Here is a 72,089-nt window from a genome sequence, read left to right as displayed (position 1 = left end):
GTTGTAACACACTGATAATTCAGTTTGTTTGTCACGTTTCTACATGACAATTGAAGGAAGGAGGAGACTCCTGCACTCAATATCACCCCAAAACAGAGTGTATCAATTAACACGCAGCAGCAAGCTGCAGTATTAAAGGAGGTCATCAGTGTTGTAACACACTGGCAATTCAGTTTGTTTGTCACGTTTCTACATGACAATTGAAGAAGGAAGGAGGAGACTCCTGCACTCAATATCACCCCAAAACAGAGTGTATTAGTTAACACCAAGCAGCAAGCAGCAGTATTAAAGGAGGTCATCAGTGTTGTAACACACTGACAATTCAGTTTGTTTGTCACGTTTCGACATGACAATTGATGAAGGAAGGAGGAGACTCCTGCACTCAATATCACTCCAGAACAGAGTGTATTAATTAACACCCAGCACCAAGCAGCAGTATTAAAGGAGGTCATCAGTGTTGTAACACACTGACAATTCAGTTTGTTTGTCACGTTTCGACATGACAGTTGAAGAAGGAAGGAGGAGACTCCTGATTTCAATATCACCCCAAAACAAAGCCAGCAGCAAGCAGCAGTATTAAAGCAGGTCATCAGTGTTGTAACACACTGACAATTCAGTTTGTTTGTCACGTTTCGACATGACAGTTGAAGAAGGAAGGAAGAGACTCCTGATTTCAATATCACTCCAAAAACAAAGCCAGCAGCAAGCAGCAGTATCAAAGGAGGTCATCAGTGTTGGAACACACTGACAATTCAGTTTGTTTGTCACGTTTCTACATGGCAATTGAAGCAGGAAAGAGGAGACTCCTGAATTCAATATCACCCCAAAACAGAGCCAGCAGCAAGCGGCAGTATTTAAGGAGGATGATTTATGATGTTATAATGTTTAATGTAATTAGTCTTATTGTAATAATGTTTAATGTAATAATTCAAGAAGTTCAGGAAAGGAGGTAAGAATTAACACGCACCAGCAACGTGCAGTATTGAAGGAGGCCATCAGTGTTGTACCAAACTGATAATTCAGTTTTTTTGTCACGTTTCTAAGTGACAACTGAAGAAGGAAGGAGGAGACTCCTGCACTCAATATCACCCCTGAACAGAATGTATCAATTAATAACCAGCACCAAGCAGCAGTATTAAAGGAGGCCATCAGTGTTGTAACAAACTGACAATTCAGTTTGTTTGTCACGTTTCTACATGACAGTTGAAGAAGGAAGGAGGAGACTCCTGCACTCAATATCACCCCTGAACGGAATGTATCAATTAACACACAGCAGCAAGCAGCAGTATTAAAGGAGGTCATCAGTGTTGTAACACACTGACAATTCAGTTTGTTTGTCACGTTTCTACATGACAGTTGAAGAAGGAAGGAGGAGACTCCTGCACTCAATATCACCCCTGAACAGAATGTATCAATTAACACGCAGCAGCAAGCAGCAGTATTAAAGGAGGTCATCAGTGTTGTAACACACTGACAATTCAGTTTGTTTGTCACGTTTCTACATGACAGTTGAAGAAGGAAGGAGGAGACTCCTGAACTCAATATTACCCCAAAACAGAGTGTATTAATTAACACCCAGCAGCAAGCAGCAGTATTAAAGGAGGTCATCAGTGTTGTACCACACTGACAATTTAGTTTGTTTGTCACGTTTCTACATGACAGTTAATAACCTCCAAGTGCAAGGAACCAAAGTGAAGCTATCAAACAATAGCATCTTTGAGTATAACACCTTTAAAATCCGTAATATAATAATAATTTGCTGCTACAATATATACGCAGAACCAACACCAGCGACATTTCAATGATTCAACCACCACAAAGCTATCGATGGATAGCTGTTTTGAATATTTATACATTTAAAACGTAAAGTCGTTATGAGGACGATCAGGAAACATAATCAATCCCAATTCACCGACATATATTACAATATATACACAGAACCAACACCAGCGACATTTCAATGATTCAACCACCACAAAGCTATCGATGGATAGCTGTTTTGAATATTTATACATTTAAAATTGTAAAGTCGTAATAAGGAGGATCAGGAAACATAATCAATCCCAATTCACCGACATATATTACAATATATACACAGAACCAACACCAGCGACATTTCAATGATTCAACCACCACAAAGCTATCGATGGATAGCTGTTTTGAATATTTATACATTTAAAACGTAAAGTCGTTATGAGGACGATCAGGAAACATAATCAATCCCAATTCACCGACATATATTACAATATATACACAGAACCAACACCAGCGACATTTCAATGATTCAACCACCACAAAGCTATCGATGGATAGCTGTTTTGAATGTTTATACATTTAAAACGTAAAGTCGTAAAAAGGATGATCAGGAAACATAATCAATCCCAATTCACCAACATATATTACAATATATACACAGAACCAACACCAGCGACATTTCAATGATTCAACCACCACAAAGCTATCGATGGATAGCTGTTTTGAATATTTATACATTTAAAACGTAAAGTCGCAAAAAGGACGATCAGGAAACATAATCGATCCCAATTCACCGACATATATTACAATATATACACAGGACCAACACCAGCGACATTTCAATGATTCAACCACCACAAAGCTATCGATGGACAGCTGTTTTGAATATTTATACATTTAAAACGTAAAGTCGTAATAAGGACGATCAGGAAACATAATCAGTCCAAATCAACTGATATATATTACAATATATACACTGAACCAACACCAGCGACATTTCAATGATTCAACCACCACAAAGCTATCGATGGATAGCTGTTTTGAATGTTTATACATTTAAAACGTAAAGTCGTAAAAAGGATGATCAGGAAACATAATCAATCCCAATTCACCAACATATATTACAATATATACACAGAACCAACACCAGCGACATTTCAATGATTCAACCACCACAAAGCTATCGATGGATAGCTGTTTTGAATGTTTATACATTTAAAACGTAAAGTCGTAAAAAGGATGATCAGGAAACATAATCAATCCCAATTCACCGACATATATTACAATATATACACAGGACCAACACCAGCGACATTTCAAAGATTCAACCACCACAAAGCTATCGATGGACAGCTGTTTTGAATATTTATACATTTAAAACGTAAAGTCGCAATAAGGACGATCAGGAAACATAATCAGTCCCAATCAACTGATATATATTACAATATATACACTGAACCAACACCAGCGACATTTCAATGATTCAACCACCACAAAGCTATCGATGGACAGCTGTTTTGAATATTTATACATTTAAAACGTCAAGTCGTAATAAGGACGATCAGGAAACATAATCAGTCCCAAATCACCGACATATATTACAATATATACACTGAACCAACACCAGCGACATTTCAATGATTCAACCACCACAAAGCTATCGATGGATAGCTGTTTTGAATATTTATACATTTAAAATGTTAAGTTGTAATGAGGACGATCAGGAAGCATAACTCGCCCAAACTCAATATCACCCCATAACAGAGTGTATTAATTAACACGCAGCAGCAAGCTGCAGTATTAAAGGAGGTCATCAGTGTTGTAACACACTGATAATTCAGTTTGTTTGTCACGTTTCTACATGACAATTGAAGGAAGGAGGAGACTCCTGCACTCAATATCACCCCAAAACAGAGTGTATCAATTAACACGCAGCAGCAAGCTGCAGTATTAAAGGAGGTCATTAGTGTTGTAACACACTGGCAATTCAGTTTGTTTGTCACGTTTCTACATGACAATTGAAGAAGGAAGGAGGAGACTCCTGCACTCAATATCACCCCAAAACAGAGTGTATTAGTTAACACCAAGCAGCAAGCAGCAGTATTAAAGGAGGTCATCAGTGTTGTAACACACTGACAATTCAGTTTGTTTGTCACGTTTCTACATGACAATTGAAGAAGGAAGGAGGAGACTCCTGCACTCAATATCACTCCAAAACAGAGTGTATTAATTAACACCCAGCAGCAAGCAGCAGTATTAAAGGAGGTCATCAGTGTTGTAACACACTGACAATTCAGTTTGTTTGTCACGTTTCGACATGACAATTGATGAAGGAAGGAGGAGACTCCTGCACTCAATATCACTCCAGAACAGAGTGTATTAATTAACACCCAGCACCAAGCAGCAGTATTAAAGGAGGTCATCAGTGTTGTAACACACTGACAATTCAGTTTGTTTGTCACGTTTCGACATGACAGTTGAAGAAGGAAGGAGGAGACTCCTGATTTCAATATCACCCCAAAACAAAGCCAGCAGCAAGCAGCAGTATTAAAGCAGGTCATCAGTGTTGTAACACACTGACAATTCAGTTTGTTTGTCACGTTTCGACATGACAGTTGAAGAAGGAAGGAGGAGACTCCTGATTTCAATATCACTCCAAAAACAAAGCCAGCAGCAAGCAGCAGTATCAAAGGAGGTCATCAGTGTTGGAACACACTGACAATTCAGCTTGTTTGTCACGTTTCTACATGGCAATTGAAGCAGGAAAGAGGAGACTCCTGAATTCAATATCACCCCAAAACAGAGCCAGCAGCAAGCGGCAGTATTTAAGGAGGATGATTTATGATGTTATAATGTTTAATGTAATTAGTCTTATTGTAATAATGTTTAATGTAATAATTCAAGAAGTTCAGGAAAGGAGGTAAGAATTAACACGCACCAGCAACGTGCAGTATTGAAGGAGGCCATCAGTGTTGTACCAAACTGATAATTCAGTTTTTTTGTCACGTTTCTACGTGACAACTGAAGAAGGAAGGAGGAGACTCCTGCACTCAATATCACCCCTGAACAGAATGTATCAATTAACAACCAGCACCAAGCAGCAGTATTAAAGGAGGCCATCAGTGTTGTAACAAACTGACAATTCAGTTTGTTTGTCACGTTTCTACATGACAGTTGAAGAACGAAGGAGGAGACTCCTGAACTCAATATTACCCCAAAACAGAGTGTATTAATTAACACCCAGCAGCAAGCAGCAGTATTAAAGGAGGTCATCAGTGTTGTAACACACTGACAATTTAGTTTGTTTGTCACGTTTCTACATGACAGTTAATAACCTCCAAGTGCAAGGAACCAAAGTGAAGCTATCAAACAATAGCATCTTTGAGTATAACACCTTTAAAATCCGTAATATAATAATAATTTGCTGCTACAATATATACACAGAACCAACACCAGCGACATTTCAATGATTCAGCCACCACAAAGCTATCGATGGATAGCTGTTTTGAATATTTATACATTTAAAACGTAGAGTCGTAATAAGGACGATCAGGAAACATAATCAGTCCCAATTCACCGACATATATTACAATATATACACAGGACCAACACCAGCGACATTTCAATGATTCAACCACCACAAAGCTATCGATGGATAGCTGTTTTGAATATTTATACATTTAAAACGTAAAGTCGTAATGAGGACGATCAGGAAACATAATCAATCCCAATTCACCGACATATATTACAATATATACGCAGAACCAACACCAGCGACATTTCAATGATTCAACCACCACAAAGCTATCGATGGATAGCTGTTTTGAATATTTATACATTTAAAACGTAAAGTCGTAATGAGGACGATCAGGAAACATAATCAATCCCAATTCACCGACATATATTACAATATATACGCAGAACCAACACCAGCGACATTTCAATGATTCAACCACCACAAAGCTATCGATGGATAGCTGTTTTGAATATTTATACATTTAAAACGTAAAGTCGTAATGAGGACGATCAGGAAACATAATCAATCCCAATTCACCGACATATATTACAATATATACACAGAACCAACACCAGCGACATTTCAATGATTCAACCACCACAAAGCTATCGATGGATAGCTGTTTGAATATTTATACATTTAAAACGTAAAGTCGTAATGAGGACGATCAGGAAACATAATCAATCCCAATTCACCGACATATATTACAATATATACGCAGAACCAACACCAGCGACATTTCAATGATTCAACCACCACAAAGCTATCGATGGATAGCTGTTTTGAATATTTATACATTTAAAACGTAAAGTCGCAATAAGGACGATCAGGAAACATAATCAGTCCCAATTCACCGACATATATTACAATATATACACAGAACCAACACCAGCGACATTTCAATGATTCAACCACCACAAAGCTATCGATGGATAGCTGTTTTGAATATTTATAAATTTAAAATGTTAAGTTTTAATGAGGACGATCAGGAAGCCTAACTCGCCCAAACTCAATATCACCCCATAACAGAGTGTATTAATTAACACGCAGCAGCAAGCAGCAGTATCAAAGGAGGTCATCAGTGTTGTAACACACTGACAATTCAGTTTGTTTGTCACGTTTCTACATGACAGTTGAAGAAGGAAGGAGGAGACTCCTGCACTCAATATCACCCCTGAACAGAATGTATCAATTAACACGCAGCAGCAAGCAGCAGTATTAAAGGAGGTCATCAGTGTTGTACCACACTGACAATTTAGTTTGTTTGTCACGTTTCTACATGACCGTTAATAACCTCCAAGTGCAAGGAACCAAAGTGAAGCTATCAAACAATAGCATCTTTGAGTATAACACCTTTAAAATCCGTAATATAATAATAATTTGCTGCTACAATATATACACAGAACCAACACCAGCGACATTTCAATGATTCAACCACCACAAAGCTATCGATGGATAGCTGTTTTGAATATTTATACATTTAAAACGTAAAGTCGTAATGAGGACGATCAGGAAACATAATCAATCCCAATTCACCGACATATATTACAATATATACGCAGAACCAACACCAGCGACATTTCAATGATTCAACCACCACAAAGCTATAGATGGATAGCTGTTTTGAATATTTATACATTTAAAACGTAAAGTCGTTATGAGGACGATCGGGAAACATAATCAATCCCAATTCATCGACATATATTACAATATATACACAGAACCAACACCAGCGACATTTCAATGATTCAACCACCACAAAGCTATCGATGGATAGCTGTTTTGAATATTTATACATTTAAAACGTAAAGTCGCAAAAAGGACGATCAGGAAATATAATCAATCCCAATTCACCAACATATATTACAATATATACACAGAACCAACACCAGCGACATTTCAATGATTCAACCACCACAAAGCTATCGATGGATAGCTGTTTTGAATATTTATACATTTAAAACGTAAAGTCGCAAAAAGGACGATCAGGAAACATAATCGATCCCAATTCACCGACATATATTACAATATATACACAGGACCAACACCAGCGACATTTCAATGATTCAACCACCACAAAGCTATCGATGGATAGCTGTTTTGAATATTTATACATTTAAAATGTTAAGTTGTAATGAGGACGATCAGGAAACTAGTCAATCCCAATTCACCGATACATATTACAATATATATATATACACAGAACCAACACCAGCGACATTTCAAAGATTCAACCACCACAAAGCTATCGATGGACAGCTGTTTTGAATATTTATACATTTAAAACGTAAAGTCGCAATAAGGACGATCAGGAAACATAATCAGTCCCAATTAACTGATATATATTACAATATATACACTGAACCAACACCAGCGACATTTCAATGATTCAACCACCACAAAGCTATCGATGGATAGCTGTTTTGAATATTCATACATTTAAAATGTTAAGTTGTAATGAGGACGATCAGGAAGCATAACTCGCCCAAACTCAATATCACCCCATAACAGAGTGTATTAATTAACACGCAGCAGCAAGCTGCAGTATTAAAGGAGGTCATCAGTGTTGTAACACACTGGCAATTCAGTTTGTTTGTCACGTTTCTACATGACAATTGAAGAAGGAAGGAGGAGACTCCTGCACTCAATATCACCCCAAAACAGAGTGTATCAATTAACACGCAGCAGCAAGCTGCAGTATTAAAGGAGGTCATCAGTGTTGTAACACACTGGCAATTCAGTTTGTTTGTCACGTTTCTACATGACAATTGAAGAAGGAAGGAGGAGACTCCTGCACTCAATATCACCCCAAAACAGAGTGTATTAGTTAACACCAAGCAGCAAGCAGCAGTATTAAAGGAGGTCATCAGTGTTGTAACACACTGACAATTCAGTTTGTTTGTCACGTTTCTACATGACAATTGAAGAAGGAAGGAGGAGACTCCTGCACTCAATATCACTCCAAAACAGAGTGTATTAATTAACACCCAGCAGCAAGCAGCAGTATTAAAGGAGGTCATCAGTGTTGTAACACACTGACAATTCAGTTTGTTTGTCACGTTTCGACATGACAATTGATGAAGGAAGGAGGAGACTCCTGCACTCAATATCACTCCAGAACAGAGTGTATCAATTAACACCCAGCACCAAGCAGCAGTATTAAAGGAGGTCATCAGTGTTGTAACACACTGACAATTCAGTTTGTTTGTCACGTTTCGACATGACAGTTGAAGAAGGAAGGAGGAGACTCCTGATTTCAATATCACCCCAAAACAAAGCCAGCAGCAAGCAGCAGTATTAAAGCAGGTCATCAGTGTTGTAACACACTGACAATTCAGTTTGTTTGTCACGTTTCGACATGACAGTTGAAGAAGGAAGGAGGAGACTCCTGATTTCAATATCACTCCAAAAACAAAGCCAGCAGCAAGCAGCAGTATCAAAGGAGGTCATCAGTGTTGGAACACACTGACAATTCAGTTTGTTTGTCACGTTTCTACATGGCAATTGAAGCAGGAAAGAGGAGACTCCTGAATTCAATATCACCCCAAAACAGAGCCAGCAGCAAGCGGCAGTATTTAAGGAGGATGATTTATGATGTTATAATGTTTAATGTAATTAGTCTTATTGTAATAATGTTTAATGTAATAATTCAAGAAGTTCAGGAAAGGAGGTAAGAATTAACACGCACCAGCAACGTGCAGTATTGAAGGAGGCCATCAGTGTTGTACCAAACTGATAATTCAGTTTTTTTGTCACGTTTCTACGTGACAACTGAAGAAGGAAGGAGGAGACTCCTGCACTCAATATCACCCCTGAACAGAATGTATCAATTAACAACCAGCACCAAGCAGCAGTATTAAAGGAGGCCATCAGTGTTGTAACAAACTGACAATTCAGTTTGTTTGTCACGTTTCTACATGACAGTTGAAGAAGGAAGGAGGAGACTCCTGAACTCAATATTACCCCAAAACAGAGTGTATTAATTAACACCCAGCAGCAAGCAGCAGTATTAAAGGAGGTCATCAGTGTTGTAACACACTGACAATTTAGTTTGTTTGTCACGTTTCTACATGACAGTTAATAACCTCCAAGTGCAAGGAACCAAAGTGAAGCTATCAAACAATAGCATCTTTGAGTATAACACCTTTAAAATCCGTAATATAATAATAATTTGCTGCTACAATATATACACAGAACCAACACCAGCGACATTTCAATGATTCAGCCACCACAAAGCTATCGATGGATAGCTGTTTTGAATATTTATACATTTAAAACGTAGAGTCGCAATAAGGACGATCAGGAAACATAATCAGTCCCAATTCACCGACATATATTACAATATATACACAGGACCAACACCAGCGACATTTCAATGATTCAACCACCACAAAGCTATCGATGGATAGCTGTTTTGAATATTTATACATTTAAAACGTAAAGTCGTAATGAGGACGATCAGGAAACATAATCAATCCCAATTCACCGACATATATTACAATATATACGCAGAACCAACACCAGCGACATTTCAATGATTCAACCACCACAAAGCTATCGATGGATAGCTGTTTTGAATATTTATACATTTAAAACGTAAAGTCGTAATGAGGACGATCAGGAAACATAATCAATCCCAATTCACCGACATATACTACAATATATATGCAGAACCAACACCAGCGACATTTCAATGATTCAACCACCACAAAGCTATCGATGGATAGCTGTTTGAATATTTATACATTTAAAACGTAAAGTCGTAATGAGGACGATCAGGAAACATAATCAATCCCAATTCACCGACATATATTACAATATATACACAGAACCAACACCAGCAACATTTCAATGATTCAACCACCACAAAGCTATCGATGGATAGCTGTTTTGAATATTTATACATTTAAAATGTTAAGTTGTAATGAGGACGATCAGGAAGCATAACTCGCCCAAACTCAATATCACCCCATAACAGAGTGTATTAATTAACACGCAGCAGCAAGCTGCAGTATTAAAGGAGGTCATCAGTGTTGTAACACACTGACAATTCAGTTGGTTTGTCACGTTTCTACATGACAGTTGAAGAAGGAAGGAGGAGACTCCTGCACTCAATATCACCCCTGAACAGAATGTATCAATTAACACGCAGCAGCAAGCAGCAGTATTAAAGGAGGTCATCAGTGTTGTAACACACTGACAATTCAGTTTGTTTGTCACGTTTCTACATGACAGTTGAAGAAGGAAGGAGGAGACTCCTGAACTCAATATTACCCCAAAACAGAGTGTATTAATTAACACCCAGCAGCAAGCAGCAGTATTAAAGGAGGTCATCAGTGTTATACCACACTGACAATTTAGTTTGTTTGTCACGTTTCTACATGACCGTTAATAACCTCCAAGTGCAAGGAACCAAAGTGAAGCTATCAAACAATAGCATCTTTGAGTATAACACCTTTAAAATCCGTAATATAATAATAATTTGCTGCTACAATATATACACAGAACCAACACCAGCGACATTTCAATGATTCAACCACCACAAAGCTATCGATGGATAGCTGTTTTGAATATTTATACATTTAAAACGTAAAGTCGTAATGAGGACGATCTGGAAACATAATCAATCCCAATTCACCGACATATATTACAATATATACACAGAACCAACACCAGCGACATTTCAATGATTCAACCACCACAAAGCTATCGATGGATAGCTGTTTGAATATTTATACATTTAAAACGTAAAGTCGTTATGAGGACGATCAGGAAACATAATCAATCCCAATTCACCGACATATATTACAATATATACACAGAACCAACACCAGCGACATTTCAATGATTCAACCACCACAAAGCTATCGATGGATAGCTGTTTTGAATATTTATACATTTAAAACGTAAAGTCGTAATGAGGACGATCAGGAAACATAATCAATCCCAATTCACCGACATATATTACAATATATACACAGAACCAACACCAGCGACATTTCAATGATTCAACCACCACAAAGCTATCGATGGATAGCTGTTTTGAATATTTATACATTTAAAACGTAAAGTCGTTATGAGGACGATCAGGAAACATAATCAATCCCAATTCACCGACATATATTACAATATATACACAGAACCAACACCAGCGACATTTCAATGATTCAACCACCACAAAGCTATCGATGGATAGCTGTTTTGAATATTTATACATTTAAAACGTAAAGTCGCAAAAAGGACGATCAGGAAATATAATCAATCCCAATTCACCAACATATATTACAATATATACACAGAACCAACACCAGCGACATTTCAATGATTCAACCACCACAAAGCTATCGATGGATAGCTGTTTTGAATATTTATACATTTAAAACGTAAAGTCGTAATGACAACGATCAGGAAACATAATCAGTCCCAATTAACTGATATATATTACAATATATACACAGAACCAACACCAGCGACATTTCAAAGATTCAACCACCACAAAGCTATCGATGGACAGCTGTTTTGAATATTTATACATTTAAAACGTAAAGTCGCAATAAGGACGATCAGGAAACATAATCAGTCCCAATTAACTGATATATATTACAATATATACACTGAACCAACACCAGCGACATTTCAATGATTCAACCACCACAAAGCTATCGATGGATAGCTGTTTTGAATATTTATACATTTAAAATGTTAAGTTGTAATGAGGACGATCAGGAAGCATAACTCGCCCAAACTCAATATCACCCCATAACAGAGTGTATTAATTAAGACGCAGCAGCAAGCTGCAGTATTAAAGGAGGTCATCAGTGTTGTAACACACTGATAATTCAGTTTGTTTGTCACGTTTCTACATGACAATTGAAGGAAGGAGGAGACTCCTGCACTCAATATCAACCCAAAACAGAGTGTATCAATTAACACGCAGCAGCAAGCTGCAGTATTAAAGGAGGTCATCAGTGTTGTAACAAACTGACAATTCAGTTTGTTTGTCACATTTCTACATGACAGTTGAAGAAGGAAGGAGGAGACTCCTGCACTCAATATCACCCCAAAACAGAGTGTATTAGTTAACACCAAGCAGCAAGCAGCAGTATTAAAGGGGGTCATCAGTGTTGTAACACACTGACAATTCAGTTTGTTTGTCACGTTTCTACATGACAGTTGAAGAAGGAAGGAGGAGACTTCTGCACTCAATATCACCCCAAAACAGAGTGTATTAGTTAACACCAAGCAGCAAGCAGCAGTATTAAAGGGGGTCATCAGTGTTGTAACACACTGACAATTCAGTTTGTTTGTCACGTTTCTACATGACAATTGAAGAAGGAAGGAGGAGACTCCTGCACTCAATATCACTCCAAAACAGAGTGTATTAATTAACACCCAGCAGCAAGCAGCAGTATTAAAGGAGGTCATCAGTGTTGTAACACACTGACAATTCAGTTTGTTTGTCACGTTTCGACATGACAATTGATGAAGGAAGGAGGAGACTCCTGCACTCAATATCACTCCAGAACAGAGTGTATTAATTAACACCCAGCACCAAGCAGCAGTATTAAAGGAGGTCATCAGTGTTGTAACAAACTGACAATTCAGTTCGTTTGTCACGTTTCTACATGACAGTTGAAGAAGGAAGGAGGAGACTCCTGCACTCAATATCACCCCAAAACAGAGTGTATTAATTAACACCCAGCAGCAAGCAGCAGGATTATAGGAGGTCATCAGTGTTGTAACACACTGACAATTCAGTTTGTTTGTCACGTTTCTACATGACAGTTGAAGGAAGGAGGAGACTTCTGCACTCAATATCACCCCTGAACAGAATGTATCAATTAACACCCAGCAGCAAGCAGCAGTATTTAAGGAGGTCATCAGTGTTGTAACACACTGATAATTCAGTTTGTTAGTCACGTTTCTACATGACAGTTGAAGAAGGAAGGAGGAGACTCCTGCACTCAATATCACTCCAAAACAGAGTGTATTAATTAACACCCAGCAGCAAGCAGCAGTATTAAAGGAGGTCATCAGTGTTGTAACACACTGACAATTCAGTTTGTTTGTCACGTTTCTACATGACAGTTGAAGAAGGAAGGAGACTCCTGCACTCAATATCACTCCAAAACAGAGTGTATTAATTAACACCCAGCAGCAAGCAGCAGTATTAAAGGAGGTCATCAGTGTTGTAACACACTGACAATTCAGTTTGTTTGTCACGTTTCTACATGACAGTTGAAGAAGGAAGGAGGAGACTTCTGCACTCAATATCACCCCTGAACAGAATGTATCAATTAACACCCAGCAGCAAGCAGCAGTATTTAAGGAGGTCATCAGTGTTGTAACACACTGATAATTCAGTTTGTTAGTCACGTTTCTACATGACAGTTGAAGAAGGAAGGAGGAGACTCCTGCACTCAATATCACCCCAAAACAGAGTGTATTAATTAACACCCAGCACCAAGCAGCAGGATTAAAGGAGGTCATCAGTTATGATTTAGCAGTTATTTACCCATCGTGTTCTGTAGCACTTAACTTTCATCACTACCGATTGATTTAGCAGTGATTTACCCACAGTGTTTTGTAACACTTTACTTTCATCACCACCAATTGATTTAGCAGTAATTGATCCATAGTTTGAAATGCGCTGCATTCAATGAGCAATTTCAAACTTTTCTATTGAGGAAACCACAGCAAAGAACTAAATGTATACAAACAATACGTGTCTTATTTAATTGTTGATGAGAGAGGAGAGAGAGGAGAGGAGGCATGTACACCTAACACAACGTTTAAAACTCAATATCACAACCAAAACAGAGTTGAATGATAGCAAGCATCAGCGACATGTAGTTTTTCAAATAAGGAAGTAATCAGTATTGTAAGTCACATCTATTTGACAATTCAAGAAGGCAAGGGAAGGAGAAGAGTCTCCAAAACTCAATATCACCCCTAGAACAGAGTGGAATGAGCAACATGCAGTAGCAAACAACAGTATTTGCCGTTTTTAAAGTAGAAGAAAGGAGTATCTTCTGTATTTGATACTCATTTGATAGCAAGGCCATTACCAAGATTTATAGAGAACAAAAGCCATGCCACCACAAGATTTTAATTGTCTATGATTTTGATATTGTATATAAAAACGGCACGATATATCACCTCGTAGCAGAGGAAGGAGGTAGAACAACCGCAAGATCAGTACATCTATCAATGTTTCATTATATTCATCATTGTTTCAAGACACCAACTTTCAGTGTTTTGTAACACTTTAACTTTCATTACCACCAATTGATTTAGCAAAAATTCATCCACAGTGTTTTTATAACTCTTAACTTTCAGATTTGTGTCTTACTTTTTTCGTGATGAGAGAGGAGAGAGAGAAGTCTTGTAGGAAATGTAGCGATACACCTATCAAAGCTTTTTTACAAATGCAAATCAGTCTATTCTAGACTATGGACGTTTGTTGCTGGAGGAGACAAACTGTATTCCAATCGAAACCCTTTTAGCTTTTTCTTAGAGAGATCGAACCCACAAGACGTCTGGCAAAGGCTTCAAACATTTTGATAACTGTTAGCGCAGAGCCAATGATAAAATCAGCATTTATCATCATGAAAACCAAAGCTGAAAACTGCAAACCAGTGAAGGGAAGTATGCACAATCGATGAGATGATTGTTAATTTAATGTAATGGTATCAATGCTACGAATGTATGTAAAAAGTGAACGTAATAGTTTTAAACCAAGATTGAATGCATTCATTTTGTTGTATTGAATAAAGTGTGTTCCGATGAAAATGATTAAAATCGCCTCTAAAATAGTTTCAATTAAAAAATATTCCGGAATGTAATATACAGAAAAAATTAAAATCATAAATATATATATATATACACTAATAAAAAGAAATGGATTACTATTTACAAATCTACAATATCTACAAGAAAAATAAAAACTACTATTTACAAATTTACAATATCTACAAGAAAAATAAAAACTACTATTTACATATTTACAATATTTACAAGAGAGAAATAAAAACTGCTATTTACAAATTTACAATATTTACAAGAGAAATAAAAACTACTATTTACAAATTTACAATATTTACAAGAGAAATAAATACTACTATCTACATATTTACAATATTTACAAGACAGAGAGAAAGAGAGAGAAAGAGAGAGAGAGGAGAGAGAAAGAGAGAGAGAGGAGAGTGTGGAGAGAGAGAGAAGGGAGAGAGAAGGGATGAAGGAGAGCGGTGAGAGGAAGAAAGGAGAGGAGAGAGTTAGTGGGTTAGAGAGAGAGGAAGAGAGAGTTAGTAGGTTAGAAAAAGAGGAAGAGAGAGTTAGTGGGTTAGAGAAAGAGGAAGAGAGTTAGTGGGTTAGAGACAAAGGGAAAGAACATAGAGTGGGAAAGGATAGAGAGAGGAAAAGGATAGAGACAGAGAGGGAAAGGATAGAGACAGAAAGGGAAAGGATAGAGGTAGAAAAAGAAGGGGTTAAAAAGAGGCAGTTTAACGTCATACCACAGGACAAATAGATAAAAATCACTGATAAATTGTATGGATAAAACGTATTGTTAAAAAGAGGCAGTTTAACGTCGTACCACAGGACAAATAGATAAAAATCACTGATAAAATGTATGGATAAAACGTATTGTTAAAAAGAGGCAGTTTAACGTCGTACCACAGGACAAATAGATAAAAATCACTGATAAAATGTATGGATAAAACGTATTGTTAAAATGAGGCAGTTTAACGTCGTACTACAGGACAAATAGATAAAAATCACTGATAAAATGTATGGATAAAACGTATTGTTAAAAAGAGGCAGTTTAACGTCGTACCACAGGACAAATAGATAAAAATCACTGATAAAATGTATGGATAAAACGTATTGTTAAAAAGAGGCAGTTTAACGTCGTACCACAGGACAAATAGATAAAAATCACTGATAAAATGTATGGATAAAACGTATTGTTAAAAAGAGGCAGTTTAACGTTGTACTACAGGACAACTTGTAAACAGAGGTACACTAGCTATACTACTTATATGTTACTAGGTATTTTAGACAATTCTATAAAATTCTATAATTATTTCAACCTCTGCAATTTTAATTCTACAAGTCATCTTTGAAAACGTTTATATGAGATAAACTAACAAAACATAACGTAGCATTGAATTAATATTAATGTAATCAGGAGCTGTAAATCTGAAATCAACCATCAGCCATAAATGAGGAGGCGGGACTAATGCAATGAAGTAATATCAATGCTCCAAGGTTAAAATGTCGTTAAAACAATAGATGCAACAAGTGATATCCGGATCAAACTAAGATTGGATGTTGTTTTGAATATTAAAATTATTCGATAGAATTAAAAATATTAATTATCAATTAAATCTATATCAAAATTTGAGCAAACGTGATGAGGTAATTTGCCAGCATCTGTATACATGGAACCACCACCCGAAGATTGATACATTTATGTAGCTATCACAGGACAGCACGTTTAAAACGGAAAATCGCAATTATGCAAACATGATTGAGTATCACGATTTGCCAGTATACATGGAATCACCAACCGAAGATTTAAGATATATCACAGGGTGACTGTATATTCAAATATAATGATGAAAATGTGAATGTTTTACATTTTCACATACACCAAAGGAGAGATGTAGTTTATGGCAGTTATCAGCGACACCAATGAGATGCAGTCAGTAATCAACCACCCGTAATCAACTAAAGCAGCAATCAGTGTTGTTTGTCACCAACAATTCAGTAAATGTCACATTTATTTACACTTGAAGAAGGTAAAGGCAGGAGTGAGAGGAAAGTATGCACAATCAATGAGATGATTGTTAATAGCTGCAACCAATGGAGTGAACTGTAACCAGTAAGGGAAAGTATGCACAATCAATGAGATGATTGTTCATAGCTGCAAACAATGGAGTGAACTGTAACCAGTAAGAGAAAGTATGCACAATCAATGAGATGATTGTTCATAGCTGCAAACAATGGAGTGAACTGTAACCAGTAAGGGAAAGTATGCACAATCAATGAGATGATTGTTCATAGCTGCAACCAATGGAGTGAACTGTAACCAGTAAGGGAAAGTATGCACAATCAATGAGATGATTGTTCATAGCTGCAAACAATGGAGTGAACTGTAACCAGTAAGGGAAAGTATGCACAATCAATGAGATGACTGTTCATAGCTGCAACCAATGGAGTGAACTGCAACCAGTGAGGGGGAATTATATCGCAAACCAGTGAGGGGAAAGTATGCACAATCAATGAGATGATTGTTCATAGCTGCAACCAATGAAGTGAACAGCGAACAGTGAGGGGAAAATTTGCACAGTCATTTACAAACAAGTGATGGTTAAATACACTTGCAAGCTAACAGATCAGAGATCACAGGAAGCAACATCAATCCAATCCTTATTTCTTAACATATGATATAAAATGCTCTTCAGCCTGTGACAAAATGTCTTCGATGTAATACGCTTATTACTATATGCTTAACTAGAATCTTCTTTCAAATATTAAATCAAAAGGAGGAGGGACTAATCTAATGTTACGAATGTATGTAAAAAGTGAACGTAATAGTTTTAAACCAAGATTGAATGCATTCATTTTGTTGTATTGAATAACGTGTGTTCCGATGGAAATGATTAAAATCGCCTCTAAAATAGTTTCAATTAAAAAATAAATATTTTAAGTTTGAAAATTTTAAACGTTTTCTTTAAAATGTACAAATAATTGTTTAAAAAAGAAAATATTCCAGAATGTAATATACAGAAAAAAATTAAAATCATAAATATATATATATACACTAATAAAAAGAAATGGATTACTATTTACAAATTTACAATATCTACAAGAAAAATAAAAACTTCTATTTACATATTTACAATATTTACAAGAGAAATAAAAACTACTATTTACATATTTACAATATTTACAAGAGAGAAATAAAAACTACTATTTACAAATTTACAATATTTACAAGAGAAATAAAAACTACTATTTACAAATTTACAATATTTACAAGAGAAATAAAAACTACTATCTACATATTTACAATATTTACAAGACAGAGAGAAAGAGAGAGAAAGAGAGAGAGAGGAGAGAGAAAGAGAGAGAGAGGAGAGTGTGGAGAGAGAGAGAAGGGAGAGAGAAGGGATGAAGGAGAGCGGTGAGAGGAAGAAAGGAGAGGAGAGAGTTAGTGGGTTAGAGAGAGAGGAAGAGAGAGTTAGTGGGTTAGAGAAAGAGGGAGAGAGTTAGTGGGTTAGAGAAAGAGGAAGAGAGTTAGTGGGTTAGAGACAAAGGGAAAGAACATAGAGTGGGAAAGGATAGAGAGAGGAAAAGGATAGAGACAGAGAGGGAAAGGATAGAGACAGAAAGGGAAAGGATAGAGGTAGAAAGGGAAAGGATAGAGGTAGAAAAAGAAGGGGTTAAAAAGAGGCAGTTTAACGTCATACCTCAGGACAAATAGATAAAAATCACTGAAAAAATGTATGGATAAAACGTATTGTTAAAAAGAGGCAGTTTAACGTCGTACCACAGGACAAATAGATAAAAATCACTGATAAAATGTATGGATAAAACGTATTGTTAAAAAGAGGCAGTTTAACGTCGTACTACAGGACAAATAGATAAAAATCACTGATAAAATGTATGGATAAAACGTATTGTTAAAAAGAGGCAGTTTAACGTGGTACTACAGGACAACTTGTAAACAGAGGAACACTAGCTATACTACTTATATGTTACTAGGTATTTTAGACAATTCTATAAAATTCTATAATTATTTCAACCTCTGCAATTTTAATTCTACAAGTCATCTTTGAAAACGTTTATATGAGATAAACTAACAAAACATAACGTAGCATTGAATTAATATTAATGTAATCAGGAGCTGTAAATCTGAAATCAACCATCAGCCATAAATGAGGAGGCGGGACTAATGCAATGAAATAATATCAATGCTTCAATCTTATAGGTTCAAATCTCGTTAAAACAATAGATGCAACAAGTGATATCAGTATCAAACTAAGATTGAATGCATTCATTCTGTTGTTTTGAATATTAATTATCAATTAAATCTTTATCAAAATTTGCACTAAAATAGTTCGATTTGATGTATAGATATTATGAAGTTTAGAAAATTAAAAAGGTTTTTAAAAGATCATATTTGAAATAATCATTAAAATCCAAAGTTTGACAGATATCTTAAAAAATATAAACAAATAGAACTCAAAATCAATGAAAAATCTAAAAAGGAATATTATATATAAAAATAAAAAGCTATTCAAAAAGTTACATTACGTACAAGTATAGTGTTAGCACAGATAAAATGTGTCGATCATTTTGATGAAATATCATATATATGTCAATCATAATGGGAACCCAAGTGATTTCAGATTGGAATAACTGGGCCAGGCCAATCACTCACTCGATGATCATCAATTACTGGTACTACACAACCACAGAAAGAGTGGTTTTTACCGCGCGGTATATTAGGCCAGGTGCACCTCCCAATAATAATGCCGCCTATTATGTTTGGCTTTTTGTGTGTTGATATGTACATCGATACATCCTCAATCACCAGGGTTTTATTGTCGCCCACCGGCACTCACGCTTACACAAACCCTGGTTACAAACCCTTCATTGGTCTCTGACATTGTCCAAGATATCTCGGGTCGACAGGTTGCTGCTAAGCGGCCACCAATCTTTATATCTAGTCAATCAGATGTGTAGCGAATCTGCCGGCGAAAAACAAGGCATCTGATTGACTAGATATAAAGACTGGTGGCCGCTCAGTGGTAACCAGTCTACCCAAGAAATCTTGAGCAATGTAATAGACCAATGAAGAGTTGGCAGCCGGGGTTTATGTTGGCATGAGCTTCGACAGATGACAATTAAAACCTGGCAACTGAGGATGATATTGATATTGAATGAAAAAGCTGCATGAAATGTGTACGAGAACCTTGAAAGCCGTGAAAAAAGATAAAAACAAGGGGTGCAGGAACACCATGCCTTAGATCCTTAAAATTAAGCTAACATTAAAGATTATATATCAATGACTTGAGAGTTAATTCATTACTAATTAATCTAATTAAGACAGTGCAAGTTCATCTAACAATAAAGTTAAATCATCTATTCTATAACTCCTGATGTAATTATCAATAACAAGAAAACAGGGGGTAGTTGAAACTGGTGTTAACACTAAAATATTTTAAACATTCGTTGTTTTAATGATGATCCTGAGAGTGATTTCAACACTGATGAATTTACCCTCAGTTCATTCATTGTTTTAATGATGATCCTGAGAGTAATTTCAACAATGATGAATTTACCTTCAGTTCATTCATTGTTTTAATGATGATCCTGAGAGTAATTTCAACAATGATGAATTTACCTTCAGTTCATTCATTGTTTTAATGATGATCCTGAGAGTAATTTCAACAATGATGAATTTACCCTCAGTTCATTCATTGTTTTAATGATGATCCTGAGAGTGATTTCAACAATGATGAATTTACCCTCAGTTCATTCATTGTTTTAATGATGATCCTGAGAGTAATTTCAACAATGATGAATTTACCCTCAGTTCATCTCATTCTAAGATGTTACTATTTTATTCAGTGAAAATCTCTGAACTGCATAAAATAATGAGATCTTAAACGGGATTATTGATTAATAACCTGAGTGTAACTTATCATATCATAAGATAAATTGACGCTCAGTTTATCAGAGGTTCTATATTGTGCAGGAAAATAAAGTTTGTCGTTACTGTTTGTACTACAAGTGGTTATATTATTATATTTATCTGATGTCATTGAACTAATAATCTGACACGCCACCTAGTAGTGATTTTGTGAATCTACGCTTCAATAATCTATGTCAATTTCATACGTCGAGATGCTGAAAATATCATATGAAAAATACACTTGGACCGTTTTTTTTATTTATCGCATTCCATTATTGTGAAACGCCGACTGAAAATGAGTGGATTTTCTGTAGCTAATAGAAAATTGAAAAAAGCTATAAGAAAAAAGGTAAAGAAAGTATGAGAAAAAGTTCTCAATCACATTTCATATTTACAAAGCCTATATCAACTACGAGTAAAAGCTCTTTATGCGCGCACTATATACAACATGGGCCTTTTATATAACCACTATTTATATCTGTGTTGTGGACCACGTAATTGTGTCAAAGAGTATTCGGTGATAAAACCTGGACCTTCAGTTATTCCATTCTCATAAAATCACTGGGGTTCGAATATATACAGTGATTGTCAAATATAAAATATTTCATCAAATTGATCTTTTGGTTAGTATTGAAATACAAATAAATCATTGTTCTAAAAGGAATATATACAAATAAAATAGTTTTTAAATATAAACAAATAAAATAGTTTTTAAATATAAACAAAAAAAATTTTTTAATATATACAAATGAAATAGTTTAAAAAGATACTTTGAGATAAAATACATACAAATGAAATAGTATAAAATTCAGATTAGATAGTTTTTAGATATCATAGGTATTTTAAAATTCAGATATAAAATAGTTTCTTTAAAAGATTAAAATACAGATAAAATAGTTTTTAGATATCATAGGTATTTTAAAATTTAGATATAAAATAGTTTCTTTAAAAGATTAAAATTCAGATAAAACAGTTTTTAGATATCATAGGTATTTTAAAATTCAGATATAAAATAGTTTCTTTAATAGATTAAAATTCAGATAAAACAGTTTTTAGATATCATAGGTATTTTAAAATTCAGATATAAAATAGTTTCTTTAAAAGATTAAAATTCAGATAAAACAGTTTTTAGATATCACAGGTATTTTTAAATTCAGATATAAAATAGTTTTTTCAATCTTTTTAAAATTGAGATAAAATAGTTTTACATGTTATGGATACTTTGAAATTGAGATAATTTAAAATACTTTCTAGAATTGTCTTAAAAATACGGGTAAAATAGTTTTTAGAGTGTTTTCAGAATTACTAGTTTAGAAGTATCAATGAAATGTTTGCAGATATGAATAATTCATAATTTATACCAATGCAATAGATTTAGATGGATCACCTTGATCAATCATAATATCGAACTAAAACATCATTGAAAGAATCCAATAATAGCGATAATAATTCACATAAAATATGATTTTGGGCAATAGTAAAAAATGAAACCAGGAAAATAATTAATCATATTTTGCAGATATTCAAAAACCGTAATTAATTTTGAGAACTGGACTGAAATCTTCACCGAGAGATATATTAGGAAAAATTCAAACTTTTGGAAAGTTAAGATTAGGAAACTCGTAGTAAATTGGAATTTCAATTGAAATTGGGAAATAGGAAATTTGTAGTAAATTGGAATTTCAGCACTGAAGGACTCAAAGTTTGGGAATTTTGTTCTATCTTGGAACATGAGAAACTGGAACCACAAAAATACAACAAACTGTTCGACATGAGCAGTATGACTGAATCTCAGTCAGTAGAAATCAATTGATGATGCTGGTTTTAGTTTGGATTTTGTGACCTCTTCACAACAATAACTGCAAAGTGGCTGAGAAACTACAAATAGCCTCTTTTCATGTAATCAATTAGTAGGTTATATCACATACTTTGATACAACTTATGCCATTTTTGGGGACCAAGGAAGCACCTGAGAACCTGATCTGATTAACTGCTATATGAGTAATCGACCTCTTGAAAACAACTTCAGCGTAGATTTCTTAAATCTATTGATAATTCACTCTCAACAGCCATTTATCTGACGTGTGTTTTATGCATTGCTCGCCTACATGGAAACAATTCCACGCTCCATCAACCATATTTCAATGGCTAAATGCAATTCCTGCAAGTTAGACCCCAATCGAGGACTATGAGTTACTTTATCAGAGCGGTGTCTATTACTGAGTTGCTCGATTGTTATGAACTTAACAATTTTCCTTTTAGACCATCTCCTCTATCATATCTCTCTAAACTCCACTATCATATCTCTCTAAACTCCTCTATCATATCTCTCTAAACTCCTCTATCATATCTCCATAAACTCCTCTCTCATATCTCCATAAACTCCTCTCTCATATTCCCCGAACCTCCTCTCTCATATATCAGACCTCCTCTCTCATATGCCTTATTGATTTCAACAAGAGATTAATGAAGACTATCTATTAACAAGAATGTTGAACTCAACCGGGAACCCTTGATCCTGGTGATCGTTAGAATCAGTAGAGATCAATATCAATCCATAAAACCTGATCACTGATGTGATAACAACAAACTTTCCAATCCAAGATCTTTATTTTATACTTTCTTTATCAGCGATTCTCAATCATTGCATTTTTGCAGATTTTTGCATTTTTCTATTCTATCCTTTGTTCAATTATGAACTCATAAATTCATGCATTGATCACTGATCCAGATGGTGATGGTTTCACACACAAGAAATGAAATGAAATTGATTACCGTTGTCTTTGCTGTGGTTTCCTTTCTTGCGCAATTTTTTCCTTTCTTGCGCTCGACAGCGGGGAAGGTGGTGGCCTCGCTGGAGCGCCCGATGTCGATGCCTGGGCGGGCGTCTGAAGCTGTGGCGCCTTTGCCGGGGTCACCACTGCAGGGGCGACCTCCTGCTCCACATTTACGGGAGAAGCAGGGTCCACCTCCTGCAAAGGAACCAACTCAAAAGGTGGAACGATTTCTGGAGGAGTTGGTTCCTGAGGCCTGCAGATAGATGCTAACCTTTTATAAGTATCTCGTAATGCTGGAAGTGCTCTGCGGGCTGATTCAGACTGGTCATTTTGGATGTTTTCAATGATGTCTAAATCTGGAATGAAAAAAAAAAAACATTAAGGATCATGCATATTACACATAAATGACATAATGACATGTTCGCATATAATTATCGTATTTCTAGATATTAACCTATAAAATGATGCAGTTATCCAATAGGTGAATGTGACGTGATGGAAGAATGAACAAAGTTATTTTGTGAGAAGTGATAATGTCACTGGTTGTACGATATGGTTGTACGACTAACGCTGTTGTAACTACACTTTTTACCGCTCTCATAATTTGCATCATCCATTACATAATAACGATAAGTCGACAGTATATCATAAGTGAGGCTGATAATTGAATCTTTCAATACAATTTTTAATAATGGTATTTTTATGTCTTATATACTTATATGTTTCAGAACCAACGCTGTATGTGGACGGGTACTTTGCTAGTTGCTGGCGACTAACACTTTTGTTAATTCATTACTGGAACTACTGATTGTAATAAATTACATCCTACAATTACCGACAATCAATTTTGGTAGCAAATCATGAATCAAAAATACACTTGATTTTTGTCTGGGGGGTGATGACGTACCAGGTTCCAGGTGACAAAAACTATACATTATAATGAATAATCAATGGAATTGTTACCCATGACCCTTGTTTTCAAAATCTGGGAACCTCTTTGGAATAACACGCATGATAACTTTTCATTTATCAACCAATTGAAATGGAAACTTTGCAACGATAAAAGATCTAATTTAACACAGATGTCGCGCTGTAAACAAAAAATTGATCGATAATCCCTTTTATTCAGTAATTACTTTTCAATTGGATGAGTGAAAAATTTGTCCACACTTCAGAAACCTATTCAATTATTTTGTAGAACACTTTTTGATTGCATACAGGGCCACACTCCATCCACGATAAGTGGGAGAATTTGCATTTTATTTCCTCTGAACATGAGGCAAGTGTGTATAACATATTATATTTTGTCAAAAATGAAGATAAAATTATGACTGATTTTTTAATATTTTATTGTTTAAACTATTTACAGCATGAATTAAAACAGAAAAACGACATAAATAATTTCACTTCGCTGAATCTAAAACCAGTAAAAACCATTTCACACAACACTGCCCGCTACTGCACCTTCAGAAACAACACTCACTACATATAAAAAACATTCATTTTGAAGAACAATATTTCACTATCACCACAAATGGCTGTAATTCATTCATTGTCAGCAATAGGCCTATCGGTACTCCACATATTCATTACATAACTTACCTAGAATGTACAATTCATCTTACACCAGCGATTGATTTATTCAGACCAACAAAATTCCATGCACAGCCATTTTAAAGTGGTATTCATTATGCAGTAGACTCCGCCTAATAGGCTACAGTTTGGCACCTTTATTTTCATACCTAATTAGGCAGTTACCGGTTTTTAAGAATTGCAAAAATATGGATCTATATATCCAAACATGAATGTTGGATTTGGTTCAGAAATATTGAAAACATTCGTACACAATAGAGTGGAAAAGATAAAAGCGTTAACAAATGTTTCTGATTGGAATTCGCAGTCCAAAGGAGACTATCATGGCTGCTGGTAGTTGATGTCACTCGCAGTCCAAAGGAAACCGTCATGGCTGCTGGTAGTTAACATCACTCGCAGTCCAAAGGAAACCATCATGGCTGCTGGTAGTTAATGTCACTCGCAGTCCAAAGGAAACCGTCATGCTGCTCATAGTTAACATCACTCGCAGGGTAAAAGGAAACCATCATGGCGTAAGGATGATTGAAACTGAACCAGTGATGTTGCAGACGATTCATTGATGAATACGTGTCATGGCTGCTGGTAGTTAATGTCACTCGCAGTCCAGAAGGAAACAAGGAATCTTGGGCGTTTGTAAAAACTCACAGATACACCATTGAAGAATTCTATGGCAGCTGGGCATTATTATGGCAACAAATGTAAGCACAGACGGGATGATCTGCTCAGCTTAAGTAAGAACCACGTCCTGCGGAAGGTCACAACTAAAGTGACTCAGTACGAGGCGCTAACCATTGACCGTAATAATGAATCCGTTAGAAATAAATCGTGTGTGAACTCTATTCACCGCAAGGCCGCAATATCTAGGATTCGCCAACAATTAGACGATGAAGATTGGGACTATGAGCCGAGCTAGTGAACAACATTCCTATGAAACATCATATCCGTAGTTTAGATCTAGTATAAACATTGAGTGGGTGCGGCTTGAGACTAGTTCGCAGATAAGCTCATGATAACAGTCGCGAGATATACCTTCTTCCCGCCATGATCTCGGGATCTCAAAATGTTTTGAGTAACTACCTAGAGATATGAAAAACGAAGTTTAACCAATAAATTAAAAAAGTGATCCTGAATTTCCTGACGATTGATCAATGATTAATAAAAAGAAAATCACATGTTGTCGAATCCTGGAGTCGCAGAGAAAAATGAAAGTACCGTAAATACTAGTGCTACTTTTCAGCAGTGTCTAAAAAGTTGGTCCCATTATGTGACGGGTATCTGGATACGGATTAAAAAGCTATCCGGTTCCTGACTAAACTATCAGCTAAACCCGGTCCAGTTATTGACTAAACTATGGACTAAACCGCAGTCCAGTTACTGATTGAAATATGGATTAAACTGCAATCTGCTTACTGTCTAAATAAACGGACTGAACCGCACAGTCCAGTTACTTGATTTATTAAATATAAATCAGGATTTTCCATGAAGTGCATTGGTCTGGAGGCCTAGACAGTTTAAACTGTTTATGTTGTAACTTATCTCTATTGACTGGATACAGCATTGAATGTGAATAAAATGGTAAATATCTCACAATTTCGACGATATTTGAAACGGAAACCAGGAACCAGGAAATGAAGTTACTTCCTCAAGTTAATTCTCATCCACCAAAGCCTCTACTCACTATTCAATTCAATTCAAACTTTATTCACCATTAGATTTGTTAGCAAATTCAATCGAGTTTAAGAGTGGTGACAAAATTGCATCATTCGTCAAAATGAAAAATTTATAATCGAAGAATTGAAAATTGAAATAGAATAAGAGACTAGAAACATAATATGATATTTTCGAAATAAATGAAATCAGTGTGAGACATAAATTGAGTTTCCCGAAATAAAAAAAAGAAAGAAATTGACATTAGATGATGGAGATTGAGACAATTTGAAATTTAGGAAATCCAATAAGGCGGAGATTTGAGATAAAATAATTGTGAATTTGAGATCAAATAATTTCAGATGTTGGAAATCAAATAATTTTAGATGCTCGTCACAAAAAATAATCGAGAATTTGATGAAGTAGAGTTTGTACTTACTCAAATCACAAAACGCGCCAAAGGATAAAGGATTGAGTGTCAGGACCTCGGCGCGCACCAAGTTCAAAAGTCCCAAAAACATTTTTGTTGACATGGTGTTGATATTCAAAGTTGAATTTCCAATGTAGTTTTACTGCTACAGTCACGTAGTTGGTCTGCTGCTATCTCGTAGTTGGTCTGCTGCTGTCTCGTAGTTGGTCTGCTGCTGTCTCGTAGTTGGTCTGCTGCTGTCTAGTAGTTGGTCTGCTGCTGTCTCGTAGTTGGTCTGCTGTGCTGCTGCAATGTAAAAACAATGTTATACAAATCAAGAAAATCGAAAATTATTGATTCTAAGAAATAGCTAACTCAAGTTTCTATTAAATAATAATAATAATTAACATTAAATAATTGGGTATCATTATTTTCTAAATATTAAATATAGAAGCCACCAGAATTAAGTTGAACGACGCTTCGAACGAAAGTTTCTATGGATTCGAGTCATGGTTGAATAGACTGAGCTGTCTGTGTATTACACCTAGGCATGTCAACTAGCCGCTTTAGCGCGTAGATCTGAACAGCAGAAAATTTACTCAACTTTTACAGATGCTTTAAACAATGAAATTGCATAAAATTTCTTAATCATGGCTATCTATATTGAAAATCAATGTCATGGAAATTTCGAATTTTTCAAAAATTTTTACGAGTAACACAGAAAGTACTTTTAATTAGAAAATAACAAAATTTACACACATTTCGCACCTATTTTATAATTTGTCCTTTCGGAATCTATTTTCAGAAATTACCTTACGTAAACGGTACAAGAAACATTTTAGGTATAGTTATAAAAATCTCATAGTAAAATTTGATCGATAAAATAGACCTTTGCTTACCTGAAAAATGGCCGAACTGGAAGGAGGGATCAGCTGACCTGGGTTTTATACTGACAGTGTGACGTCATTATCCTGACCAATGAAAAGTGCTGAAATTCCCGCCCAGTGTAGAAAGTCAAAATGTTCTGATGGGATTCGAACCCGATAAACGCCACCCAAATTATTTCGATCAAATCGACGAATTAAATACAATTAATTATCATCATGATGTGTCCTCAGTTAACCCCACTAGCTCTATGTTTGCTCATCCGTTTGAAAAACTGTTGGCGATATATTCTGAAAATCGCGAACACATACAAAGTTGCATAGTGAAAACCAAACTTAAAATCCTCTGTAACTATCACGGGTCTATGGTCCAGTGGTTAGAGTGCTCGTCTGAAGTCTTAACGGTCGCAGTGTCGAACCCGGCTGGGGTCAGTCTCTCTGGTTTCGCCAAGTATTTTATTCTTTTTAATGTTTCAGATTGTATTGCGGGGATGGCTTCAGGATGGCTAGAAAATACGGATTGGACATTCTACGGGACTGTATCCATGGTGCATTCCAAAAGTGCGGAGTGACGCCCTTTCTTTCCTTCTAATCTTTCTTCGTATCTTCGGCTTAATAGGCAGCCAACCAATAAGTATTCGTACTTATTGTAAGGTATATGCTTAGTTGGTACTCTAAAGGTTAAAACTTTTTAAAACTTTAAAAAGTTTGATGAAAACTAAATGACAACACTATTCAAAAGCGTAACTTTTTAACCAGCAGTTTTTCACTCTTTCTCGATGAAGCCTAGGTCATTGATCCACATAATTTCCTTGATTTTTCGGCTGCAGATACCTGCTATCACTACTGCAGTTTTCTCTAGTTAGTGTCCTCTTCGTATTAGTTAAATACTGTTAACTAGTTAACCTATTGAGTAATATATGTCTTACGTTTTACTAAGCTCGGTGATGATAATGATTTAAAATGTCTATTTTTCGTCTGGGATAAAATTTTTTTATCTCGCTTAATCTATTGAAAATGCCCTCACCGAATTCGGTCTTAATACGTCACCTGCTCACGACCTGCGATCCTCAAGGTTACCCCCTGCGATACCAACGATACCGAGGATACCTGTCTCGCGGCCTGTGAGATCCCAGCCCGCCAGGATACGCGCGGTGATCTCGATACCAACGCCGATACCGCCGAGATACCGAGGATACCTGACAGTCTCACGGCCTGTTGTGAGCCTCCAGGTTACCTGCGATACCGAAGATACCGAGGATACGTCCTGCCTCACGGCCTGTGAGCCTCTGGCTACCTGCGATAACCAAGATACCGAGGATACCCGCGATACCTAGGAGTTACCGGCGGTCCCCGACACCTGGACGGAGCACTCCTGATGTCGTACGTTTGTGAAGCTATCGTTTTGTGGCGCCCTCTCGTAGAGACACCTTCTTGAATCTGTGTTGACTTACACCGGCTCATAACCACGTCGATTGCCAGAGTTGACTTTAGTTAGTGTATGAAAACCCCGCTAACGATGAGCATAGCGGCAGGACCGTACGGTCTGGACACCCCTGTACATCCTCTATTCGGCATCAAGACAACTCAAGTATCAGTAATTACTAGGTTCGAACCCGGGACACCCTGTACATCCTCTACTCAGCCTCAGGACCACTAGTGGGGTCGAACCCTGGACACCCTCAATTCAGCATCAGGATCGCTCTGAATCAGTATCAGTAATTACTGGGTTCGAGCCCGGGACACCCCTGTACATCCTCTATTCAGCATCAGGACCACTATGAATCAGTATCAGTAATCACTGGGTTCGAACCCGGGACACCCCCGTACATCCTCTAATCAGCATCAGGACCAAATCAAAAGACAATCAAGTTAGTTTAATAATAAAATGTATATATTTCCCCTTATCACAAGATTTCTTGTATTTAAAGTTTCTGCATCATGAATTTGTAAATAACATATCTGTACATTTAACCATTCTGTACATAAACAATTATATACGGTACATAAAGTAGCAATCGCAATACTCTAATTAATCGCAACAGTTCACAGAAAACAAACTGTTCTCTTTATTTCTATTAGTTGTCAGAATTTAACTAGATTCCGTACAGTGACGCTGTAACCTGGGATCAATAATCACCGTTACAAGTTTGCCTGAACTAGAAACTGAATATCTTAAGGGTCATTTTTACAATTTATCTCACGGTACTCATAGTGTTTTGGTGTCAAGGCTATTTCAATCTTGAATTCAAATTATTAACAATGATTTACAGCCCTAGTTGGGACAAGAGAGGGTCAAGTTTCATAAAATCCAATCAGAATCGGTCCGTTATTTTCTGAAGTTTCTTGTAGTAAATGATATAATATACAAATGAAGCTATTTACATGAATTTTATGTTTATTGGAGTGAACAACTCTGACCTCTTAAACCTAGTCAGCTCTTAAATACCGAACTTAACCATTCAACCTAGCTAGGCATTACACAAAACCAATCACAATTCACATATATTACGAATGTGTAAGCAATTTATAATAATTTTGAAAACTTACACCTGGAAAATTGCCAAAAACCAGCAAATCGAAAGTTTCCATTATTCAATGCTTAGAGATTTAGGTAAACGAGGTGAATTTTTATATCTAATCTGAAAACTGAATTGTTCTTAACCTGATAAAAAATAAACCTCGCTCTAAAGTTTCCTGATAATGTTTTAACCATTTTATCTCTCTATCTATCCATATATACATACATATATACAATATACATTTAAACTTTAACATATTATTATGATATAAAAACTTTAGTGAAAAACAAGTTAACATCGAGTGTGACCTTTTATTATTGTACAACAAAATTACAGCGTTTTACTGCAGTTCCTCCTTGATAAACTTTATCAGTCCTAGGCCCAGTCGCAGCCCCGATCAAAGCCCTAGGCTCGATTACAGCTTTCGATCTGGGCCTGGTTTAACAAGTTTTAGTTGAACAAATCGCCATTCATCGGTAAGATTTACACCAATCCCGGACTGACACAGACTCAAACGCAAGGCACTCACAACAGACTTTTATCAGTTTTAATGGTTAGAACCCATTTATAGAACCCGAGGTCAGAAAGCACAGTCTGAGTGGATTTGAAATCACTGCCCCCCCCCCTAAACTCCCTACTCCCTCCCCTTCCCCTACATTCTGATACAAATTCATACAATCACTGCAGAATATTAATATCATACAGAATGAACCGCGAGCTGCCTTCATATTCTCTTTCTCTCATTCACTGTTTCTTATTTCACTCAGTTTCATTTTTACTGTAATTTTACATTCGTTGATTTATTGCACAATTTTCAGTTTGAAATTTAACCGATTTTATCAACCGCAGAACGCAGCGTAGTCTATAAACCGCAGAACATTTTGTAGTCTATAAACCGCAGTCCGATTCTCGATGATTCGTTTTGATTAAATCTCGTTTGAGTTCAGCGCATTTTTCCGATTCGAACGCGACGACAATCGCAGTCGTTATTTTGAATTCGTTATAATTTCAAATAGTCGTCGCCGTTGTGAATATCGAGTATCGGAGCTGAGAGCATCGGATCTGCTCCAATCGGAGAACTATCATCCATCATATCATCAATTACAGACTGTGCATTAAGGAAACTATGATCGAACACATTCATCTGTTCACTTTCTTCTTGTTTTATAGAAACTTGATGTAAACTGTTTAATAATGATTGATGCTGCTGTTGTTGCTGCTGTTGTTGCTGCTGCTGCTGCTGCTGCTGCTGCTGTTGTTGATGTTGATTTAATCCTGTAGGTGTCAGCACTGTCTGTAACTGATGACTTGTGTTTTCTGTATCCATTTGAACTTCGTTTATTTTATTCGCTTTCATCATTAATTCCATTTGCTGAAAAAAATTAATTTCATAATTATTTTTACCATCTGTGTAACAGGGAGAACCAGAGTTACCAGAGGTACCCCTCTGTGTGACAGGGGGTTACCCTCTGTGTGACAGGAGGTACCCTCTGTGTGACAGGGGGTTACCCTCTGTGTGACAGGGGTAACCATCTGTGTGACAGGGGGTTACCCTCTGTGTGACAGGGGTTACCCTCTGTGTGACAGGGGGTTACCCTCTGTGTGACAGGGGGTTACCCTCTGTGTGACAGGGGTTACCCTCTGTGCGACAGGGAGTTACCCTCTGTGAGATGTGAATGAACTGTGAGGTTTTTTGACTGTCAGCGTTTTGACAATATCTCGAGATCTCTTATAGTTTTGGGAGAATATTTCAGCGGAGAGTTTGGTAGCGTTTTGACAATATCTAAAGATATCTCATAGTTTTGGGAGAATATTTCAGCGGAGAGTCTGGTAGCGTTTTGACAATATCTCGAGATATCTCATAGTTTTGGTCGAATATTTCAGCGGAGAGACTGTCAGCGTTTTGACAATATCTCGAGATATCTCATAGTTTTGGTCGAATATTTCAGCGGAGAGACTGTCAGCGTTTTGACAATATCTCGAGATATCTCATAGTTTTGGGAGAATATTTCAGCGGAGAGTCTGGTAGCGTTTTGACAATATCTCGAGATATCTCATAGTTTTGGGAGAATATTTCAGCGGAGTCTGGTAGCGTTTTGACAATATCTCGAGATCTCTTATAGTTTTGGTAGAATATTTCAGCAGAGAGTCTGTTAGTGCTGTAAACCTGAACTCACCTGTAATTTCAGTAATAATTTTCTATTAACGGCGTCTGCGTGTTTTTTCTCCGCCTCCAATTGACGAGCTTTCTCTTCGGATTTCTTCAATCTGCGGATGTAGTCCACGGATGCTTTAAGGATCGTGCCTTTATTTTGTCGCATATCGCTGTAATATAGATTAAGACAGTACAGGGTAAACGGTGAACTCTGACGCCATCTGTCTGTTTGTTCTATGCCATATGTTACTGTTAAATTAACCTCACTTTTCTACATTAGGGGTCATTCATTTATTACGTACACATTAGGGGAGGGGGAGGGGTCAGTGCACAAATGCTTAATGTATATGAAAAAATGTCCGATTTTGCATACAGAGGGGGAGGGGGGTTGAAAAATTCAAATTTTATGTGTACGTAATAAATGAATGATCCCTTATTGACCATTAGAGGGGGGGCAGGTTTAACATCAGGAAACATCAGGTGAGGGGAAGTGTATGAGAAGAGGGAAAGAAAAGAGGAGAGAGATAAGGTAAGGGAGAGAATGAGGAGAGAGATGAGATAAGGGAGAGAATGAGGAGGAGAGAGATGAGGTAAGGGAGAGAATGAGGAGAGAGGAGAGAGATAAGGTAAGGGGGAGGATGAGGAGAGAGATGAGGTAAGGGAGAGAATGAGGAGAGAGGAGAGAGATGAGGTAAGGGAGAGAATGAGGAGAGAGGAGAGAGATAAGGTAAGGGGGAGGATGAGGAGAGAGATGAGGTAAGGGAGAGAATGAGGAGAGAGGAGAGAGATGAGGTAAGGGAGAGAATGAGGAGAGAGGAGAGAGATGAGGTAAGGGAGAGAATGAGGAGAGAGATGAGGTAAGGGAGAGAATGAGGAGAGAGGAGAGAGATAAGGTAAGGGAGAGAATGAGGAGAGAGATGAGGTAAGGGAGAGAATGAGGAGAGAGGAGAGAGATGAGGTAAGGGAGAGAATGAGGAGAGAGATAAGGGAGAGAATGAGGAGAGAGATGAGGTAAGGGAGAGAATGAGGAGAGAGGAGAGAGATAAGGTAAGGGGGAGGATGAGGAGAGAGATGAGGTAAGGGAGAGAATGAGGAGAGAGGAGAGAGATGAGGTAAGGGAGAGAATGAGGAGAGAGGAGAGAGATAAGGTAAGGGGGAGGATGAGGAGAGAGATGAGGTAAGGGAGAGAATGAGGAGAGAGGAGAGAGATGAGGTAAGGGAGAGAATGAGGAGAGAGGAGAGAGATGAGGTAAGGGAGAGAATGAGGAGAGAGATGAGGTAAGGGAGAGAATGAGGAGAGAGGAGAGAGATAAGGTAAGGGAGAGAATGAGGAGAGAGATGAGGTAAGGGAGAGAATGAGGAGAGAGGAGAGAGATGAGGTAAGGGAGAGAATGAGGAGAGAGATAAGGGAGAGAATGAGGAGAGAGATGAGGTAAGGGAGAGAATGAGGAGAGAGGAGAGAGATGAGGTAAGGGAGAGAATGAGGAGAGAGATAAGGGAGAGAATGAGGAGAGAGGAGAGAGATGAGGTAAGGGAGAGAATGAGGAGAGAGGAGAGAGATAAGGTAAGGGGGAGGATGAGGAGAGAGATGAGGTAAGGGAGAGAATGAGGAGAAGGGAGTAAAAGCATTAAAAACTTACGGATCAATAGATTTCGGAAGTAAAGTTCCTAATTCTTTAATTCTGTCGTTAATATGAACTCTTCGTCGTCTTTCAACTAGAATCATATAAATACACGATTAAATAATACATCAAACTGAACCTGAGTTCAGCAGCACTCACAGTAAACTCACTGAATAACTCACTGAATAACTCACTGTAAACTCACTGAATAACTCACAGTAAACTCACTGAATAACTCACAGTAAACTCACTGAATAACTCACAGTAAACTCACAGTAAACTATTGAATAACTCACTGATATTGTGATTATCTTTTTTCTGTCGATCCTTCGCCCACGCGCGAGCCTCATCCTCGGTCATAAACCGCGGAGCCGGTTCCTCTTTTATTTTACCGAAATCAGTTGGACAGGAAGTCGATGATTTATTACTCGTTGTGTCGTATAACTCGAGAAAATCAGTCGTCTGCGGCAACTACAACAATATAATATCAATCAATATATTACTCATCTGATTATCTGAAAAAATAACAAGACCACATTTTTAACATGCTCAGAACTTTGAAACGCAGTCAAAAACTGGATTCCACCTCTTATTGAACTAGACCCATACCGGGTATTTATTGTTTTGATCACTCATTGAAATCATTTAAAAAAGGAAGGAAATTCATCATTGCTCATTCAATATCTGCCCTCATTGTTAAGTTATTAGCGACAAAGTTTATTTTCTTTTATCCTGTAAACCTCACGATAACCTAAGAATTAGATATGACATCGTTAATTCAAACCTAAACACTTATCATTCAGCCTTCAACGATCCTAACAAACCAACGTTCTTAAATATAGAGAAATTCTATATCATGAACTTATAAATATTGTATGTAATATTTGTCACTTTCATGATATTACATGATGTGTATCTTTTTCCTTGTATAAAGTACGTGCAGCTAAATGAAGCTCCCCCTCTCTTCATGAATACAGAGAAAGCCCTCCCAGTCAGAAAGCCCTCCCCCTCAAGGGCTATAGGCACTTTACACAATGGCGCGATTTGTTTTCAACAAACATCAAAACTTTTTGAACGTATGAAACCTTGTACATAAGTGAATTTAGGAGTTGAAGATAATTTATAAAAATCTTTTCTTCTTGATGTAAAGTTCAATTATTATCATGTTGAGGTTGTGTGATTAGATAGTGAACGAGTTCTAGTGATCTGAGGTAAATTCCACCTCACATTGACACTGACACTTATACTGAATTATAGATATTCTCGCCATAATTTGATACTCAGCCAGTTGTTATTGATACAATTCGATAGTTAGTTTATGAAAGATGACAAACAGAGTAAGTTGAGTCGAGACTGACGACTATAGGGGTCCGCACAATCAGGATGAGAGAGTCATCAGTATTTACCTTGTAAACCCACATACAACAGATTGTATTACAGAGATACATCTGTGCATCGAGACCATTTATCAAATACATCAGACACAGAAATTAGAATTTCAAATCAAACCACACGATCAAATATAGTAAAATTACTCGCATATGTCGAGGTGTATAAATTCATTCATGACGCAGTGGATTAATTTATTCGTGGAAATATAGTTGAATTCATTACGTAAAATTTGATATATGAAAATGTAAAACTTTCAGGAAAAATTCCTAAATAGTTAAAAAGTAAAACGTGATGATCAAAAGAAATATGAAATATTTCTCACCACAAAAAAAAAATGAACAATTGAAAATGAAACCCTTTAATTATTTTCGATACAAATTTCTACTATTGAATTATTTCTAATTATTTTTGTTGTTACCTTCATTATTTGATCAGTGGAAATAAGCATTCCGGCTAAAACTCTATCAGCGGAACCCTCATCAGCTGAGGCAGGCATTGTTGTATTAGTGTTATAGAGTCCCTCGCGAGGAGTAAAGTACCGGCTCTGCGTATAGCCGTCAAACTGATAGGTAACAGGAAGTTACAATGGATCGTGCTATTATTATCTATAAATAGGGGACAAAGGTTTGTCGTTTACTTTCGAAATCACGACTAAAACAAAAACAAGATTGAAATGGAGGAAGTTTAAATATAACACTATATATTCACCTCGCTTTAGAAAAACTATTTTATTGACGTTAAAACTAGTTTTTAGAAACGACAATAGAAAATTGCCCGTTTATAATTACACGTATACCCGGTACTCGTTTAGGCCTATATGTCTTGTCTATATATTTTTGAGTCGCAATTTGCATTTCTAAATAAATTCACTAAGCGTAAGTTGCAATACGGATAAGTCGTGTCTTTATTTGTCTCTATCATATTCACTAGTGAATAAAGACCCTTTTCAACAATATTTTTATTATTAAAACGCACTTAAACAACCTGTTTATAACTAACTATTAGTGTTTGTGTCGGAGAGTCCAGTGAATTATAGTATTATTGTTTATGAACACAATTTGAGTCTTTACTATGGAGAGAGGGAGAGATACAACACTCGCGCCTGCTAGACTCACTAGTTTAAGGGAGAGATACTACACTCACGCCTGCTAGACTCACTAGTTTAAGGGAGAGATACTACACTCGCGCCTGCTAGATTCACTAGTTTAAGGGAGAGATACAACACTCACGCCTGCTAGACTCACTAGTTTAAGGGAGAGATACTATACTCGCGCCTGCTAGATTCACTAGTTTAAGGGAGAGATACAACACTCGCGCCTGCTAGATTCACTAGTTTAAGGGAGAGATACTATACTCGCGCCTGCTAGATTCACTAGTTTAAGGGAGAGATACTACACTCGCGCCTGCTAGATTCACTAGTTTAAGGGAGAGATACAACACTCACGCCTGCTAGACTCACTAGTTTAAGGGAGAGATACTATACTCGCGCCTGCTAGACTCACTAGTTTAAGGGAGAGATACTACACTCGCGCCTGCTAGACTCACTAGTTTAAGGGAGAGATACTACACTCGCGCCTGCTAGACTCACTAGTTTAAGGGAGAGATACTACACTCACGCCTGCTAGATTCACTAGTTTAAGGGAGAGATACTACACTCACGCCTGCTAGACTCACTAGTTTAAGGGAGAGATACTACACTCGCGCCTGCTAGACACACTAGTTTAAGGGAGTGATACTACACTCGCGCCTGCTAGATTCACTAGTTTAAGGGAGAGATACTACACTCACGCCTGCTAGATTCACTAGTTTAAGGGAGAGATACTACACTCACGCCTGCTAGATTCACTAGTTTAAGGGAGAGATACTACACTCGCGCCTGCTAGATTCACTAGTTTAAGGGAGAGATACTACACTCGCGCCTGCTAGATTCACTAGTTTAAGGGAGAGATACTACACTCGCGCCTGCTAGATTCACTAGTTTAAGGGAGAGATACTACACTCGTGCCTGCTAGACTCACTAGTTTAAGGGAGTGATACTACACTCGCGCCTGCTAGATTCACTAGTTTAAGGGAGAGATACTACACTCGCGCCTGCTAGACTCACTAGTTTAAGGGAGTGATACTACACTCGCGCCTGCTAGACTCACTAGTTTAAGGGAGAGATACTACACTCGCGCCTGCTAGACTCACTAGTTTAAGGGAGAGATACTACACTCGCGCCTGCTAGATTCACTAGTTTAAGGGAGAGATACTACACTCGCGCCTGCTAGATTCGCGCGATTCACTAGTTTAAACACGTTCATAGTTCTAATAAGTCAGAGACTAGAATAGATTAGAATTTTGACCAGATTGAGGAGATCAAATAAAACACAGAGAGCGAGGCCAACGATCTGATTAGATACCGTCAAATCTGTCACTAAAATATGATATACTCCGTTTCGAAGGTTTCCAGTTCAGGGTTAGCATTGAGGGTGTGTTTTTTTGAATACTTACAGTTGAAGACATGTGATTTAAAGTCGGTTCGATTAAACTTAAATCACTATCCAAGTGATTCGAATGAATCGCTTCTAAATTTGCTTCCATATTCGCAATATCACCCAATATCTCATCAACCTACGTATAAAACAATCAGTTCAATATACACTGAAACAACAGCTACAGACAGTCTCAGATATTGAGAGGACGGTCTCAGCTATATTGAGAGGATGACCTCAGATATTGAGAGGATGGTCTCAGCTATATTGAGAGGATGGTCTCAGATATTGAGAGGACGGTCTCAGACATTGAGAGGATGGTATCAGATATTGAGAGGACGGTCTCAGATATTGAGAGGACGGTCTCAGATATATTGAGAGGATGACCTCATATATTGAGAGGATGGTCTCAGATATTGAGAGGATGGTCTCAGATATTGAGAGGACAGTCTCAGATATTGAGAGGACAGTCTCAGATATTGAGAGGACGGTCTCAGATATATTGAGAGGATGACCTCATATATTGAGAGGATGGTCTCAGCTATATTGAGAGGATGGTCTCAGATATTGAGAGGACAGTCTCAGATATTGAGAGGACAGTCTCAGACATTGAGAGGATGGTTTCAGATATTGAGAGGATGGTCTCTGATATTGAGAGGATGGTCTCTGATATTGAGAGCAGAGTCTCAGATATTGAGAGGACGGTCTCAGATATTGAGAGCGGAGTCTCAGATATTGAGAGGACGGTCTCAGATATTGAGAGGATGATCTCAGATCTTGAGAGGATGACCTCAAATATTGAGAGCGGAGTCTCAGATATTGAGAGGATGGTCTCTGATATTGAGAGCGGAGTCTCAGATATTGAGAGGATGGTCTCTGATATTGAGAGGATGGTCTCTGATATTGAGAGCAGAGTCTCAGATATTGAGAGGACAGGAGTTTTATTGTTCACGTTAATAAACGAAATATTAGATTTTACCAAAATCACGTAGAAGAGTTCATATAGAGGATATGGTTGGTACAGTGAGAGGAGAATCAAATTAACTACACATAGAAATTAATGAATTGTTGTATAGATAATTATTGATAATTACAGAGAGATAGTAATCATTAACCGCGGGTCGTCCTGCTGGTAAAAACTACATCATTAATACTTATTTACACAGAAGAGAGATTTAGTAAATAGAACAAACACACAAGGGGAGGATCATTATAACTCTTGACTTCTGAGAGAACTCACTCACAGAGTTAAGGGGAGGGGTATTCTGAAGGGGGTAGGGAGTATTCTGAAGGAGTAGGGGGTGTTCTGAGGGGGTAGGGGATATTCTGAGGGGTAGGGGTGTTCTGAGGGGTAAGGGGGTATTCTGAGGGGGTGGGGGTATTCTGAAAGGGGTAGCGGGTAACCTGAAGGGGGTATTTACCTCAGAGAAGCTGGTAGCTGTACTACTCATACCCATTGATAACGGACTATCAGGATCAGTCGGAGGTGCACTAGTTCCTAACGGTGCTAGTTGATTGTGTATGAGTGAATGATGATTATTAAGAACTGGTAAAGATTGAGCGGTCATTGATTTAATTCCACCAGGCTGAGACTGACTGAGAAACTGTTGAATTTGCTGTTGTTGTTTTTGAATAACGTGATATCGTGTCGGATTCTCTAAACTTGTCTCCACCTGAAATAGACAAATAAAACTAACCATCATCAGTGCTAACTTACATGAAATAATCTTCAGTCGATCCACAGTGGGGAATTAAGAGTTAACTGCATCCAGTTCCACAGTTATGAGTTTAAGATTTGACTCAAAGAGTTCACTTATTGAAAATGAACTAATCAATTTCAGTTAACTCCAACTCATAACTGTGGAACTGAATCCTGGATTCTGCAGTCAGTTCCACAGTTATGAGTTAGAGTTCTAACTGAAATCAATTAGTTCATTTTCAATGCGCTAACTCAGCAAGTGAAATGTGAACTCATAATTGTGGAACTGGGTCGATGTTTATGAGAACGAGTTATAAAACAATACCTTGAATATTTGTGGAGGCAGTTCTACCGGTGATGTTCCCGAAGCGATCGGCATTTCAATAGCTTCAGCTCTTTCCGCTAACTGTGGTTTTAATATAAATCGTTGATGTTGATTTTTTCTCTCTTCATCAGCGACTTGTTGCTTCATCAATTGAAGCTTCAGATTTGTACGAGTCGTCATTGTCTGTGATTTTAGGTCAGGCGTAGGGCTGCAAAAGTTCACCGGCATCACAATTATTAGAAAAACATTAAATGACAAATGACAGTTCAGCCTGTAACCTGTTAAATAGCCTGTAACCTGTAAATAGCTATAGATAATCGTACAGATATTTCTAGTACGTTATTTTGGAGGATGAGAAGTTCACAGATGATGTTTGTGGGTCTCGTTCTAATTCATAGATGAAACTAGAACAGTCAAAACTATGAACCGTCAAAATAAGTCATAAAAAAATCTCTTTAGAACGTTTAAAAAACAAAACTGTTAAAATGAGTGTCGAAACATAGTTCCTAAATTGGGACGATAAAAATCTGCATTTCGTCTACTTCTATTTTCTTCGATAACCTCAATTCTTAAAACTGTTCCAAAAATTCAAAGATATCCCTAAAACATTTCCTACCGAAGGTCGACTTTATAAGACTGAATTCAAAGGTTAAACGCGATTAATAGATGAATTATTGATAAACTGCGTAGTTCCAGGGTTGTTATGTTGTTAATCCTGGAATCAGTTCCTAGAAACAGCTTGTGTTATATATGACACACACACAGTGGTAGCAGCAGCATGTATCAATAACAATACAGCGCAACCTTCTTCATTCATCGGATATTACAAATATTATAGAATTTCATCCCAAATCAGACAATCTTAGTATTTTCGTACTGGATATAATGAACTATCGGTTATAACGAACAGGTTTTCCGATCCCTTGAGGTAACGAGGTTCCATTGTAACACTAATATGTAAAAACAGCACCAAAATACTAACACATAAAAATCATTTCAAGTGTTTTGAAAAACAACTTGAAATAGATTTCAATATTCAGAAATCACTTGAAAACTAGAAGAATTGCACCTCGAGAAATATAACACTGAATAATAATCTGCACAGTGAATGGGGGTCAACCTAAACCTGAACTGATTACCAATAATCGACAAGATGAAAGCTGGATTGAAACTTACCTCATATAATCACAAACAGGAGACATCTTGCTGCTGTACAGTGAGAGTGAGAGAGTGAGAGTGAGAGAGAGTGAGAGAGAGTGAAGGTGAACAGGATGTTACACTTGACGCATATCTCTGTCAAGAGTACCAATTTTTAAAAATTGATGATTCATAAAACAAAGTCCACGTTTCAGTCATTAGTGTTACCATGGTTACAGGCTGCATGGAAAAATACCGACTGACTAATCAACACTAATCCTTATTAAATAATATAATTCATGTTTTTGAAAGTGTTTATATAGAGAGTAACTTCTACGACCCTCCTATGTTATCACTACTAACTCAAGGTCATCACACAAACAAGTGCAGTTTTTTTTTTGAGCCAATGGAAAATTTCATTTTCTCTTCACGTGGAGCAATGAGTTTACTGTGTGATGATTCCACTCTCTTTCCACGTGGAATTTATTGTTTATGATGATGTGTGTTTTTCAATGAATGTTTGGCTTTGATCCAGAAATGAATGATTTGAACCCGAGGTGAAACCGACAGCTGTGATAGCTGCAGCTGATTGGCTAATAATCAATTACTGAACTTAAAACCGGTGTCTGATTATTTACTGAAAGTTTATCGATTTATCAATGAGCAATGGACTGACAACTGGACTGAACAGTGAGAACTGGACTGACCTGACCACTACTGGACTGAACAGTGAGAACTGGACTGACAACTGGACAGAACAGTGAGAACTGGACTGACCAGTGATATGACCACTACTGGACTGACCTGACCACTACTGGACTGACCTGACCACTACTGGACTGAACAGTGACCAGACCACTTAAGTGACCATAGAACCAACGGACTGACAGTCTGAATGCAGTTGTGGTCACCTAGCCACTATGTGGTGGACTAGGTAATGATACATATAACTGTGAGCGACATTGGTTGAGATGATCCAAAGACTGTCTGTAATGAGAGATTGTGTCACTGGCTATCAGTCACAACGTAACGAGCTAGGACTGTAGAACACTATTATATACTGAAGGGATATACAGCAACGAAAGCCGCCGCAATAATTTATTGAATGATGTTTTTTCTTCTTTCTATACTATTAATTTTGACGAAATTGAAGTAAATTCACCGCAGCAATCTTAGAACCTGTCAAAAATCGGCAATTGACCGCGACAATTAAAAGTTGCTTCCAATAATGCACCTGCTGTGGCTGCACTATGTAGTAACTCTGCTTTTTTGTTTTTAGTGATGTTTTTGGGCTCACAGAATCTTGGGAGCCTCTGGTCCAACCAAACTGAGGGTAAGCCAAATTATTTACAATCAATCGGGTGACAGACAGACAGTACACTAGACTAACCTACAACTACAACACTCAACAGTGTGTCATTTAACTGATAGTGGATACAAATGGACCACTGTGTGACCAACAACAACCATAAAATAGATCAGAGATTGATGATAGAGCGTTACAGCATGATGATGACTCATCCACCACTGACTACTGACTGACTTACCGACGATCTGGTCGTTCATCTACTGTTTTACTCTTTAACACGTAAACAGGTCCATCATAACTACTGCCAGCTCCAGTTACATCGTCCTCGATTAAACCGATATCAAACTCGATTCCTGAATCTTGCTGCAGCATTTAGAGTTCAAAAACAAAACCACAAAATCCAAAAAAAACAGCGCAAAAACGAAATGTTTATAACCCGGAAGTAAAATCAATGTTCTAGGTGTCGAGATGTAAACGCAGCTGCGATTGGCTGATTGACATGCCGGGAAATGTTAAGAGATCCGTGATTGGCTTCTATCAAAATGAGGAAACGTCATTCGGGGAATCCCCGCACTTCGAAATCGAGATCAAATCCCACATTTCTGCTTTTATTTTATCAAATTATTGTGACGAGTTTTGTGAATAAGGAAATAATCCAGACGATTTTTCTGATTAAATTGAGTTAATTTTTACTCAAAAAATCTTTTATTTTAACAGAATATATTGATTATTTTCCAATCGCCGTTTCGTGTATGAGTTTCAGCTAATAGCGGTCGGTCGGTTGACGCTAGTTTTGTGAATCACTTCCTGGTTTAAGGAACCACTTTATCATCGTTTTTACATTCCAAATTCTTATTGAAGGATTAGAATAATTCCACTCGGTTCAACATCATCACTCCTAGAATATTAACAACAGGTAAAATACAGTCCTGCAGCAGGAGAAGTTAAACACATTTCAGTTTATATCTGGTTTCCTAAAAATGAAACCTGTTCAGACCAGTCTCCGTCAGTCGGTCGGTCGGTGTGTCAGTCGGTTCTGACAGTTTGATTTATAGTGAATCTATCATTATACTAACTGTTTATAAACCTCGTTCATAAGCTCTGTATTTCTGTGAGTTCCCATGTGGGCTGGGCTGGGCTGGGCTAAGAAGCAAAGCAAGAGGGAGGGATGATAGTCTGGGAGGCAACAGGAGAGGGAGGAGGGTATAGTCCGACGAGTTTGAGGTAGCCAGCTGCTGAGTGCAGATCAGGTTTATTGTATCTTACCATTGCTCCAGAAATTAGAGGGTATTTGACTAAAAGCTGAGACGTCCAATGTGGCTCGTTGAGAAGTGAGGGAGAGAGGGGAGAGAGGGTCCCGTGTTTCAGATGAGATGGTTAATTTATTTCGTTATTTCTATTTTTAGATTGTTCAAAGATGTCTCGTAACGCGCAACAAAAAGAGAAAGACAAAAATCAATTAAATCAAGCGTTTTTATTACAACTATTGAAAGATGAAGATAATAAATATTGCGTCGACTGCGACGCGAAGGGTCCACGCTGGGCATCGTGGAACTTAGGTATCTTCCTGTGTATCCGCTGCGCCGGTATCCATAGAAACCTCGGCGTTCATATATCTAAAGTGAAATCGGTAAATCTGGATACATGGCAGCCAGAACAGATGGTTATGGTTAAAGAGATGGGTAACAGTAGAGGTCGTGCGGTTTATGAAGCTAATTTACCGGATAACTTCAGACGGCCTCAGTCTTCGGATTCGGAGATGGAGGTTTTTATACGTGATAAATACGAACGTAAGCTGTATATCGCTAAAGAGTGGATTCCTCCGCAACTGAAAAACCTTCCATCGGTCGTGTTAGATGAGAAAAAAGAGAAAAAGAAAAAACCTAAGAAACAGATGCCGTTACAGATCAACGCCTCGTCGTCCTCGCAGCAGCAGCAGCAGGTGCGTCGTCCAGCGAGTACCGAACCAAAGAAAACACCGTTAGCCGTACAAGCGAAGTCATTGACGTCTCCCCCGAAACCATCGTCGACCGGAGATCTGTTAGGGTTAGACATTCCTTCAAACAACGGCGTAACAACCTCCTCACCCTCCAGTCATAGTGACCCGTTCGGTGATTTCCTCAGTCCACCGACCGCACCTGTCGCAGCAGCGTCGGCTACTGAAACTAACGGCGTAGCTGCGAAATCCGATGCCGTACCAGTCGCCGGACAGTCGGCTTTCAACGATTTGAATTCATTAACGACATCGGTTGCCACGGATACGACAGGTACAAAATCAACGAAAGAGTCGATAATGGCGTTGTACGGTTCAACGACGAACGCACCTGTCAATCAGGTGTACGGCGTACCTGGAGGTATGTATATACCACCAGCTGCACCGCACCAGCAACAACAACAACAGCAGCAGCAGCAACAATTTATAGCGGCTCAGATGATGAGTGGAGGATTCCAGCAGAATGGTGCATCTAGCAGCGGCAATAGCAGCTGCGCCGCTCCGGGTATGATGCATTATACACCGCACCAGCAACAACAGTTTACAATACAACCTAACATGATGATCGGCATGCACCAGCACGGTATCCATCAACAGATGCCTCCCAATCAGCAGCTACCCGCTCAAATGCCTCCACAGATGCACGGTCAGATGCAATTCAACCGCGCTCCGCAGCATCATCTAGAACAGATACAGCAGCAGATGGCGTCGATGAAAATGACAGGAGTTAATCAGACAGCGACTGGATTAGACAGCACCGGCTGGGGAGGTGGTGGTGGTGGCTGTCCACCGGGGCAAACATTATCTCATAATTTATGGCAATGATACGAACATAATATTAACAATTATGATAATAATATATCATTATAATAATGAATAATTAATGTAATAAATAAATGTGTCATTTTAAAATTCTGCATCGGGGGAAAAATATAGCAGCCAATAATCAATAATCGGTGGTGTATATAAGGAATAGATTTAAGTGAAACCGGGTTGAAATTTGAGCCCTGTTTTACACACAGAGAAATGATGTTAATTATGTTTGAATTACAATGAAATGAAATGAAAAGATTTTCTAGAATTTCCAAAAAAAAACGTTTAATTTTCAAACGGATAAATGTGTGTGTACAGTGTTTCAATTATCATTATGTGTATTATAGATGAATGTTATATGTATAGCACTGAGTCACTCTGAAGGAGTCAGGAGTGTGACTGAGAGAGTCACTGAAGGAGTCAGGAGTGTGACTGAGAGAGTCACTCTGTAGGAGTCAGGAGTGTGACTGAGAGAGTCACTCTGTAGGAGTCAGGAGTGTGACTGAGAGAGTCACTCTGAAGGAGTCAGGAGTGTGACTGAGAGAGTCACTCTGAAGGAGTCAGGAGTGTGACTGAGAGTCACTCTGAAGGAGTCAGGAGTGTGACTGAGAGAGTCACTCTGTAGGAGTCAGGAGTGTGACTGAGAGAGTCACTCTGAAGGAGTCAGGAGTGTGACTGAGAGAGTCACTCTGAAGGAGTCAGGAGTGTGACTGAGAGTCACTCTGAAGGAGTCAGGAGTGTGACTGAGAGAGTCACTCTGAAGGAGTCAGGAGTGTGACTGAGATAGTCACTCTGTAGGAGTCAGGAGTGTGACTGAGAGAGTCACTCTGTAGGAGTCAGGAGTGTGACTGAGAGAGTCACTCTGTAGGAGTCAGGAGTGTGACTGAGAGAGTCACTCTGAAGGAGTCAGGAGTGTGACTGAGAGAGTCACTCTGAAGGAGTCAGGAGTGTGACTGAGAGAGTCACTCTGAAGGAGTCAGGATAGTGTAAGGGAGTCAGACTACGAGAGTCACTTTAAGAGAGTTTGAGAAAGTCAGACTCGAGACTCATAAAATGAATATTTAACTAAGAGGTGAAATGTATATAGAATATAGAATAACTCATAATATATAAACGATAATTTCACTCTACAAATTAATGCTCACAATTCACTTCTCATCTAACGGCCTATAAAGACCTTGGACTAGTCACCTGGACCTCCGAGTGGTCACCTGGACCTCCGAGTGGTCGCCTGGACCTCCGAGTGGTCGCCTAGACCTCCGAGTGGTCGCCTGGACCTCCGAGTGGTCACCTGGACCTCCGAGTGGTCACCTGGACCTCCGAGTGGTCACCTGGACCTCCGAGTGGTCACCTGGACCTCCGAGTGGTCACCTGGACCTCACATTGGGGGTGTTAAACATGTAAATAATAGTTTTTGTTATCAGTGTCTCAGTAAAGTATGAGTTGTTTACTGTTAAATGATGATTTTTACTGACACGGCCCCCTGAACAAACTTCTCTTGACACGGTCCCCTGATCAACTGTTTTATTTTAAAACGAAAGTAAATGAACTGATTTTTAAATTCGGTCGTGAAGAAAGTTTCTTTTATTCTAGGAATTATATTTTCTGTTAGATTTAAAGTATATGGATATAGACTGTTTGTCGTAGATGTGGAAATAGAGATCTTAAAAAACATCAGAGATTTAGATAATGAAGAGTTCAGTGAGAATTGAAGGTGTTTAATTGGTCCTCGTGGGTACAGGGTTCACATTCACAAAGAAATTGAATTCAAATGTTTGGTCTAATTGCTTAGCGGTTGTTTTCAATAACGACAATTCAAACTTTAACTTATCCTGAAACTGGACCCTGGCCTTATAGGGTACCCCTGTCCATTCTGTATAAGTGATTGACTGTAAGGTGGGAGTAAACCCCCAGTACATGTTAGAGGGGAATGAGCCCTGGTATGTGGGGGACACCCCGGTACGTGTTAGAGGAAGGAAAGCCCCTAGAGCTGTTGTTATTGGATGTAATTATGAATCACTGGTTGTTGATGTTTTTTTTTTGTCTTACGTGAAATAAACTGCAGTCATCATCTCTGTATTTAAAAAAAATATTCGCTAAAACTTCCTCTTATTTTTCTGCATTTTTCACTGAACAATCATTGAGACTAGTAGTTGGATTTCATCATCATCATCATCATAGTTACTGGAACATTGAGACAGGCGCTTATTCTATCAGTTGGTGTTTGGCTTGGATTTTATTTCCGGGTTGTTGATAATATACTAATATAGACGTATGATAATGATCCTTAACGACCAATTGTTTATCGAAACTTTATAGCGGATAAATAAACAATATATAAACACAAGGTATTTCCGTGATATTTTGAATTTATTCGCAGTTCATATTTAGCGCCATTCTCGCGAGATTGTCAACAACCCGGAAATACAATCCAAGCCCATCGCCAAACCCCTGTGCATGGAACGTAAATCGAGACATTCGACCACCTTCCGTTATCTGACTATAGTCGAACTAAACGAAACCGAATGTCCGTTAGTCGGAACTATATTCCGGAAATAGTTCGAAAATCAAGCGCATTCGGTTATTAGTTACGACCACTAGTCGACTAGATGCAAAAACCGAATTTGGCCCTGGAGGCGGCCATGTTACATTGTTCACGTGATGAAATACTGAAATCTGATTGGATCCGTATATTCCGCGGAGGATAAACCTGTCCCGAATGCAGGTGGCGCAGAAATCAGAATTTTGCCTAGACAAATATCTAATAGAACTCTCCCGCATAAACGATGACTGCTAAAGTTTCGTTCAAATAACCATACGTTGCCTGTGGAAGTAGATCGGTATACACGTGAGAATTTCGATAAATCTTGCAATAAATAGAAATAGGTGATGAATTCCATGTTTTACTCATCCTCGCTTGCCAGGGGTCCGGTATCACTCACGAACTCGCTTCCACCAGCCCCCTGGCCTCACGAAGCGTGATTTCATTACTGGCGCTGTTGCGCATGACGTCATATATCGATTTGCGAAATACTTCCTTGTTCAGTAAAACGTTCGCTGATTGGTCCATTTAACGGGAAAACCAATAGAAGCCTAAAGTCGTTTGTAACAAGCGCTGTGATTGGTACGACCGGATTCTGGTCGGCTAGTAACGACTCCAACGACTCGTGAGGTCAAGGGGTTCGGCGAACAGCTTTTTTTTTTTTTTTTTTTTTTTTTTTTTTTTTGATCTTAAAGTAGGGATTGACCCTGTGATTTATTTGATTGGTAAATTTCGTTTGATTTTTTGATTTCGTGTCCCTTACAAACCCACCACACCTGCCGGGAAAGAAACAGGGGGTTTGATTTTGAAATCGGAAATCGAAGTACAAATATAGTTGTGTGATCGGCGGTCGAGTTTACAGAATTTTTTGTTTAAATCGAAGTACATAATTTGAAATTTTCGGTTCCGGTTCATTCAAACAATCATCCAAGCAGTCTGAACCGGCAAGCGACTGATTGGGGTTAATTTAGTTGGCTGCCTAATTTAATACATCAAGATTTAGGAAATAACTATATTACAAGGTTGAAGATCATTTTGTCAATTTTTAACATTTTTTTGGTCGTTTTCCACGTGTAAATAGTCCGAATGTTTATTGTAGCCTTTCCTCGGGTAGATGTTGGTGTAAAAATCCTCTAAGTTGATTGTCCCGCGTGCTGACTAGATAAAACGGAAGCACATTTTGAAAAGCAAATTATCCAGATGAGAGTTTGGTCCTGGTATCCGAAGTGTAGTTGTATGACATCGACGGTGCACGCTCCGATGAGGATAGGTTTCTCCGTCAAGGGGTGCAGTTGGTACTTCACATCTGGTGCTGAGTTTGCCTAAAAGTAAAAGTTGTACACGGGGAGCAGTTTTGTGTTTCTAATATACAGTGCATAGTTAGGTCCGTGGATGCGTCGCGATCAAACAGACAGTGCTATGCGCATTGATAGACCGTCAGTAAGAAAGCGACACAGGCACGCGAGTTTGATTAATACAATGATACATATGTACAGTCTTGATCGGGTTTTATTTACAGGCATGATCAAAAAATTGCATGCCACTCTGGCGGCTATCTGACAGTGCTAGCGTAATGGAAGACCGTCAGTGATCACCAAGGCGGCACGCCCAGTTAATCATTTGTCACAATTAGGTTTTTTTTTTTGGTAGGTCTTAATGAGACCGGTGTCAGGAGGCAACCTTCCAACCACCACTGCACAAAAATAGACTGAGCTTGCTATCCTGAAGCCAAAGCGGAGGCAGCTTTCCAGTTATCGCGGCAGTGAGACTGAGTTTACAGTCCAAAACCAGAAACAATAAGGTATCTATGCGTATGTGATGATATAGGACAAAAGTGGTCAGACAGTTCTATGCGCATTGATAGACCGTCATCCCTGTTCATTCTAAATCAGAACATACCTCAAGTGTCAAAGTCAGGATATGTAGGTGTACTAAACTAATAAAAGGCGTTAGGTTAAGTAATTAATAGACTACATCGGCGAACAGCTTTAGCGTAGTGGGTTCGAATCCCTTGACGGGTGAAGATGTGTTTTACTCGAATGCAATTCATTACGAACAGAACGCAAGTTACACATTCCCTCTTTTTTCTGGCGTCCGCCAAATGTTCTGAAATACAAGGCTTTGGTAAATACCACTGATGATGATTTAAAACATCGGCCTTATACGATTCTTGTCCAAGTGTGATATATAAATTGATTAAATTTTGAAACTAGTGTGACTGTAATATCCTCACTGATAATTTGGAAAATATTTTGTATGAACCTCCATTGATGATACTTGTCCTTTAACGTCCAAGTCATTTAAACCTGGCTAGGCTACTTGGTTACATATATCTGTACATATCATTGATTTAAAGTTTGCATTGTAACTAGAAAATTGTTGATATTATTTATTTGTTTTAGCTAGACTAATCATTGTAAATACATGTATATATTAATTGATTCTCTTTACTGCCTATTTATTGTAAATGAAAAACACATAATTATTGATTCCTTCTGAATAACTGCGATTCTATTTATATCTATTTACTTCTTGTTGTATGTTTTGATATTTTGTTATATATACATGTATATTGTACGAAACTCCATCATATTCAGGAGAATAAAAGTTTAATCTGATCTAATCAGTCTAGGCAGATTGTTCCGACGGGCGACCAGTCTATGCTCTGCGCGAGGAGTACTCCGACTCACTTACAACTACAATTTAACACCCTCGCTTGCCAGGATCTGATTGTCACTCGCCTTAGCTCATGCCACTTCAGTCCCTGGCCGTAAACCCCGCATTGGTCTATGCAACTTGATGCGTTGCTGGAAGTTGGAGAATGCGTGTGCGTTGCTGCAGCTCGGAGAATTATTACGCATGCGTGTTCAGTTCTAAGTCAGTTTTTCACCCCTGTACATCCTCTATTCAGCATCAGAACCACTCTGAATCAGTGTCAGTAATTACTGGGTTCGAACCCGGGACACCCTTGTACATCCTCTATACAGCATCAGTACCACTCTGAATCAGTGTCAGTAATTACTGGGTTCGAACCCGGGACACCTCTGTATAAGCATCAGTAGTATAGTTTGGTTACCATTTTGATCTTTAAACTGGTTGCCTAGTCTGACAGTTGATATTAGACTGGTCACCGGACACTATTCTGAACATTGTGACTCATCTTCACCCGTCAAGGGATTCGCACCCACTACGTGGCTAAAGCTGTTCGAGCGAGTTCGGGGTGATACCGGACCCCTGGCAAGTGAGGATATATATATATATATATATATATATATATATATATATATATATATATATATATATATATATATATATATATATATATATATATATATATATATATATATATATATATAATTATTCCTGAAGATGACTATTAGGATATATTCGAAACGTTGAAATAAACTACTATCTCGAAGTTTCATTTTCGGACTTTTTATTATCATTGTGGGATTCTCTCCTCATCGCGTCAACACGGATATAGTGTTCTACCAATTGTGATTCTACATTAAATCTCATGGCTTCAATAGTTTTATATGTTTTACACTAAAGATTTGTTCCTAAGTATTACAACGGGTTGCATGGGTACGGAATTAATGGAACAACGGTATTTTAAATACGGTACGGATTATAGCGAATTTTATTCGAAACGGAAAAGGGGAATAACGTGAAAAAAGGGAGTAAAAAACACATAAAGATACGATATGTTAAAAAACGCACGGCATTTTACTCCCAGGGATTGGCAAAATTCTGAGTTAATTATTCAGTACTTGTGTGGACCGGGACGGTCATTTTGTAAGACGCGGACCGCGCGCGCGTTATTCTCCGGGACTCGACCCTTAGTGATGCTGTGAAACCGGCGCTCTTGTTATTCTAAAAAAATTCGACCCGTTGCTAAGGGACTGCGCTTTTTGTGGGATTCGAATCCAGTCTTCCAATCGGTTTCTACGGAGAAATACGAACTAAAAAGACATTTCTTTGACAATATTTCGTGAATATTCTTTGTAAATATTCTGAAAATTACACAAAATCGTTTTGTTATCCTTCATTCACGTATTTAAACTACCCGCGCGAGGCGGCCCGCAAGTTTCGACGAAAGTCCGTCCGTGACCGTCATTTTCGTCGCCGCGATTTAGCCAATGCCCATGTGTCCCGGATGTAAACTACACTTTTTGAGAAGGACGGTATGGAGAAATATAGAAAATTGGAATTTGCCTCATACGCGCGATCGTGACGATTAAGGAGCTTCGCTGTGCGCTTACTAACTAATACTGGCAATCAGTAATAGTTGGCAGCTCTGTAATTACTGAGAGTGGAACAAGCATCAAAAGCATAGATACAGCGATGATCGTTATTTAACTCTTACTGCAACTGTTTAGCAGTTTCAAATTAAACGCAATTGTATTCATCTTAGACATTGATCATATCTCTAATTCCATCTATGACAGCCACCTTTCGACGCATGCGATTAGAAGTTTTTAAGGATTAGTACAATAGATTTTTGTCGAGAGGTGGCCGCAACTGAAAGAATTTAAGACCTGTCTAAGTCTTAGAACTAATACAAATTTAAAGATCACTTCAGTCAAAACGGCGCAAACGGATTCAAAAATTTGGATGGGGAAAAAACTTGAGAGGACCAAGTGGTTGAATCACCACAGATCGCACTCAGAATAAACAACACAACACGATAATAAATATATTTATTTATACACAATAGATTCCGCCAGGTTTCTTTCTGTTTTCAGTTTCTGTGAACTTGATCTACATCACCAGGCATTCCTACAATTAATACATAAACACTTATTACATTGGACGGTATTCCTGCTGTGGCAAGCGAACATTTCGATAAGTCACGCAACCATCCTCGCTTGCCTCAATGGTCAAGCGGCCACCAGTCTATATATCTAGCCAATCAGATGCGTAGCGAATCAGCGAGTGACAAACAACGTGTAATTGGGTTAGTATTATAGACTGGTGGCCGCTTAGCGGCAACCTGGCTAGCGAGAAGCACTTAACTCGGTTGCCAGTTGCGAATCCAGAGTTAGACAGGCTGGGCCAAATTCGGTAATCGGTAGCTAGTCGACTAGTGGTTGGAACTAATAACCGAATGCGCTTGATTTTCGAACTAGTTCCGGAATATAGTTCCGACATTTGACATGAGTTACTCGGCACCCGAGTTCCGGGACTACTATAAGTCGACTGACTCCGATAACCGAAGGTGGCCCTGTGTGTAAGGTGCAATCGTAATGCAGCCTTCGTGGTTTTCTGGGTCTACATTCAATACAATAGAATTATAAGTGAGCGCTTCAATGCCAATACATCCGTCACCGTGCGAATAAAATTCATTGTATTGTACTTATTATACAGGTAACCAGTCTAGTAGTACCAACGACCGTATAGTGGTGCCATCTATTATGCAGCGGTACCGCATTGTTATCTATGAATAGGTTTTAAATCAAAGTACTTTAAATAATGCAATTTATGAATTTCTTTTTTCTTCTTAATATCGCCAATTTTAATTATTGAAATGTTTAATAAAAATGAAAGTACAACTACCTTATGTGGGTATGAATCAGTCGAGTCTTCATGGGTGAATAATCTCATTTGGTAGAACTCAGATGAACTTGAAGCTGAAACACGTAAAATAACAGATATCAATTAAAACGTGTCTTCCAATTTTCTAGATGTGCCCCTTATATATTAAAATGTTACAATTCCACAACTGTCAGATCTAAAAGAAATTATTGTCTCCAATTGAGTGTCCACCAACGACTTTTATAGCCACTCAAGCAGTGGATTCATTTCTACCTGCAGCAGGTAAAAACGATTGACGCTGACATGAAAAAAAAATAAAAAGTTGGTGCAATTGAATCAATTAAAATGTATTGAAGTGGAGGGTCACAGAGTATGCAGTGAACACAAAAAGGGTTTAGATTATGACAATTAGCCAGCTGTATAGCGCCCCTAATTCTATCGATGACAACCATCTTTTGACTCATACAATGTATTAGAATAGAAGAGAGTTAAAATGAAGGATTAGTATTTATTATATTATAATTGAGATAGAGATGATCATGCAAGAGGTTTAGACAGAGATTCTATCAAAAGGTGGCTGTAACTGATAGCATTAAGGAGTAGCGACTGTTCTCAAGTTCATTCACAAACAGCAAATCATTATAATACAAGTTGTTTTAATTGTCTGTCAGTGGTAAATATCACTAATACGTAACTTATATATGTGTAAGGGCTCCTCAACTGTTGAATGACTGCAGAGTTCACTTTAAATCAGATATTCGTTTCAACTCATGATGACGGACACTGAAATAAAAATAACAGATTCTATGAGATTCCTCAAAACAACAGAAAATTGTCTCGATACATACATGTTGACTGTTCCCTGATCATTTCTGGCAATTGGTCATCTGGCAATATTGGTCAACCCTGGTCATCTACTAGTAATCGGTCATCCCATGGACAATTGGTCATTGCCTAACAAATAATTAATGAAAATAATGAAATTGTCTCCATACACACAAACCACATCACATACATTGTTACTGACTAAACCATTGACTGTGAAGTAACTACTGGTTTTACTCATTACAGTTCAACTAACATTGATCAACACTGAAAATAACAGATTCTATAAAATCTATCTCTCAAAGATTCCTCTACAGATACATACACGACATCTGTGGGGAGTTATAACGTCCATGGTTCTCTTCTATCAGTTACAGTTCAACTAACATTGAAGGAAACTAAAATGGAAAACACATTCAGTCCATAACATTATATTCATCTCAGATTCTTCTGCAGAACAGAAACGGAATAAAACAGAAAGACGTTGATACATACATGATATCTGTGGCAATATAACATCCTTGGTTCAGGTTTCTCCTAAACAGATTAAAACAAAATGGATAATCATAATAATCATTAATAATTATAATGAAACAAGTGTTTCAATTAAATTGAAATTGCCTCCATACACACACACCACGTACTGTATGTCTATAGCTATAGATTCAACCATGGACTGTAGAGTTCAGTTCAAATAAGATGTTGGTTCATTCATTCTTTTACAGTTCAACGAACAATGATTGACACTGAAATGAAAACAACGGATTCAATGGCAATTATTTATCAGATTCTATTGCAGGAAATTATGAAATAAGTTGTTGAAATTCTGTTTTCATACATACCACTTATTGATACAGAATTCGAACTGTTGATTTGTTCAGTTCATCTCCTAACAGATTAAAACAAAATGGAAAATCATTTAAAACTAAGAAACAAAGTATTTCAGATTCATTGAATTAATCTCTATACACATACCATGTGTCTGTAGGTGACTCAACCAGTGGAGTTTGTACGTTAATTATTTACCAGTTCAGCTTATAATGACAAACACTGAAATGAAAATAACAGATTCAATGATATTATAGGCCTACTTATTTCAAAGATTTAAAACACAAACTCAGTTGTTAAAATAGAATTTTGTCTGCATACAGACATACCACTAATATCTGAAGGTGACTCAAATATTCACTGTGGATCAGTTCAGTTCAATTCAGCTACTGGGTCTATTCCTTATAGTGTAACTAACATTGATCGGACACTGAAATGAGAACAATCTGTTTATTACATCTATTTATCAGATTACAGGGCTGCCAACCCCTGAAAAGTGTTATAACCAACAAATTGAGCTTTTTTCAGTAACATTTCATCAAAATGTGAATTAACTAAATCAGTATTTCTCGTAACAAAATCGTTACAAATACTGAAAATCAGTAACAGTTGGCAGCTCTGAGATTATATTACAGTCATTGTTAAATTTCTGGCTCCAAACACATACCACAGACCAGTAGTAGCTGACTCCAGCAATTCAGTTCATTATCTATAAGTTCATTCTGCATCAGTTCAGCTTAATATTGATGGACACTGAAATGAGAATAACAAACATTGGACAACTGGTCAAATTGTTGTCTTTACAGAATATCTTAGAATTTTAGGTTTAAAAAATCTAAGAGAATTCAAACCTCTGAAAAAAATTCAAATTAGAAATTTGTCTATTCATTACTCACCTTCTGTAGCGTGTGGAGAGTGTCTCACTGGGGGTAGATTCTGCAGCACTTGGATGTTGAGTTCACCAGACAGTGTCCCACTGGGGGTAGATTCTGTAGCACTTGGATGTTGAGTTCACCAGACAGTGTCTCACTGGAGGTAGATTCTGCAGCACTTGGATGTTGAGTTCACCAGACAGTGTCTCACTGGAGGTAGATTCTGCAGCACTTGGATGTTGAGTTCACCAGACAGTGTCTCACTGGGGGTAGATTCTGCAGCACTTGGATGTTGAGTTCACCAGACAGTGTCTGACTGGGGGTAGATTCTGCAGTACTTGGATGTTGAGTTCACCAGACAGTGTCTCACTGGAGGTAGATTCTGCAGCACTTGGATGTTGAGTTCACCAGACAGTGTCTCACTGGGGGTAGATTCTGCAGCACTTGGATGTTGAGTTCACCAGACAGTGTCTCACTGGGGGTAGATTCTGCAGCACTTGGATGTTGGTTCACCAGACAGTGTCTCACTGGGCAGCACTTGGATCAAGCGCTATTAGAGATAAAATTCCACTAATAAGAGCTCTTGGAAAATCTTATGATTTTATCCAATTTCACTGCATACATGCTCACCTGATCTGGAGTCAGCTCAGAACTGCATGTTCAGGTAACATCAACCTCTGAAATGCAAAAACAGACATTGCTTAAATTAATTTTTCAATTAAACTAATTTCTCAAAATTTGATGAGTCTCATGATGTCTATCATCCACTCAGCACGTGGGGCTAATGTAAAAATGTTTTCTGACACAGTCTGATTTGTGTCAGATTGTAACTGTAGAAGTTTCACTCATTGTTTCAGTCTAATTGAGATATAACTGATGTACATGTAACATTGAGTGTGTAACACCGCTGCAGTTTGTTCACTTATTCCTCCTCAGTTAGAAGAATGTTTGATCTCTCATCTTCATTAGCAAAGAAAATCAATCCCATCCGTCTAACTACAACATTGTAACATTTCTATCTTATTCAATCATAGAGGGAATGAGTAGTATGGCGCTTGGGAATGGAATGGAAAAGGGAATGGTGTGATTGACATGTTAGGGGAGGATAGGGTATTGTGGTAAGGTAAGGTCAGGTTGGATGATGCAGGGTTGTTTGATATGGCTGGATTAGATGATCAGCTTGTTATAGAACCGGTCGAGGTGGGTGTACGTGGTAGTGTACGATGTATAGTTAGAGAGGTGTCTGACAATGAAGAAAGGTTGGTGCTGGAGGACGGTACAGTTGTGATGTTGGTATGGTTTGTGTAGAGTAGAGTGTGGTTTGCAGGGTTAGGGATAAGGTAGCCGGCATGGTAAAAATAATGGTAGAGGAAAAGTGAAAGGGATTTTGATGTCGTTGTGAGGGTGATTTGGTAAAATTGGTTGGGGCGAGGTGGTGACTGCCTGGGGAGGGGCTAGGACAGTACAGGTGTAATCAGTCTCTCTTTACACATCTCAATGTCTCAAATCCTTTCAAGACATTCTCTTATTCCACACAGCTATTCGCATTTTGAATTTTTCCATCATTACCGCACAAGATAATAATCAATGGCTTTCGATTCAAATAAGCCAGAATTTTTCACGATTTACCAAAAGATGAAAACACATAGACATCTACTTTAACACATTCCATCATAAATAGCATCATCGGATAGGAATGAATTGTAAATTCACGAGTAGTGGAAGGAGCTATGGATGTGATGTCAAAAACCTACGATGAACTACTGGTTGAAAAGTAGTCGAGGATGTATTATACACTGAAGCTGAATAAGATGATCCCAAACTAAACGTAAACAAACGAGTGAGATATCTTGAGCCCAATCTCTCCATGCCTCCCACTCACTCAAACTACTCCTCAATTCTATGTGAAATACTAGGAGACGATACCTGCAAGATATTGAATATCAAGACACCATCAAAAATGATAAATCAGTAACAGTATTTTACATGTGTGTCACATCATTCATTTTAACAAGTGAATGATTCATGAAGCAAATGATGGCAAAACTTCTGATTCACAAATCTCTGAATACCGGTAGTTTTTACCCTACTACCAGCTTGTGAACAGCAAACTGTTGGGAAATAGACTCTGAACCCAAAATACATTGTTAGTAAACTCAAGGTTTACCGTAAATGATTTCCATTATTGATCACTTTACACCCAGTCAAGTAAAGGAAACTTACCACCTCCTCTCTCTCACTCTCTCTCTCTTAATAGCCATTTTTGTGAACATTTTTAAGCATGTGAGGTAAGAATAGACCAATGCCTGCCCTCTAAGCCAGCAGAGGACTACCCTTCGGACCCCACTTTTGTGCTTGGTGGCTTTAAGCTCACCTTTTTTTTGAGTCGAGGTAGTAATAGACCACTGCCTAACCGCTAGGCAGACAGTGGACTAAACCCCCCACTCTTCATGTTCTTCATTTTCTTTCTTTTTCTTATGGCTGTCTCTCCTGGCTATGTACCAGTACCAACCGGCAGTAAGTGTTCGGAAATAAGTAATTTAACTGGGTTTGAATCTATCTCAATCAGTGCTTTTAAAACCAGTAGTAGGGCAGCAGTTCACTATAGTCAATCAGAATCATTGTTTGATGATATTGTTTATTTGCAGCACCATTTGTTCCATGAAACAAGTTTCAATTCCAAAATGAATCGATAAATTCAATCTTCAGTAACATCGTTATCGATGTATCTCATATAGAGATTTTGGAATAGCTAGCGCGGGAAGGAGGTCGGGAAGGTAAGGCTTGGTACGATACCCTAAAACCTGGCAGTAACCTAAAGAATGTTTTCATTTACCCTTGTGTCCTATCCATCTAAGGACATGTAATGATTAAGAGGTGACCTCGAAGTTATGGCCACCACCTGCGCCATCACATCCACACAAATCAGAAATAGATTCACTGTCCACAGTGACAGCTACGACGTCTGTTCTTACTTTCATATTCAATATTTTAAGCACAGAATTCCAATAAAGAGTGATGCCCATTTAACCAATCATTAGAATTCTACAGAATTCACCCTAATTTCAAAATTGGGGAGTCCAGGGACACCATGCACACTTGGTGAAATTCCTGACAATCTGAAAATTCTATACTCAACACCCCCTGGAGAACATATGCAGTGGCGTTGGAAAACTTAAAAACCTCCAAAAATAACTGTATTCCGTCTGCGGATGCACAAACGGACAACGGATGAAAAGAAAATGCAACGGCCCGCTGAGACTTAAGTCTCAAGTGGGCTGAAAACAAAAACACCCTTCCCCACATAACTTTTCCTCTACGGTAACATTACTCTGACCATGCCTTACCCTATACTTAACCCGGTACACCGACGCCTACCTTACACAAACTATACCAGCATCACTACTGCACTGACCTCTAACAGCAACCTTTCAATCAGTTATCATACACCCTCCGAACATACACACCGTACACTACCACAAACACCCACCTCGACCAGTTCCATATCAAACTCATCATCGAATCCAACCACATCAAATAACCCTGCATCATCAAACCGACCTTACCTCATCACATTACCCTATCCTACCCTAACTGTCAACTACACCTTACCCTGCCCCACTCCATACCCAAACCTCATACTACTCATTCCCTCTAGGATTAGATAAGTGGAAATGTTACGATGCTGTTGTTAGACGGATGGGATTGATTCTTATCGCTAATGAAGATAAGAGAACAAACATTCTTCCAACTGAGGAGAAATAATTGAAGAAATGACTGCAGTGTTACACAGTCAGTGATACATGTACACCAGCCACATCTCAATTAGACTGAAACAATGAGTGAAACTTCTACAGTTACAATCTGGCACAAATCAGACTGAATTTGAAAATATTTTTACAATAGAAAACATTTTACAGCTTTTCTATTTTCTATATTTCAAATGCTACTTATCTTGTTTCATTCCTTCAGCTACTGTTCCTATCTATGATGCTGGTCTTGCTGCTCCTATGAAGCTCTCACTGCTCCTGCACTACTCCTATGATGCTGCTCCTGTGCAACTCCTATATGATGCTGCTCCTGAACTCCTCCTTCCTGCTGCGCCTATAAATGCTCCTACATTGCTTGAATAGTGTTTTATGCCAGAAGTAATGCCTGAAATAGAGAAGATTTGATTTCAATGCGGTATTTGTTCAATTGTAGACTCTTCACATCACATCATCAGTTATAGACAATTGAACTTATAAGAGGAACCTTTTCGACCGGAGACTGATTCAGTTGAAGGGCCTTTCAGAGAAATGAGGGCAATGATAAAGAATCAGGGAGTGTGACAGGGGATATATTTTCCAACATTGTACTTTCATGCAAAATTCATGAACTTTCATGAAAACCTCAATGTTTCTCATAATAAGCCATGTCCCTCTGGGTCGTATATACTGTACATAGTAAGCTCAGTCATTTTCATGATAACAACTTAAACAATTTTCATCTCTTTCTATCGATTTCCTCAATCTTCACAACAGTTCATAAAACTCTCACACTCAAAAAGGTGGAGAACAGATGATAAGATCAAAAATGACTAAGACTATATACAGATTTAAAACCAACAGAGCAACTGCAGTTTGGGGGCCCTTGTGCTTATATGTACGCATTATTGTTAAATAAGGGCCATACAGTTGGTGACCTCAACTGGTGCAGTTGGATCAAAACGTTTAGGACTGTTCATATGATAGTGGCCAGTGGCTAGGGCATGTTTCAATCTACCCCAGTCTTTCAACGTTTCTATCTGTCATTGGAACTTCACTTTAACTTTGCAAATAAATTCAATTATCAAAAATATAACTAACCAACAGGATTATTTTCTCTTTAAGTTACATTTGCACTCGGGAAAACTCATATTGAGCTTGAGAAAGCGTTGATTTGGCCCAAAATAGTTGTTATTTGATATATCATGGTCGCCGCCATCTTGGAATTCGGGGATTTCCACTTGCTGAAAATATATGCAAATGAGCAGAATCGGAATGAGGCATATAAAGGCGGATCCGGACGTATATTCGGACATTCTGTCCTTTGAAAACTTACCTTTAAAAAACCCATAGAAAGTAAAATGCTATAATCCTGCTGAGAAAGGCGTTGTGGCGAACAAAATCAATTACGATATGTCAAATGATTAATTTTAAACTTTATTATGACTGTTAGATATATTTCTAATTAATCCATTAATTTCCTGATAAACCACTAAACCCAGAAATTAGACTTGGAGAACTGGGTTCAGCAATTGGGGCCAGGGCCCATCAGGGAAAGGGTTGAATAGTTAGAGAGCTATGAAATCGTGGATGACTATGAAATAAGTAGACTGTGATTTAGAAAAAACTCAGGTGTAAGTCGATCTCAAAAATTACTTAATGTAATTCACATTTGTTGAACATTACAAGAAATTCTTGGTTTAAGCCTCTGAGATGGTGCTGCAGATGACAAGATAATAAGGGTCAATTTTATGAATCTGTAAGTGAGCATCTTACTTAAAGGTTTGAAGGGCCCAGGGTTTTTTGGGATGGAGTCCAGTTGAACTTGTAACTGGGTCTTGAGCTGTGTCTCCAGGTCTCGGTCCCAAAACTGTGTCCACAGAACTGTGCTGAATCCACTGATGTGTTTAAAGTCAAATTCCTCAAATCCAGAAAATGAAAAAACTTCATCGAAAACAAAACATTTATGAAATTGAACAACTCTTTATTTAAGATTTTAATTAAATCTTCACAATAAACCATTCTTTGGTATATTAAACATTAAATTAATTCAACCTCTGCATAAATTATTGCTCTAATCTATTTGACCTGTCACCTAAAAATAGAATTTCTACTAATTCATTAAACAATAGGAACAACTTACAACTTATCAAAACCCAACAGTGATCCAGAAGTAAAGCCTATTGATTTAATCTCTGAAACCCAAAGATTAAAACATCAGATTTATACTTCTGAATCACCTTAAAACAGTTCATTTAATTGTGAATTGAGTTCAACAGTTATGAATTATAACTGCTGAACTTGATCGCGGATTATCATTGGAAAACTTGATTCAGATTATTAATTTGAATCAAGTTTTTCCACCCTTTAATCAGTTTAACAGATTACAATAGGAACCACTTTAACTTACCTAAACCCGAAGTGATTCAGAAGTAAAAACCTATTTATTTAATCTCTGAAACCCAGAGATTAAAACATCAGATTCACACTTCTGAATCACCTTAAAAACAGTTCTCGAAAATCTCCAATCAAGTTCAACAATTATGGATTATAACTGCCGATCTTGATCAGAGATTATCGACTCAATTTGAATTTGGGTCAAGTTTTTCCACCCTTTCTTAACAGAACACACTAGGAACAATTGTAGCTTATCTGAACACGAAGGTCATTCAGCAGTAAAAATCTATTGATTTAATATCTGGAACCCAGAGATTCAAACATCAGATTTAAACTTGTGAATCACCTTAAAACAGATCTTGAAAATCACCAATCAAGTTCAACAATTATGGATTATACCGGTAACTGCTGATCTTGATCAGAGATTATCTTAGAAAAACTTGACTCAATTTGAATTTGAGTCAAGTTTTTCCACCCTTTAATCAGTCTTAACAGAACACACTAGGAACAATTGTAGCTCATCTGTACATGAAGATCATTCAGCAGTAAAAATCTATTGATTTAATATCTGAGTCCCAGAGATTAAAACATCAGATTTAAACTTCTGAATCACCTTAAAATCGATCTTGAAAATCTCTGATCAAGTTCAACAATTATGGATTATAACTGTCAATCTTGATCAGTGATTATCTTGATCAACAAACCTAAATTCAATGCATTTACATTCAATCATTTTTTGTCGTTTTTTGTAATGTCTTTGTTGATTCTGTTGGATGCGAACGAATTAAAGTCACCAAATACACTTAAAATCCTTCCACTTGATCCACTACGCAAATACACAACACTATTACAACTCCAGATAATCGTTTAATTGCGGTTATTACGAAACTGAATTACACTGGTCCGGTTCATCGTTTAATCGCGGTTCTCGACACTGAATTACACTGGTCTGGTTCATTGTTTAACTGCGGCTCTGGACACTGAATTACACTGGTCCGGTTCATCGTTTAATCGCGGTTCTCGACACTGAATTACACTGGTCCGGTTCATTGTTTAACTGCGGCTCTGGACACTGAATTACACTGGTCGGGTTCATCGTTTAATTGTGGTTCTCAGCACTGAATTACACTGGTCCGGTTCATCGTTTAATTGTGGTCCTCGACACTGAATTACACTGGTCGGGTTCATCGTTTAATTGTGGTTCTCAGCACTGAATTACACTGGTCCGGTTCATCGTTTAATTGTGGTCCTCGACACTGAATTACACTGGTCGGGTTTATCGTTTAATTGTTGGTCTCGACACTGAATTACACTGGTCCGGTTCATCCTTTAATTGCGGTTCTCGACACTGAATTACACTGGTCGGGTTCATTGTTTAATTGCGGTTCTCGACACTGAATTACACTGGTCGGGTTCATCGTTTAATTGCGGTCCTCGACACTGAATTACACTGGTCAGGTTCATCGTTTAATTGTGGTTCTCGACACTGAATTATACTGGTCCGGTTCATCGTTTAATTGTGGTTCTCGACACTGAATTATACTGGTCCGGTTCATCATTTAATTGCAGTTCTCGACACTGAATTACACTGGTCAGGTTCATCGTTTAATTGTGGTTCTCGACACTGAATTATACTGGTCCGGTTCATCATTTAATTGCAGTTCTCGACACTGAATTACACTGGTCAGGTTCATCGTTTAATTGTGGTTCTCGACACTGAATTACACTGGTCCGGTTCATCGTTTAATTGTGGTTCTCGACACTGAATTACACTGGTCAGGTTCATCGTTTAATTGTGGTTCTCGACACTGAATTATACTGGTCCGGTTCATCATTTAATTGCAGTTCTCGACACTGAATTACACTGGTCAGGTTCATCGTTTAATTGTGGTTCTCGACACTGAATTACACTGGTCCGGTTCATCATTTAATTGCAGTTCTCGACACTGAATTACACTGGTCAGGTTCATCGTTTAATTGTGGTTCTCGACACTGAATTACACTGGTCGGGTTTATCGTTTAATTGTGGTTCTCGACACTGAATTACACTGGTCAGGTTCATCGTTTAATTGTGGTTCTCGACACTGAATTACACTGGTCGGGTTCATCATTTAACTGCGGTTCTCGACACTGAATTACACTGGTTGGGTTTATTGTTTATTTTTGGTCCTCAGCACTATATTAAGTTGATCCGGTTTATTGTTAAGTTGCGGTTCTCAATACTTAATTCCATTATATCTGCTACATGTGAATCTTGGCAAATTCAAAACTGAAAAGACAAAATAAACAAGAAATAAATAAAGATTTCAAAGTCAACTTATTAGTAAAAAAATAACGAGTAAAATTTAGCATTTCATACAAAATCATAAGATAATTACCTAATTTGCTTGTGAGATGAACTCCATGTTGACAGTTGTATGATTCATGAATAATCTCTTCGCAGGATTTCTTCAATCTTTGCCGAAATCAAGTCTTTGATATCTTAGTTTCTGTTGTAACAGTTTTCTGACGACTAATCTCGGCAAATTGAAAACTGGAAAGACAAAATAAACAACAAATGAAATGTGATTTTAAACTCATTTAAACTTAAATGTAAAAATGTAAAAATTAGCATTTCATACAAAATCATAAGATAATTACCTAATTTGCTTGTGAGATGAACTCCATGTTGACAGTTGTATGAACAATTCATGAATAATCTTTTCGCAGGATTTCTTCAATCTTTGCCAAATCAAGTCTTTGATATCTTAGTTTCTGTTGTAACAGTTTTCTGACGACTAATCTCGGCAAATTGAAAACTGAAAAGACAAAATAAACAACAAATGAAACATGATTTTAAACTCATTTAAACTTAAATGTAAAAATGTAAAAATTAGCATTTCATACAAAATCATGAGATAATTACCTAATTTGCTTGTGAGATGAACTCCATGTTGACAGTTGTATGAACAATTCATGAATAATCTTTTCGCAGGATTTCTTCAATCTTTGCCAAATCAAGTCTTTGATATCTTAGTTTCCGTTGTAACAGTTTTCTGACGACTGATCTCGGCAAATTGAAAACTGAAAAGACAAAATAAACAACAAATGAAACATGATTTTAAACTCATTTAAACGTAAATGCAAAAATTAGCATTTCATACAAAATCATAAGATAAATATAGCTGCAAAGCAGCGATAACGGGTTTTCTGCACAGTTCTAGAATCCTGTTCAACGGTTAACACAGTTTTATAAGAGTTAGGTTGACAAACATTCAATTACACCTACTTGATATGCAAAAATGTAAAATCGGCAATTCATCCAATTTCATAAGATAATTACCTAATTTGCTTGTGAGATGAACTCCATGTTGACAGTTCTATGAACAATCTCTTCGCAAGATTTCTTCAATCTTTGCCGAATCAAGTTTTTGTTATCTTAGTTTCCATTGTAACAGTTTTCTGACGACCAATCTCGGCAAATTGAAAACTGAAACGACAAAATAAAAAACAAATGAAACGTGATTTTAAACTCATTTAAACTTAAATGCAAAAATGTAAAAATTAGCATTTCATACAAAATCATGAGATAATTACCTAATTTGCTTGTGAGATGAACTCCATGTTGACAGTTGTATGAACAATTCATGAATAATCTTTTCGCAGGATTTCTTCAATCTTTGCCAAATCAAGTCTTTGATATCTTAGTTTCTGTTGTAACAGTTTTCTGACGACTAATCTCGGCAAATTGAAAACTGAAAAGACAAAATAAACAACAAATGAAACATGATTTTAAACTCATTTAAACTTAAATGTAAAAATGTAAAAATTAGCATTTCATACAAAATCATGAGATAATTACCTAATTTGCTTGTGAGATGAACTCCATGTTGACAGTTGTATGAACAATTCATGAATAATCTTTTCGCAGGATTTCTTCAATCTTTGCCAAATCAAGTCTTTGATATCTTAGTTTCCGTTGTAACAGTTTTCTGACGACTGATCTCGGCAAATTGAAAACTGAAAAGACAAAATAAACAACAAATGAAACATGATTTTAAACTCATTTAAACGTAAATGCAAAAATTAGCATTTCATACAAAATCATAAGATAAATATAGCTGCAAAGCAGCGATAACGGGTTTTCTGCACAGTTCTAGAATCCTGTTCAACGGTTAACACAGTTTTATAAGAGTTAGGTTGACAAACATTCAATTACACCTACTTGATATGCAAAAATGTAAAATCGGCAATTCATCCAATTTCATAAGATAATTACCTAATTTGCTTGTGAGATGAACTCCATGTTGACAGTTCTATGAACAATCTCTTCGCAAGATTTCTTCAATCTTTGCCGAATCAAGTTTTTGTTATCTTAGTTTCCATTGTAACAGTTTTCTGACGACCAATCTCGGCAAATTGAAAACTGAAACGACAAAATAAAAAACAAATGAAACGTGATTTTAAACTCATTTAAACTTAAATGCAAAAATGTAAAAATTAGCATTTCATACAAAATCATGAGATAATTACCTAATTTGCTTGTGAGATGAACTCCATGTTGACAGTTGTATGAACAATTCATGAATAATCTTTTCGCAGGATTTCTTCAATCTTTGCCAAATCAAGTCTTTGATACATTAGTTTCCGTTGTAACAGTTTTCTGACCACTGATCTCGGCAAATTGAAAACTGAAAAGACAAAATAAACAACAAATGAAACGTGATTTTAAACTCATTTAAACGTAAATGCAAAAATTAGCATTTCATACAAAATCATAAGATAAATATAGCTGCAAAGCAGCGATAACGGGTTTTCTGCACAGTTCTAGAATCCTGTTCAACGGTTAACACAGTTTTATAAGAGTTAGGTTGACAAACATTCAATTACACCTACTTGAAATGCAAAAATGTAAAATCGGCAATTCATCCAATTTCATAAGATAATTACCTAATTTACTTGGGAGATGAACTCCATGTTGACAGTTCTATGAACAATCTCTTCGCAAGATTTCTTCAATCTTTGCCGAATCAAGTTTTTGTTATCTTAGTTTCCATTGTAACAGTTTTCTGACGACTAATCTCGGCAAATTGAAAACTGAAACGATAAAATAAACAACAAATGAAACGTGATTTTAAACTCATTTAAACTTAAATGCAAAAATGTAAAAATTAGCATTTCATACAAAATCATGAGATAATTACCTAATTTGCTTGTGAGATGAACTCCATGTTGACAGTTGTATAAACAATTCTAGAGTCGAGTGTGTCTGGTTTCCAAGTTGTGGATTTCGTTTCAGTAATTTATGGAGCTGATAAATAACTGGTTACTGCTTCCTCTGATGTTGTTGTTGCTGATGCTGGTTCTGTTGTCTCGTCGATTTACAATATACTTTTTTTTCTTACATCTATATTTTTTTACATCTATATTTTTTTCTAACAAGATTTTCTTTTTTCTTACAAACAATTATTCACTCGTTTTTTTTAACCAATATCTAATTTCTTTAATAGAAAAAGGTTTTAATTCTGAAAATCAAAATGTCAAGTCAGACACTTCTACATCAGACACTGGCAAATGGCAGTAACTGCAGTTGAATGAAGACCCGGAGTTGATGAGGACCTCAAATGTCCGAAACTATTTGAATTTAAGATGGCTAATGAGACTTTGAAGATCTCAAATGATACTACTGTGGGTACGACACAGTCAACATCTACGGCAGAAGAACAAGGCGGTTTCTAAGTGAGGTCTAAAACGAAAGTTACGAAAGTTTCAGTCGACAAAATTTCCAACAAGATGCCTAGTCGAACAAGCGGGTCCAGAGCCAAACCTGGACAGGCGCTAACTAGGGATCCCTTCAAACCTTTTCATGGTCCTCCAGTACGGAGGATATATTTATGACAATTCATCGCGGCAAGCACGAACATAAACAAAGCTTCAATCACGCGCGTCGCGTATCAAATATTCAAATTCAGCCCAAGGGGGCTGCACGTATGATGGACTGGTAAGCCCACTGGGGCTGCGAGTATGATAGACTGGTAAGCCCAAGGGGGCTGCACGTATGATGGATTGATAAGCCCACTGGGGCTGCGAGTATGATAGACTGGTAAGCCCAAGGGGGCTGCACGTATGATGGATTGGTAAGCCCACGGGGGCTGCGAATATGATGGATCAACAGTATTTACTACCAAAAATTGTGAATTAGCGAGTTTGATTCTTAATCTTCAAATAAAGATCAAATCTTATCAATGAACAGGGTCGATTCCTGATTTTTAGTCAAGTTTTTTCACTGTTAAGAAGTTCTTCTGAACGCACCTAGAGTCGAATTAGAACTGTGATAAGTCCTTTCAATTGTAGTTTGAGACAAATTTGTACTAAGATTTTTCACTATATTTGGCTTCAGTTAAATGATCCAATAACTGATTCATCTTATATCAAATTATCCTCAGGTGGAATAACTGTTGCAAGGTTCCTAACTTCACATCTACATAAGATATTTTTCATTTCCATGACTCTTCCACGAGATATATTTTCCACCGGGGAATTTATCTGACCATCTTAAATGGCCCGCATATGCCAGAAAACACTAAACAATCTATGATGAATAATACAACATCAAATATGGCTTCCAGTAAACATTTGAGATCGAGATTCGATAGCTCGATATTTCAGTTTGAAATTCAATACCTCAATGTTTCAGTTTGAGATCTGATGTTTAAAGTAATTTTCAAATAGATGCCAGAATTAATTGATAAAGATGCAGAAGTGATGAAGTGTGAATGGTGTAGTGCAGGTGCAAGTCGGCGCCTTGTGCAATAAATACGTGAAGTGAAGATGTGCATGAATCAACTTTCTTCTGGCATCTTTCCAACAGCAGCATTTACCAAATTATAGATCACCTAAACAATAGTAAGAGGACAATAAATCTTTAAGATGAAAATCTCTAGTGAGACCGAGCGTCTTTCAAGATTTTTAAATCAGTTTTTAAACCCTTGAAATTCATAATTAGCAATAATCTCTTTGTATCAAGTTTAGGTTAATGAATCTTAACTTCCCTTGCAACAGTTATATTCCTAGAATAATAGCTTGATCATGTTTAACCCCGATGGGGGGGTAGGTTTTCACCAGCTAAAAGCTGTTTTGGTATCAAGCTGCTGGTGTGTATCGAGCTGCTGGTGTGTATCGACGACGAGCTGCTGGTGAGTATCGAGCTGCTGGTGAGTATCGACGAGCTGCTGGTGTGTATCGAGCTGCTGGTGAGTATCGAACTGCTGGTGTGTATCGACAACGAACTGCTGGTGTGTATCGACGACGAGCTGCTGGTGAGTGTCGACGAACTGCTGGTGTGTATCGAGCTGCTGGTGTGTATCGACGACGAACTGCTGGTGTGTATCGAGCTGCTGGTGTGTATCGATGACTAACTGCTGGTGTGTATCGACGACGAACTGCTGGTGTGTATCGACGACGAACTGCTGGTGTGTATCGACGACGAACTGCTGGCGTGTATCGAGCTGTTGGTGAGTATCGAACTGCTGGTTTGTATCGACAACGAACTGCTGGTGTGTATCGACGACGAACTGCTGGTCTGTATCGACGACGAACTGCTGGTGTGTATCGACGACGAACTGCTGGTGTGTATCGACGACGAGCTGCTGGTGTGTATCGAGCTGCTGGCGTGTATCGAACTGCTGGTGTGTATCGACGACGAACTGCTGTTGTGTATCGAGCTGCGAGTATCGACGATGAGCTGCCGATGTTTGACGACGAGTAAAAAATGCATAACGGGGAAACATTGCGAGACCAAAGTTCAATTTTTATTAATGATTATTTATCAATTATTTTATCGTTTTAATTTTCATGTGAGTTATAATCTTTTCAATTGCATTTTACGGCAGATTGAGAACTTTAAGAAGTTCTTTTTTTCAAACGTTTTTTACGACAAATTAAGAACTTTACAACGTTCTTTGAATAGAATCTAACAACAAACTTAGAACTTTAATTTCTAGTTTTTAAATTTTTTTTGGATGAATGACATGAATGGGTGCGATAGGAATCGCACCCGCAAATAAATTGGATGAAATGAGATGAGATTTTTTAAGATTTTATAATTTTCTATTTTGTTTTTAATTTTTAAATTTTTTTTGGATGAATGACATGAATGGGTGCGATAGGAATCGCACCCGCAAATAAATTGGATGAAATGAGATGACATTTTTTAAATTTTTATATTTTTTTTTCCTTTTTAGTTTTTAATTTTTTTTGGATGAATGACATGAATGGGTGCGATAGGAATCGCACCCGCAAATAAATTGGATGAAATGAGATGAGATTTTTTAAGATTTTATAATTTTCTATTTTGTTTTTAATTTTTTAATTTTTTTTGGATGAATGACATGAATGGGTGCGATAGGAATCGCACCCGCAAATAAATAAATTGGATGAAATGAGATGAGATTTTTTAAATTTTTATATTTTTTTTTCTTTTTTAGTTTTTAATTTTTTTTGGATGAATGACATGAATGGGTGCGATAGGGATCGCACCCGCAAATAAATAAATTGGATGAAATGAGATGAGATTTTTTAAATTTTTATATTTTTTTTTCTTTTTTAGTTTTTAATTTTTTTTGGATGAATGACATGAATGGGTGCGATAGGGATCGCACCCGCAAATAAATAAATTGGATGAAATGAGATGAGATTTTTAAAGATTTTATTATTTTTTCTTAAATTTTTTATTTTTCTAATTTAAAATGTTTACCCCAGGGAACACCGGCTAGAAGAGCAAGCGCCACCTGCACGGATGATGAGCTAAAGAAGGTAATCAGAGAGGAACCCTAAACTAACCCAACCCCACCACCATCCCCCCGACTTCGAACGGCTTCAATTCCGGATTTTCGAAAATGGAAATCAACCATAACATGTACCAGAAAAACATGGAAAAAGAATGGCCTGAAAGAAATTAAATTGATTTTGGAAAATTGGTATTATAGTGAATTCAATCCGTTAAAGCCCGTGACACTCTAGGAAACTTATCAAAGGAGAGTGTGTGATGGCACCTTTCCCATCACCTGCCTTTGATAAGCTCCCAGAGCGAGCACCTTTTCGAGTCAACAACCAGTATGCTGGGCGGGATACAAAAATCGAAGAAAACAGGCCCAATTCCCGACCACCTTCATACTGGATGTTGAGTCAAAAAGGTGCTTTGGGCTTTAAAGAATTGAAGACACTATTGAAAGCCGAAATAATTGTGGAATTGGACTAAAATTAAATCAAAAAATATGTGGTACATGTTATAGTTGATTTTCTTTCAGTGAAGGCATATTAGGCGCGCATGAACGACTCATGCGTTCAAGGCACCTAATATCCCTTCACTGAAAGAATATTTTTTAAATCAGTTAACAAATCCGGAATTGTCCCCGAACGAAGCCGCTCCTCCCACATTCCATCCGTATGTCGGGCCACCACCTCTACCTCTCGGGCCACTCGTTCACTCGCCAGCTTTTTGGCGAGTGAACGAGTGACCGCCCGAGATACGGATGGAGGAGCAGGAGGAGCAGGACCCGCACCATCCCCAGCCCCACCACCATCCCTCCTCGGCCGCTTCCTATTTATCCCCTCCCCTTCCTCCCGATTACC

General features: G+C 37.6%; 3 protein-coding genes across 4 annotated transcripts; 2 read left to right on the top strand and 1 right to left on the bottom strand.

The window, feature by feature from the left end:
* Window positions 1-30,193: 30,193 nt before the first annotated feature.
* On the bottom strand, window positions 30,194-43,373 carry LOC141901891 (transcription factor EC-like). 2 transcript variants are annotated; one of them, XM_074789447.1, is made up of 8 exons: window positions 43,165-43,373; window positions 40,481-40,688; window positions 39,878-40,129; window positions 38,476-38,595; window positions 34,887-35,061; window positions 34,609-34,684; window positions 32,991-33,138; window positions 30,194-32,185 (listed from the first exon to the last, which is right to left on the bottom strand). In XM_074789447.1, the coding sequence occupies exons 1-8, from the start codon at window positions 43,296-43,298 to the stop codon at window positions 31,814-31,816; spliced, it is 1,485 nt and encodes a 494-aa protein (XP_074645548.1). In that variant the 5' UTR covers window positions 43,299-43,373; the 3' UTR covers window positions 30,194-31,813. The 2 variants fall into 2 exon arrangements, with proteins under 2 accessions (XP_074645548.1, XP_074645549.1); XM_074789448.1 differs by lacking the exon at window positions 43,165-43,373 and adding an exon at window positions 41,657-41,787.
* On the top strand, window positions 33,615-34,149 carry LOC141902698 (uncharacterized; the record flags this gene model as incomplete). The annotated part of the gene is made up of 2 exons (XM_074790538.1): window positions 33,615-33,695; window positions 34,036-34,149. Coding segments are annotated over 2 exons (195 nt in total), but the record flags the coding sequence as incomplete, so codon positions are not given.
* Window positions 43,374-43,706: 333 nt separating the features above from the next.
* On the top strand, window positions 43,707-47,814 carry LOC141901476 (stromal membrane-associated protein 1-like). Its single transcript, XM_074788739.1, has 2 exons — window positions 43,707-43,842; window positions 44,333-47,814. The coding sequence occupies exon 2, from the start codon at window positions 44,344-44,346 to the stop codon at window positions 45,742-45,744; it is 1,401 nt and encodes a 466-aa protein (XP_074644840.1). The 5' UTR covers window positions 43,707-43,842; window positions 44,333-44,343; the 3' UTR covers window positions 45,745-47,814.
* Window positions 47,815-72,089: the final 24,275 nt, after the last annotated feature.

The sequence above is a fragment of the Tubulanus polymorphus genome, chromosome 3 (assembly GCF_964204645.1).
Source record: "Tubulanus polymorphus chromosome 3, tnTubPoly1.2, whole genome shotgun sequence".
NCBI classification, from domain to species: domain Eukaryota; kingdom Metazoa; phylum Nemertea; class Palaeonemertea; order Tubulaniformes; family Tubulanidae; genus Tubulanus; species Tubulanus polymorphus.
Note: the sequence above shows the minus strand (reverse complement) of the source record. Positions and strands in the feature narration are given on the sequence as shown.

Excerpts from the sequence above, each read along its gene's own strand:
- LOC141901891 (XM_074789447.1), bottom strand. The coding sequence starts at position 43,298 with ATGCTGCAGCAAGATTCAGGAATCGAGTTTGATATCGGTTTAATCGAG. Across the intron at positions 34,685-34,886 it reads AAAAGATAATCACAATATCA|TTGAAAGACGACGAAGAGTT; the intron begins GTGAGTTATTCA and ends ATATGATTCTAG. Across the intron at positions 33,139-34,608 it reads CTTCCGAAATCTATTGATCC|CGATATGCGACAAAATAAAG; the intron begins GTAAGTTTTTAA and ends TCTATATTACAG.
- LOC141901476 (XM_074788739.1), top strand. The coding sequence starts at position 44,344 with ATGTCTCGTAACGCGCAACAAAAAGAGAAAGACAAAAATCAATTAAAT.